We start from the raw sequence: 72,089 nt of genomic DNA, 5'->3' as shown, positions 1-72,089 counted from the left end.
ATAAATAACATGACTAAGAATCACATCCATTTATAGAAATACACAAACATCAATTTTTCACAACGATTTCATTGCAAGGATATATATATATATATATATATATATATATATATATATATATATATATATATATATATATATATATATATAAGACAAATAAAAAAAAATTATTTTATTCATAAAAAAGCAGAAAACATGTCCTTACAATGCAAAATCAACTAAAAAACTATGTAATCAAATATTCCTAACAAATCTATCATAACTTTCTAAGCTCAAAATCTGATCTTCGAATCCATGCGATTGTGATCCATTTCTTCGTGATCAGACTCATCTTGCTCTTCCATCAAGCTTCCTCTCTTTTCTCTGATCCTGCAAAACATTCAAATGTAATCTTATCACATTATGTATTAAGAATCAATGAATAGGAACTTAATGGATTTAGATAGTGGATTTTACCTGAAGTAGAGCCATACTTCTTGACTCTCCCATCTCTTAGATTCTTCAGGTCCTCTGGGAAGCTTTGTATCCAACGCCCCTTCTCTTGGCAACAGAAATAGGTGGCTTCTCTTGGAGCGACCACGGAAGCATGGTTGGTTGAATTACCATACAAATATGCTCCATTACTTTGCCAAATCATTTCTGATTCAGCACCAATAAGCATGTAAGTTAGGTCAATGAGGGTCGCGTCAAGATCCATCATATAATACTCTTTTATGAACTTATCATACGATTTAAGGAGTGACTGAAGAACCCAATCTACAACCAACTTCTTTGGAAAAAATGCACCCAACATTGTCAACCTATCGATGTGTGATTTAATCCCTAGGACGTGAGCACACATGGATTTCCATCTTCATGTTTCATTGCCAACAGGGCTTGAGTGATTTTGAACTTTTCAATTCTTCGATCAAGTGGATTTGGGAGAACAACAAGAGGAGGTGGAGGAAGTGAAACCAAGCTAGTCCACAATGCATGGATCGATCTTTCACCTTCATTGTGTAAAAAACTTTCGCTTTGAGCAGGAAAACCTTTTCCATGGGATTCGGGAAGACCACAGTTAGAATCAGACATCTATAAAATGAGAGAAAAATCAAGTTAGTTGATTGATTGAGTCCTTAATAAATCACCCAAATGAGATATTAAGGCTAGGACCCAACACAATACTCTACAACTTGGGAGAGGGATGTCGTAACCCAAATTGCAGAACATTTGAAGGTAAGTGAATGACGATTCACTAATTTTCCACCATGAAAACCAAAAAAGAGATTAGGTTTCAAATGTATTGAAAAACTCCTAGATCCTTTGAGATTCATTAAACTTTTCAATGACATGTTTAAATCTCGATATGCCCCTCGATTTGTGAGTGGGATGCCAAGGATCACAAAGCAGGGTGTGAATAACCATGCAAACTTACATGGTGCCCCCAATGTTACAGTCACCTATTCGATGTGCCGGTTAACCACACACGCTCCACCGAACTATGACAAACATTGAGTCACCCTTTGCTACCTTTGCTTAGAACCATTTAGTGTGCCGGTTAATCACACACGCTCCACTAACGTCTTCACAAGGCTACAAAGTTTCATGGAATTGCATCAAATTCACTTTTTGCCTATTGTAACTAAGTTTGGGAATTTTGTAAAAAAATTTAATTACTTTATACTTCATTATACTTTCAAAGGAAAGGGTTTGCCCTATCCTACCCGTTCGGCTAACGACCCTCCACCAATCAAGGAAGCGGTGGGTGAGAGTGGACACCCATTAAACGGCCATTTTATAGGCCATAACCTTATACCGCCCCTTATAGATCGGCTTCGTGAATGAGGCCTACTAACGGTAAGACTAACAGTTTAAGTTATACATATATAATATTAGATTTTTAATGTTATATATAGTATAAGGGTGTATTTTACACTTTTAAAATACTAGGTGGTCTAATTTAATAAATTATACTTTTAATTTAATTAAATGTAAACCAAAACTTTATGGATTTATTAACTCTCTTTTAATTATACACTTAATTAATTTGATAAACCATAAGGGTATAATTTGAACTTTTCAAAGTACTAGGGCTTTAGAATTTAATATTTCAAAATCAAACTTTTAATCAAATTTTAAATTCCAAAAGTTGAGGGCAAGTTTTGAACTTTTTCAAAACATTAGGGTTTAGAATTTAAATATTTCAAAATTAAACTTTTAATCAAAATTTAAATTAGAAAACTTGAGGGCAAGTTTTGAAACTTTTCAAAAGTATCTAGATCAAATTACAAATAATTAAATTAATCAAATAATTTGAATTATCTAAATTTGAACTAGTTTAATTTTTCACAAGATAATTCAAATCAAATTACAAATAATCAATCTTTATCTTATAAAACAAGTAATTATCTTAAATTGACAATTATCCATTAATTTAATTAGGATATCAATTACCATAATATAAAAATCTGATTTTAATTTGAAAAAACAATTTAAGGTAATTATTCAAAGCAAATTAAGGCAAAAATCTCAAAATTGTGTTGTCAGACTGAATTCACGACGTGAATCAGGTCATATTCGAAATTCACAATTTTTCAGCTTTGAAAACATAATTTTGCATCAAATACAATATAAGAACACCCTAGGCTCTGATACCATTGATCGGTTTTGAGCAAATCATCAATCCTATGATGCACATGCAAAACCCTAAAACTTTGGATCTAGGTTTATTTAATTGTACATGCAAATTATCCAAAGCTCATAAACCCTAGATCTAGCATACTATAATCGAATTAATATATGTAAATAGGGTTTAGATCTTACCTTGATTTTTATGTAGCAATAATAATCATAAACCTTCTTGATCTTGATTCTTGAAATCTTAGTGCCTCAAATGTTGCACCTTTAATGGCTCATAAACACCAAGAGCAAGAGGATGAAGAATGAAAAGAGGAGAGACACCCAAAAACATCTAGAAACCCTATGGAAACTCTTAGCCATGTTTTTGGTGCCCTAGGGGTCCTTAAATACTCAGACTATTAGGGATATCTAACAAGGAAACCCTAATTTGACTGCTTAGGCCCTATGCAGCCCATGGACTCCCTCCTTAGAGGCCTTGGACGATTTCTATTGGGTTTCCCCATAGAATTCATCCACTCCTCTAATATGGAGTCCATTAGCCCAATATTCAACTATCACACATTTGATAGTTCTAGTCCCCTAAGTTTAATAAATCTCTTTTAGCCACAAAATTAATTCTTAATTAATTATTGACTAATATTAATTACACAATATGATTTCTACTTTAATATATTATTCTCATTATATATTAATAAATCATAATTAATCCTCTCTCTCCATAATTCATCCTGTCAAGATGCTTTGGTGAGGGCAACCCAAAAGGACCATGCACCATCCGGTCAAGTACATACCAAAATAGTTATGAACTTAGACACTAATCCAACAGTTTGCGGTAGGACTGATTTCGGTCCGAGGTGGGGTCTTTAATGAGGTTTTCGGTTGGTGTTCTCGGGCTCGTATGGAATCACCAAATGGTGATTTCGGTCCATACTTTTGGGATGAAATTTTAAATATCAAAATATATATAATGTTTTAAATAAATAATAACATTATTTACCCTAAAATTTGACATCTTTGATTTTTATTTAACATGTTTGAATTTTGTTGATTTGTTTTGACTTTTATTGATTTGAAATAACGGGTTGTTACAATCTTATTGATCTTGAGAGTTTTAGGAGTTAGTCGACAATAAACCTTTTGGTCATCACTAGCACATGACCTGAGGTTGATAACCTATCATGTTCAGTTGACACATTCTTGTTTCTATGCACCTTCCAATTGAGTTGGCAATGCTTATGAGTTCTATGGTTCTCATTTGACTGTAAAAAGCAAAGCACGTTGGTCAGTGAGAGTACATTGATTAATGTGAGTGGGTTTCTTAACAACACGAAAACACTAGTAGGCCCTTGAGCTACCAGAGGGCAAGAAATTTAGAATTGTGAAATTCAATCCATGAAAGGAACGCTAACTTTGAATTTGGTTTGGTCCTAAACCTTATCTTATGATTGTTGGTTGGAAATTATAGATTCACATGAATGGGAGAGTGTACACCATATGATCTAGGTGGAAAAAGTTTTGTCTCTAATTCATGAGAATAATTAAGAGGAAACACTTTCCACTCATAGATTTTAAGTATCTGATAAAGATCAACATGGTTAGTGGTTGTGTTAATTTCATTCTCAAATTCACAATATGATTACGATATCCCTTTTCATATTTCGAATTGTGAAGAATGGCAAGGAATTGTTTGAACTTTCAAACTGATAGTTATAAGTTTTGAAAAGGGTTAAACACACACATATGTTATCCGATGGAGGTGTACAAGCTTAAGAAGTCTAGTTGGAGACTTATCAAAGCATTGCTTAACAAAAATATGTACTTCAGTAAGAAAAGGCAAGAGTTATAATTTCTAGAAGTCATGTTTTATGGGTACATGTCAAAGCTAGTGTGAGCATAATTGTTATGCTAGTATTGCATGTTGACAATGCTGCTTGTAGGGAACAAAGTTTTCAGTTTGCAAATTGCAAAGTTTGAAAATTGTTTCGCTATAATAGATTTAAGGGTGAGGACACTCATACTTCGTTTCAAATCTAAAAGTTTAGATTGTAGGGTTCAATAGAACTTAGTCATAAACATTTATGAATATCATGTTGAAATGGTTAACATAGGAAATTCAATGTGTAGAAGTATTTTAGCAATAGAAACATTATAGACATCAAATCCTTATGTGAGACATAATAATTCGAATCCCATATGCTTCATATATAGGACCGATTACATATGCTAAAATATTCACTTATTCTAATTTTTTTAAAATGCTCAGAGCATTGTGAGAGAAAAAGAACTAGAATTTTGTATTACTGAAGTTGTTAAACAATTATCAAGAACATTTGGAGGTTTACTAAAGATTGGTTACATATGGACAGTTGGAAGTATAGTATTGATTGGAAAGACCATAGTGACATGTTTTAGATTGAGATGATTCTTGGTCAAAATTGATGGTCATATGGAAATATTGAAAGTTTCCATAAAGGGAGTTAATTATTCAGTCTACATGTGAATTGGAAACTTTAATGCAGAAAAATGTTCAAGGAGCGTACCTTGAATTAGAACCTCCATTACCTTGGAATTGTTTTTATTAAAAAAGTTCCAATGGAATATTCTTTAATATCATTGGCTCAGTCTCTGTGACTTTGAAACCTCGACATCACAAAAAATCAATTCATGTAAGGTTGGAATTCTAATACATTTTAGACTGTGACAAGAATTTAGAAATGTGAAATGAGCATCATTGGAACAGTGTCCAATCAATCTGTTCACAATGGAAGGAACATACAGAGACATAATATGCATGTTGATAACACAACATGACCGATGTTTAATTCAAGTGGTTAGTTGATTACTCGAAACATTAAACAATGAATAAATTCTTAATTATTATGGTGATTATATAATAAGAGTTTTATTTATATTAAATAATTTTGAGACCATAGTTAATTAGTTTATTATTGTGTTTCACTTTGCATGTTTTACTTCCTCAATAATTTGATTATTCAAAATTCCACAGTCGCTTAGAATTTTGGAAGTAAGTAATGAAATAAGACTATTATGAATTGAATTGTAGATTGTCTATGGAGATTAGGCATTGCAATAAGATTGCTACAATATTAATGAGTACTTAGAAAATAGGGATTTCGAGTATTGGATAAACCCACGCTCAGAGAATTACTTCATGGATTTTATCATGAGTCATTCTGAGACGATAATATATTATATTCCTAAAACATAGATATATAAGTTGTAATTTACAAGTCAGTTGTACATTGGTATTGTGAAAACGCATCAGCAATTTGATATTATAAAACATAGTGTCATGTGCGAGTTGGTGAGTAAAAGATGAAAGCATATGAGTCAAATTTTATATGTTCCTTTTTTCCTAATGGGAAAAGCGATATCTTTGGGCCCCTCAATGATTTGATTTCGCCATCTGAAGTGCTTGGCCAAGCCTGGACTGAATTGATGTGTTTAATTAATAGCCTAGTTTCAGTCGCCATAAATCGGGAAATCTAGAAACAGAATTTTGGAAAATGAAATCGATTTTAATCCATGTCTCATGTTGACATGTAACTGACTGGGTTAGAGTTTGACAACGGCTTTTGGAAGCTACAATTTGTTGATCGATTCAGAACTTTACTGGCAATTATAGTTATATAGACTTATCCAAGTGAGAGACTGTTGGATTACATGTCTAAGCCCATTACTGTAATTGACATATACTTGAACTGATGGTAGCATAGTCCTTTTGGGTTATCCTTAAACCTGGTAATTGAATAAGATAACTTTTAGAGAGAGAGATAGAGAGAGAGAGATTTATTAATTTATTATATGATTAATAAATCAATTAGAAATCAAAATAAATGATTTGTTAATATATTATGAGAATAATATATTAACTAGAAATATTGTTATTTAATTAGTAATTAATCAGAAATTAACTGGAATTAATTTTGTGATTAATTGGATTAATTAAATGTACAAGGACCTAAGCTATAATTGTTCAATAGTTGAACAAAATGTTCCAGAACCTTCCCCATGAGAGGTGGACGGTTTTTGGAGTGATTCTAGGGTTTCTAGAATATCCCTTGGAGATAATTAGGAAACTAATTATTTACCTGATTTAAGATATTATTATTTTAATCAGGTAAGAGTTATCTAGGGTTTATTGGTCAGCTATAAATAGGGTCTCATTGCTTCTAAATTTTGGCCACTTGACTCCTCGAGAGTACAACCAAATTTTTTCTCTTCTATCCTCTCTCTTCAAGTTTCCTTAGTTGTTAGGGTTTGGGTGTGAACCATTAAAGGCATGACACTTGTGGTGCTAGCTTCTAAACCAATGAAGAAAAGTTTTTTGATTATTTACTACAATAATCAAAAGGTACGTAATTCTTAACTTGTTTTTCAATTTCGAAAGTACCTAAGATTCATAGGCCTCTTGTTGTTCAATAGAATGTTACTTCAATGGTGTTATGACATAGATCTAATAGGTTACATGTACCCTTAAGTGTTAAAGATTTATCCGCGTTAATAGATGTAAAACCCATCAATTTTGAATACGTCTAGGGGTTTCTATGGTGTTTTCTTTGAAGAAATCAAGTTTTCTATGTGTTAAGGCCTTCAAATGCAAGCCAAAAGTATGAGAAAATCGAAGCAAAAAGGAGCCAGACACTACAGTTCATGCGTTCCTGTGCACGCCCCACCTACACGACCAAGTTGCATGACCTGTGTGCACCTACGCTTCCTTCATGCGTGGGTATGTCTGATCAAAAAGTTTTAGCTTTAAGTGAACTTGCTCTCGGTGATTGATAGGTGGCCATGTGCCTACCATGTGAGACCCACGTATGAGGCTGGACCAGCTTTGATGACTCTTGACTTTTCGTGACAAAGTGTTGACCAAGGGATTTAATGAGTTGACCTGTTGACTTCCCTTGACTAACATTGACCGAAATTGACCTTTGTTGACCCATAGATAAAAATGTGCAGCTCCTCCTTCTTCATCCACCTCATTCCTCTTAAAAACACAACCACCCAACAACCACTTCGCCGGAAAAATAGAGATTACCGTCGGTCAAAATTCGATAAAACTTGCGTCATTCTCTTAGTTTTCCGAGATCTACAAACCCCACCCAAAAACTTTTCCGATCTGTTGTCGGAATAGGGGGCGCTGCCACCACCACTTCGTGGCTTTTTGGCCATTTTTCGGCCAACTCTGACCATTTATCGTGATTCTGACACCACTAAAGTGTTTCTTTTTTTGAGCTCTAAGCATCAAACCGAGCAAAATTGAAAAATCTCACCAAAAAAATTGTTGGAATTTTAGCAAGAGTTAAGTCAAAAACTTCATATTATTGAAAGAGTCTTGCATTTTGGCACCGATGAACAACCATTATGCTTGGGGTGCAACTTATGGGATTTTGGGTTCAAGGTTTAAATTTCGAGGGCGAAAATCGAAACGAGTATACTCTTTCCTTGACTTTATTTACATTACATGCGTTAATATGAAAATTACGAACAAATATGCTTTGAAAATTGCTTAGGATTATTAGTTAGTGCCCAGATTGTTTAAAAAGATTGATTCGAAAGTTGATAAATTTGGTTGATATTGCTTGGAAATTTTATTGAAAAGTTGTTTAAACTTTATTTGGAACTCGTTGAAATTGACTAGAATTGTTGCAAAATTTTAGTTGGAATTGTTAAACAGAATCGGTTGGTATTGTTTAAAATTGTTTTGAATTGTCAAAAGTTGCGTGCAATTATTTATTGGAATAGTTTGTGTTCGTTCTAAATATTGTCATAGTATTATTTTTGAGAGTGGTGAGAAAAGGGATTACTATGTGAATTGGGTTTGCTTTTGCAGGTCTTTAAGAATGAGTAAAACTCAGACACAGATCAACCGTTGATCTAAATTCAAAAAAGAATGTCGGTACATCGCATAAAGCCACCGGGAAGTGAAAGAAAGGTGGAGATGAGGGAGACGGTCCTACCCTCACAAATGCGGAAATAAAAAAGGTAACCCTCCAACCTTCTGGGATGTATAATCCGACCCATAAAGTTCTACCATAAGGAATCAATGAGGAATCTTAGGGTACACAATGGTGTGGTGACTTTGTTCTGCAGAATCTGTTGCATGTTTTCTTAATCTCTATGCCAGAACCTATGAAGATCCTACAATGGAATTCCTGTCCACCTTCACTAGAGATGATGAGGCGGAGGTCCTTACCTTCCAGTTGCAAGGTCAAAATCATCGACTCTCATACATATGTTTGAATTCTATCATGGGAGTGGATCGCTCAAACAACATCATCACCCGTTCTCACGAGTAAATCAGTTTCTTGCGTTCCCCAATACACATTTTTGGTCACAAATCACCGGTCTTGACTCGTTCAATCCGAGCCGACAAAGGTTAAAGTAGATAGTTCATCCTAATTGGTGAGTTTCACACCAGATCCCTCCACAGGCATTGTAACACCCCTTCTGGCACGTATCACAATATTGTCCGCTTTGGGCAACTCGGCACGAGGACTTCCCAGGGGGTCACCCATCCTGGTACTACTCCCGCCCGAGCACGCTTAACTGCAGAGTTCTTATGAGATATGCTGCCCTCACAACTTTAAAACGTGTTGTGATAGGGAATGTATCCACACCCCTTATAAGGAATGCTTAGTTCTCCTTCTCAGCCGACATGGGATCAGATCTAACCCACTTTCACCCCCCATTATAGGGTTCGACGTCCTCATTGAACACATCGACCCGTGCCCTGGCCCTGATACCATTTGTAACACCCCCTCTAGCATGTATCACAATATTGTCCGCTTTGGGTCACTCGGCACGAGGACTTCCCAAGGGGTCACCCATCCTGGTACTACTCCTGCCCGAGCACGCTTAATTGCAGAGTTCTTATGGGATCTGCTGCCCTCACGACTTTAAAACGCGTTGTGATAGGGAAGGTATCCACACCCCTTATAAGGAATGCTTAGTTCTCCTTCTCAGCCGACGTGGGATCAGATCTAACCCACTTTTGAAAGTGGGTTAGATCTGATCCCACATCGGCTTGGAAGGAGAACGAAACATCTCCATATAAGGGGTGTGGATACCTTTCCTATCACAACGCGCTTTAAAGTCGTGAGGGCAGCAGATCCCATAAGAACTCTACAGTTAAGCGTGCTCGGGCGGGAGTAGTACCAGGATGGGTGACCCCCTGGGAAGTCCTCGTGCCGAGTGGCCCAAAGCGGACAATATTGTGATACGTGCCAGAGGGGGATGTTACAAATGGTATCAGAGCTAGGGCACGGGCTGATGTGTTCGACGGGGACGTCGAACCCTATAATGGGGTGTCAAAGTGGGTTAGATCTGATCCCACATCGGCTTGGAAGGAGAACGAAACATCTCCATATAAGGGGTGTGGATACATTCCCTATCACAACGCGTTTTAAAGTCGTGAGGGCAGCAGATCCCATAAGAACTCTGCAGTTAAGCGTGCTCGGGCGGGAGTAGTACCAGGATGGGTGACCCCCTGGGAAGTCCTCGTGTCGAGTGGCCCAAAGTGGACAATAGTGTGATACGTTCCACATGGGGATGTTACAGGCATCTTCGGTCGCCTTGAGCCCGGTCAAATAAATAGGTGCGAGCTCTTCTTCCTAGACAGCGTGTCACATAGAAGAGGCCCCAATTTCTCTACATTCTTTCTCGATAAATACGATGTCGTCCGTCAGCGAACCTCGGGAGAAATCTACATTAGGGAGATTATTATTATTATAGGTCGATCCGTCAGCCTAGACTTCCCCGCCCCCAATTACATATCGGTTGATAGTTGCCAACCCAACTTCCTACTTGATTGTGACACTTTAGAGAGAATGGATATGTTGGAAGATCGGGGCAATGACATATACAGTTGGCTCGATGGTGACAAGCATGCGGTTTACATCCTCCCAAGCTAGATTGGTGATACATTCCTTCTGACTGAAACCGAAACTTGGCTTCCTCCAGATCAGTTGATTCCAGTGGGTGTACAATCCGACTATAAGAATAAAGAGTAAGAAGAGGATGATGATGATGATGAGATACCCCATGTGGAGGACCATTTTGACCATCCGCAGATGCAACAACCTATGTATCAGTACCACTTTTAGGTCCCTGAACAGCAGTTTTCTTTGCCATAGTATCAGCCACAACAACAGGGGGACATGATATTCCAACATATTTCCCCCTACATTCTTTATCCAGATTGCTACTATGTTCTCTACTGTCAATCGCATAGATGCCCATACTCAAGAGAACACCCACACTATTCAGGATGTGGCAACCCGAGTCGACAGACTGGAGCAATACATTCCCTCCACTTCCCGTTAAGTCCAGGACATGTGGGACTTCCACTACCGCCATGGATATTTCCCGACATCTGATCCTCCAAGTTAACTTATTTATTCCCTTACCTTAAGCATTGAGGATAATGCTTATTCTTAAGCTTGGGGTGGGGTCTTACCTTTTATTTTTACTTTTTCATTCATTTTTAGTTAGGCTGCATAGCATATTAGTCTTTAAATTGCATTCATTTTTTTTATAAAACTCCAAAAAGAATTTATTTTCTTCTTTTCCACTTTTTTATTTTAGCATAACATTTAACTTAGGTTCATTTGCATGCATTTTTGTTATCTCTTTATTCTCATTCCCGAACATCTTTACTTGAAAGTCTCGACACACCTTAATTACAATTCTTTTGGAAACTCACAAAAAATAGAATCACTCATAGGGACTTTCAGTTGTTACGTCTTCTTTTATATAAACGTGGGGAGAGAGTGCGAAATAGTTATGTTGATGAATCAAATTATGACAAGTATGGCATAAATAGAGGAATAGCTTAGTCTCAAGCCGACTAGTTCCTCACTTTCATGTTCCTTACAAATCAGAATTACACCCCAAAGAAAGGAATAAGAATTAGATTATGTTATTTTAAGATCCTTAGTGTCTATCTGCTACACTTCATATTATATCACATCACCTTATGATATAGTCAAATTTTACTATTTGATCTCAATTTAGGCCTAGTTTAGTTATGTTTAGCTTTTGCATTTATCTTTGCTCGATTTAGTCATTTAGCTTCTTAATTGGGTTGGATTTAGATGTCACTTGTAGTTTGTATATAGTTGTGCTTTGTATTTTTTTTTATTTGATGTAATCTTTGTAAAGCTCATTGGTAAACCAAAAAATCAAGCCTAAAAAAAAAACACAATTACCCTTTTTTAGTATTGTTCCATTTGTAGTTATTTGGTGTCTCATAAATCAAAGACTATTTGTTTAAATCCTCGTTCAGAAAGTCTTGCACCAATTTCAACAATTCTTACTTAAAACCTATTTTTTATGTGTTATGTGAAGTGTCATATATTCTTTTTATGTTAGAAGAGTCAAGTTTTGATCATTTGAAAAGTTGAAGTTTTATTTTTGTTTGTTTTGGTTATTAAAAGTCTTTAAAATTACTTAGAAAAGTCGGATATTATCGCTATCATAAAATGTGAATATAGTTAGAAAGCTTTTGGTATTTCTCTCATGGTATGTTTAAAAGATTTTATGGTAATAGTTCATGTCGTTATATTTGTAATTGTAATTGTATATTGGTTTATTTTTGTAAAAATAAAAAAAAATAAAAAAAATAAAACAAAAAAAAATAAATACAAAATAATAATAATAATAATAATAATAATAATAATAATAATAAAAGGGTCGGGCCAATGATTTGTATCCCTTTTTTGTTTATTAAATGTTTAGATTATTTCAGATTCCATCTTGTATAGTTCGTTTCTATTTTGATGTATTTCTAGTATAGACTCCATATTTAGTTGACAACTATAATTGCGCCCATTACTCATCACGTGCTCGGGTATTCACGTTACATCGATCTCATTTTGGTAGGTGCACTTACACTTTTAGATGAATTTAGTTTTGTCAACCTTTGTATATAGCTTGTTCCTTTTCATTTTTGGCTCGAGTTATTTTTCTTCGTTTTATTCCTTGACGTGGGGAGAAAGTTGTGGGGAGTAAGGAATATTCTAATAGAGGAACACTTTCTTATGGAGTGTGGGCTAGATCGGATCGTGAAATTATGTCACGTGAATCATATTAGTGAAGTATGCATGGTTGCTTTGTATCTCGTTCAATATGTATCCCTTGCTAGAAGTGTAACAAAGGCTCGTTCCTTAAAGCGATTCTTATTTCTAAAAAATGGATTATATGTTTTTATTTTAAGGGTGTTGTCATGAATTCCTACCTAATATGTTCATTCTTTTTCTTTTTTAGGTTAGTTCATCTAGAGTTCATTTTAGTCTTATCTTACTTGAGGACAAGTAAGGTTCAAGATTGGGGTAATTTGATAGTTTCATTTTATTTACTTCTTTTTACATTTTATTATAGCATATTTCATTCATAAATTAGCTAATCTAGTAATCTTCATGCATATTTTCCTTTTTGTTATTTTATGACTACTTCGGGTACTTTCTAGTTTTGTGAGCATAACTGCATATTTCAAGGAGACTAGCGGAGCGGGAATGTTCGGGACCTTTGGGAAACAAATGGACTTAGAGGACGATAAAGAATCTTAGGCTAGAAGACTAATTAAGATGATGCAATTCATGGGATTGTTGATTATGGAAACTTAATGAAGATGGTCTTTTACTTAAATGAAGACGGGAAAATATTTGAGCATGCGAAAATCATTGATCGGATGAGTAAGTGATCTATGAGTGATTTGGAGAAGACAAATTGGGCTTAAATTAAATAAAACTTGAAGACCAATGGATTACAAGCTGATCAGACATGTTCTGGGCTAGTGGGCTGTTGGAGGCCCAAATCACAGAAGAGCCCATTTCACGCACCACCCGTGCAACAACATGCAGGCCGTGCAAGGCCTTGCAAGGGAATTTTTGGAATTCCTTCTTTTGTGCTATATGGGGAAGGTTGGTGTGCCACTTTTCCACACTTCTACACATCTTATTTTTGAGTTTTCCTCTGCATTTTGAAGCCTCAAGAACACCATTACACTTGAATAACATCATCATTTTGCTCTTGATTCTTGCTATATGTTTGGTACTCTTAACTTTTATTTTGTTTTCTTGAGTTTAGCTATGCTAGGCTAAACTAATATTGGTTAACTTTGGTGAAATCACTTGAATGTTGAAAACCTCCATGAACTTGTTCTTGAATCTTTATGAGAATGTTTTATATTTTAACATCTTCTTGCTACTTGTATGTTTTTCTCATGAGTTAAATGTATTTGTAGTTATTAGTTGGATGATTTATTGATTAAGTAATGGATCATCAAATTAGCAAGCAACAAGTGATTTTTATGTTAGTTTTCACTTCACACAATCACAAAAACTTTTTCTCCAACATGGTAGTGGAAGCTTTTGACTCCTCTTGGATTTTGTGACTTTTTGGTTCTTAATGCTAGTTAATTTTCACTAATTATATGCTTAATTGAAATTGTGAGTTTAACTAAGGAAATATGTTATGAGCTTTTCTAGCTTTTCTAATAACTAAGAAAAGTCTAGGTAATCACAAGCTTCTTGGATTACTATAGCCAAATTAGAGATTTTTGACAAGTATTACACTTTGGATTCTAATGATATATTTACCAAGTGTTTAACTGATGAAACCTTAAGTCAACCATCTTTCTCTCATTGATTTTACATCAAGTTTTTGCTTTTGTTTAATTGTGTTCTTTAAATCCAAGTTTAAATCTAGTTTTATTTAAAATATCAAAAAACTAAAACCTCCATTTTTTTATTGTCATCTTATAAGTATTTTACAAAGAGATTTACATTGAGCATCAAATTGAACCAATCTCAGTTGATTTGACCCCTTTACCACTATATATTATTTTAGTGTACAAGCTTTAGGGTTATTTATTTTGTTAGCCTCGACAACCACCAGGTAGGGTCTGTTTTGTATACATAGTATACTATTTGGGAATTTCACTTTAAACACCTCACTAATTCCTGCCTAGCAATCATTCCCATAAGTAGATCACTCAGTATAATGATTTGGAATTACTGATAAATCTTATTTATAAGAACATAGTAATGACTATAAATATAAATCTAATTATAGTAAAATAATATTAAGTGTAATTTAACTTACAAAGATTTCCTAACAAAAGTCTGGAAACTGCACTGGCAGGACTCTAGCATGCTAGCTACTAATGTCGGACTCTTAGGAACTTTAGGGCTTTGCCGAAACCTTAAAAACTAAGGGAAATTAGGCTAGAATCAAAAAGAACTCGAGAGAGAGGTTGGGATTTGATTTTGTGAGGAGCATATTCGGAGGACAACCCATATGTATAAAATTTGAAAAAACACGTCACGCCTGGTGATGTGGCCCATTCTGCTTGCAACACATGGCGAAAATTGGCTGGACCTGCATGATCCCTTCTAGAAGACCCTGCACGCCGTGTGCGCGAACTTTTTCAGATTTTCAAAAATTTGTATCTTCTTTATACGAACACATTTTTGACGTTCTTTATATGCATGCTCTTGGTTTTATAATTACTATGACATTCGTTTAGATTGCTTAGGCTAATAAGAAACTTATCTAACATTCACTTTTTACGACGCACAAAACCGTGTCGATTTAATCGTGAAACTTCGAAGACGCATAACTTTTTCATACGAAGTCGGATTTCAAAAAAAATTTATATGTACGAAATTCTCGTCACATATATTATAACTTTTGTTAAGATTATTTATCCTAAATAATATTCTATCAATAAGTCATTTTTATCATTTATTATATCTTAATCGTCCAACCCAAATCTGCGGGTGTTACAATTTGAGACCATCACATATTTTTATCTCATCAATTTTAATGTGTTTTATGTATTGGATTATAAATAATGGTAATAGTTATATAATTATATCATGATGATCAATAGAAGCACACAAATCATAAACAAAAACACAAAGAATATCGATGGAAACCTCTGTGGGAAAAACCACAAGGCATAAAAACGTGTAAAAAAGTCGACAACTAGAAGAAGGAATTACATTGCATAAAAGTTGATTATAATAGGTGGGTAAAAGATAATGCCTTACACTAAAAAAATATAACTTGAAAGATTTTATTTATAGTAATGTGCAAAGACTTCTAAAGATCATAAAACTTCAAAATATATAGTTTTACTTTTATCATATAAATTGATGATTTTGAATTCATTTAGGTGGGTCACACCTTTACTTAATATTGTTGAAAATAATTGAGATTATATATATATATATATATATATATATATATATATATATATATATATATATATATATATATATATATATATATATAAATAAAAGTTATTACATCTGTACTTAATAACACAATCATTTTAAACATATATTTATCAAAATATAAATTTTTTAAACGTGTTATAAATATATGAATAGAAAATGATAAAAATATAATATAACCATTATGAATTTAATATTTGTCATTGAAGATAAGATGAAAATAATAATTAATATAAGAAAATAATAAATGTTTAGAGACTAAATATAATAACATCTAAAATAGAATAAAATTAATTGTTAAAAATAAATAAAAAACGCTTGGTAACCTTACTTTCACGAACTGTATCTAGAATTTTCTAAAGTACCCGAGAAGCTGGTGGAGTATGCTAGATTGACCCAGAAGATCCTAGAGCGTCCTAGAATTATCTAGGACATGAAAGCTCATCATGATCTTTATGGAATCATGTAAACATGTAAATATTTATATAGATTATTTTAGAATAGCCTTGTATAAAGAAAGAAGAAGTAGCGTCTAGAATATTTCGATAAGGAGGTGTAAAGACCCTAGATATAAGGGTGTAACCATTTGTTCCAAGACCATTGAAAGTTGCCCTGTATTCTCTTGAGTTCGTATAACAGAAGCTCTCTTTCATTTGTCGTAACTCTCAATCATTTGTCTCTTGCTTTCCAAGTCATTAGTAAGCCTTACTTAGTATATGAAACAATATAAGTCCATGATATCTGTCGCTCTCTTTTAAATCTCATTACATTATTTTTTTGTATTTTTCAATTTAAACTTTTCATTAGTCCTATTTACTTTTGTTCTTCGTGAAATCATTTTTTTGGACCTGCTTTGATTTTTTTTAGCAACGATAATAATTTTCTTAGGGATTAGTTTGGATTTGGATGATCAAAGTAAATCTCTCATTTTTTTATCAATTTTTCGTTTGATCGATGTCTCATGGATTTATCGAACGGCGTAACGTGTAAGAGGATTATGTGTAGATAATTTGTCTCTATTCCGGGATCGGAGTTAACACCAATGCATTCGAATGTACTATGATTAAATCATTGGATTAATGGTGAATTATAAAGTTTTGGTATGGATTGAATGATAAATGATTTTGTATCTGATTTTGATTAATGATAGTATGAGTCCTTTAATGCATATATCTTCTCATCTTTAACACTTATTCATTTGCAACATGAGCATACATAAATAAGTTCCAATCTCTACAAGACATATCACATGTTATGGCTTGCAGCAATTATTTGTTCAAGCTTTTGCTGATCGGAGATTCAAGAGTTGGCAAATCATGTCTTCTGCTCAGATTTGTTGTAAGAAAATCATGTCATTTATAATTACTTCACTTATTTATTGTGTTTAATTTTCTAATATTGATCATTTTTCTACAAGATAACTCATATCTTGACAGTTATATCAACACAATTGATGTCGACTTTGTAAGAGTTTTAGTTTATGTCATAATGACAAATCAATTAAAACATGCAACATTGTGTTATGTTTATCTTTGTGTATAATCAAGTTTTAGTTTCTATCATAGAAAATTCGCAATGTGGATCAAGATGGGAAGACCATTAAGCTTCAAATTGTGAGTATTTTTACAAATATATAAATTAAATCTTCTAATTGTTTCAAGAACCAAAATCATATTATCTATTTGGGACATGTAGTGGGACACTGTTGGACAAGAAGAGTTCGCAACCATTACTAGCAGTTACTATTGTGGGCCCATGACATTATTGTATGTTTCTTTAAACAAAAATATATTATCATATCATGCGTATTTCACCACTTTTTAATGTTCATTGTATTTGGATTTATTTCAGATAGTGTATGATGTTACTAACCTAGAAAGTTTCAACAATGTGAAACAATGGTGGAGTGAAATTGATCGTCATGCCAATGAAAATGTAAACAAACTTCTAGTTGGTAACAAATGTGATCTTTCTGAAAGTAGATTTGTTTGCTTTGATCCAAAATTCATACTACAAAGGTACAAATTTATATTTTTTTGTCCCCCTTCTAGATTTGTTTGCTTTGCAGTATCAAAGCAAACAAATCTACTTTCAGAAAGATCACATTTGTCACCAACTAGAAATTTGTTTAAATTTTCACTTGCACGACGATCAATTTCACTCAACCATTGTTTCAAATTGTTTAAACTTTCTAGGTTAGTAAGATAATACACTATCTGCAATAAATCCAAATACAAGGAACATTAAAAAGTGGTGAAATATGCATGATATGATGATATATTTTTATTTAAAGAAACATACGATAATGTCATGGGCCCACAATAGTAGCTGCTAGTAATGGTCATGAACCTTTCTTGTCCAGTAGTGTCCCAAATAGATAATATGATTTTGATTAAGGAAACAATTAGAAGTTTTAATATATATATTTGTAAAAATACTCACAATTTGAAGCTTAATTGTATTTCCATCTTGATCCACAGTACGAATTTTCTATGACAGAAATTAAAACTTGATTATACACAAAGATAAACAAAACACAATGTTGTATGTTTTAATTGATATGACATAAACTAAAACTCTTACAAATTCGACACCGATTGTACTTATATAACTGTCAAGATATGAGTTATCATATAGAAAAGTGATCAATATTAGAAAATTAAATACAATAAAGAAGTGAAGTAATTATAAATGACATGATTTTCTTACAACAAATCTGAGCAGAAGACATGATTTGCCAACTACTGAATCTCCGATCAGCAAAAGCTTGAATAAATAATCGTTGCAAGGCATAACATGTGTTATGTCTAGTATATATGGGAACTTATTTATGTATGCTCATGTTGAAAATGAATAAGTGTTAGAGATGAGAATCTATATGCATTGAAGGACTCATACTGTCATTAATCAAAATCGGATACAAAATCATTTATCATCATTCTCAATCCATATCAAAACTTCATAATTCACCATTAATCCAATGATTTAATCATAGTACATTAGAATGCATTGGCGTTAACTCCGATCCCATAACAGAGACAAATTGTCTACACATAATCCTCTTACACATTACGCCGTTCGATAAATCCATGAGACATCGATCAAATGAAAAAATGATAGGAAAATGAGAGATTTACTTTGATAATCCAAATCCAAACTAATCCCTAATAAAATTGTTACCGTTGATAAAAAAAATCGAAGCAGGTCCAAAAAAATGATTTCACGAAGAAAAAAATTAAAAATGACTAATGAAAAGTTTAAATTGAAAAATACAAAAAACAATGTAATGAGATTTGATAGAGAGCGACAGAGATCATGGACTTACATTGTTTCATATACTAAGTCAGGCTTACTAATGACTTGGAAAGCAAGAGACAAATGATTGAAAGTTACTACAAATGAAAGAGAGCTTCTATTATACGAACTCAAGAGAATACATGACAACTTTCAATGGTCTTGGAACAAATGGCTACACCCCTATTAAAAAAGGACTAATAAAATGTTTCAATTAAAAATGAAAAAAACAATGTAATGAGATTTGAAAGAGAGCAAGAGAGATCATGGACTTACTTAAGTGTGTTCACGGTTCGGTTTTTTCGGTTTTTAGGTCAAACCGAAGCGTTAGTTACGATTTTTGTCAAGCTAAAACTGAAGTCGAACCGTTCAAAAATTAAAACCGAACAAAACTAAACCATTACTAATGGTTTGGAGGCAACTTGCTTGAGCTAGGGGGTCCCTATTTGCAGGGGCGGATTTAGGGGGGTTCCGGGGTGGCACCGACAACCCCTAAATTTTCTGGCCGCAGTGGAAAAATTTTCGAAATTTTTAAATTTTTAAATTTTTTCTACTTTCGTGCAACCCGTAATCTTCCCGTGCAACTCCTACTATGGAATCCTGCGTCCGCTCCTGCCTATTTGGACCACCAGGAAGAAGGTTTTGGCTCTGAGTGTTGCAACTTGGGTTTAGGGGCAACTTGCTGAAGCTAGGAGAAAATTCTTTGGGTGAAGGAATTTAACATGAACTCTTTTGTGAGCTTTGTTTGGGCAAAATGGTTTTAAGTTGACTTTGATATATAATCTTGGTGGGTATAGCCTATGGAGGAAATTCTAAATCCGATAAAGGAAGATGGAATTAAATGCCATCAAATCCAAATTTAGGAGATTAAAAAAAACGATGGATTTGTTTATATTCATGATGAGATAGGAAATCTTTAGTTCTAAGGGTTTTTTTTTTATTTTATAAAATGGTGTTTGATTGTATTATGTTCATGCATTTAGAGTTCAGATGTATTCTTCTTTTATAATCATTGATAAATATAATTAAAAATATATGATTTCAAAGGTAGTATATGTTGTTTAAATATATTTATTTTTGATAAGACGCAATGTTGTATACAAGTATGTATGCAATTAAGATTAGATGTATATATTTATTTATTATGTAATTTATTTTGTAAAATATGTGTTTGTCTATATTTTTTTTTTATAAAAATGAATTTGTATATATTTATGTACTTAATAAATACCTTTTTTTTAAAATATGTATTTCATATACAAATTTTTTTTTTTCAAAATATTTATATAGAAAATATAAGATTTTGTATGTGAAAATATGTTTTTTTTTGTATAAATATGATTTTTTTAAAGAAAAAACATATTAAAAATTTATTTTGAGAAAAAAAGTAGTAAAAAACTAAATTTATGATGAATTCGTAATAAAATTCTGAAATTTTGACCAAACGGGTAAAATTTTTATCAAATTTATAATAAAATTTAAAATTTAGGCAAAAAATATAAATTTTAGACCAAATTAATAATAAAATTTGAAATCTGTGCAAAAAATATAATTTTTGAAAGTTGGATGGCCTGTTGACCGGATAAAATGGTTAAATTAAATACGATTACCGTTTTTTAGGACTTAATTAAATAAAAAAAATTTAATAAGTAAATCAACTATGAACCCGATAAAGACTTTTTTTATAGTTTTCCCTAAAATAATAATTAATTACTTCATTCAAAATTTTGTTTGTATTGTATTCATTTAATTTTATAAGAAAATAGGTAATTGTTACATTGTAATTTTTTTGTTTATTCAATTATGAATAAACCTATAAGCTAGTTATATATTAAATTTATTTTATTCATTTATAACTATAAATTGTATTGATTTTTTATCCATATTTTGGATATACAATAGTTTCGTATATGATTACGAATGTTTTTCTTAATCATATATGATTACAAATATACTAATGAAATGATTTTTATCTCTTTGATATTTGATAGATAAAAAATAAATAATTTTTTTTTTGGGAAAATTCATGTTAAATAAAAATGTTAATAATTTTCGGTGATTAAAAATATAGAATCCATAAAATCCAAATATTTGAAAAACCCACTTAATTTGATTAGCTATCGTGCTTATAGGAATCATTTAATTATCATGATTTATTCATATTTAATTACATTGTAAAATTTCATTTATGTCTCTATGGTTTACCAAATGTAATGAGTTGGATGGATGACCCATTTTACTAATGCTGTCAATTTTCAGCGACTGATGGTGGTGAAAGCAGTGGAAAGTGTCTGATGGTGACTGACGTATCTCACATGAGGGGATACAATACAAATGGTGGAAATGAGGACACCAAGGAGCGAGGGGACTTATGCTTCACAACAAAACCTCTCAGTGTGCAGATCAATGAACTTGATGAATTGATCAAGAAGGTACAATATCTTTTTATTTCGTTCAAAATTCCACAGAAATCATATGAAAAGGAATTAAATAACTTAAATTCAAGAATCTCAAATCTGGATAGTTGTTTAACTCAAACACGGGTCACCAATTCTAACCTAACTGACCAAATAAGCAGGGTGTCATCCAAGAGTGAGGAGCGAAGGATGTGGATTGAGCAGAAGGAGTCAGAGCTGATTAAGTCTAAGGATGAAAACATTTATTTGCAAAGAGACAATTTGAAACTTTTAAAACAAAGAAATGTTTTTTGTTTAATTGCTAAAAGACTTTACGCTAACATTACTCAACTGCATCTGAATTGTGAAATAGGGCAGAAAATACATCGCATGATTTTACCCTTCCTTGAGTTTAAGGAGGATGAAATCGATGCTGAAGCATACAACTGTGAAAGTGTTGTTTCGTCTGATGATATGAATCCTACTTATATGTACGGTCTGGACAAAATAGAATCTTTTATAAAGTCCAAAGACCATAAGGACATGCTGAAAAACCTTTTGGATGAAAACGATAAGTTGAAACTAAGGACCGAAACCATACAAAAATTCGACTCATTGAGTGCCAATTTAAGTTCAGAAAATAAAATTGATGTTGAAAACGCATCTGAACTTAATGAGGACGATGATATGAGTGAAATTTCTGTAGAGGTTGAAGTTGACTGTTCTGAGTTTGTCAAGAGCGAACCCGAAAATCACAAAAATCTAATTTCTAAAAATTCTGTGGAATTTGCTCGTTTGTCCAAGAATAAGTCCCCAGCCCTTAAAGAAAAAACTCTTGTGTTTTAGAAGGTTAGAACTACTCCAAATCAGGTGTATAAAGTCACAGGAGTAACCGAACATCAAACAGCCGAACTCACTGCCATAGTAAACGAAGATAACGCAGATGGCTGTGATGAGTTCTTCTGGTAAGCTCCTATAGATAATGCCGACGAAACAGTTGGTATGTCAGAGCGAACGTCCTGGAAAACAAAATGAAGATATGTACCAGAGCCGCTGAATAAGCCTGACAACTTTGACGTGCCAAGCACAAGTGGCACAAAAGAAATACCTGTAGAAGAAGTCAACTCCACAAGCGAAACCTCATCTACGAAGAGTGAACCGGCTGTCAAGAAGCTAAAGCAAAAGGCTAATATCCATAGACAACCGAAACAGGTGAAAAATCAAAAGCAGCAAAGAAACCTAAGATACAAAAAGAATCTCTCTGAGCGAAAACAATTTTGGTGCTCTCAAAACACTCATTTCTCTTATCATGATAGAAATTCAAAGTCAGAGAAAAAGGCTTTCGGGCCACATGAGGAACAGAACTGAAAGGTTAGGTTCGGTCGTGAGAGCAACAACAACCGAAAGGACAGATTCGGTCCTGAGAGCAACAGCAACCGAAAGGACAAATTCGGTCCCGAGAGCAACAGCAACTGAAAGGACAAATTCGGTCCCGAGAGCAACAACAACCGAAAGGATAGGTTCGGTCACGAAGGCAAAAGCTACCGAAGGTCCAGGTTCGGTCCCTCCAATGACCAAAAACAAAAGGGTCATTTAGAACCTCAAGTCAGAAAAAACTCCCATTCTAAATTCACTCGTTCTGATTCCTCTCATTCTCAATTCTCATCTAAACCCAATTCTATTCCTACACAAAATTCAAATTCATCAACGAACTTGAAAGGAAAATCGAAGATTTCCTTAGTCAAGGAAAACCGAAAGCAGACTAATGCCCAAACACCAAAATCTGAAACCAAAACGTCTGTAACTAACCCTAACAAAATCAAAGTTTTCACTATTAAGAAGAAAGATTAAACAACATTAATAAAAAGAACATATCTTGTTGATGTTACTCTTACTATTCCTGTTCCTATGAAACGCTCACATGGACCCAAGAAACTTTGGGTTCCTAAATCTGCTTAATTTTTGCAGGTCATAAGTGACGAGCAGTTCGACGAAGAATGGTACATTGACAGTGGATGCTCACGTCACATGACAGGAAGGAAGGAAGAGCTAAGGGAGTTTCGATCTCTTCAAAATGGTGGGAATGTCAAGTTCGGCAACAACTCTTATGGAACGATAAAGGGTTATGGGATGATAACCAATGGAGACTTTACAATAAGAAAGGTGGCGTACGTTGAAGGGTTGCAGCACAATCTCATCAGTGTATCTCAACTGGTGGGCGGTACCGGTCTCAAGGTTTCATTCGACGATGAAGGTTCAGAAATAATAGAGAATAAATCAAACAAGGTCATTCTCAAATCAGACCGAAAAGGCAAAATGTTTCCTCTTAATCTCAAACCAATCAAAGGAAATCTAGCTATATGTCTTTTGTCCAAAGCTCATTCTGACGAAAGTTGGTTGTGGCACCGAAGGCTCTCACATCTCAACTTCAAAGACATCAACAAGCTTGTCACAGGAGGTCATGTTAGGGGTCTCCCATTTCTCAAGTTTGATCGAGAACATTTGTGCGCTGCGTGTGAAATGGGGAAACAAAGTCATCAAAGTCACCCTTCTATTATAAACACAAAAGTTGTTGAACCCCTTGAGTTGCTTCACATTGACTTGTGTGGTCCATCATCAATCGAAAGCATTGGCGGTAGCAAGTATATTCTTGTTATCGTTGATGATTTCTCACGTTTTACATGGGTGTTCTTTCTGAAGCACAAATATGAGGCAACTCTTAAGCTAAAGATGTTCATCAAGCAGGTTGAAGCGCAACTGAGAAAAGTCGTTCGCAACATCAGGAGCGACAATGGACTGGAGTTCAAGAACAAAGAATTTGAAGACTTTTTGGCAGAAAAAGGAACCAGTCACAACTTCTCAGCCCTACACGCCTCAATAGAACGGAATTGTCAAAAGACGAAACCGATCCTTGTGTGAGGCGACCCGAACGATGCTAAGTTTCGCTTCTCTTCCTTTATATTTCTGGGCTGATGCTATTGTTGCAGCATGTTTTACACAGAACAGGTCTTATCTCAACAAGTGCTTCTCTCTTACTCCTTATGAGATCATCAATAACAGGAAGCCGAACGTAAAATTCTTCCATGTATTCGGTTCACGATGCTTCATCTTCAACTCCAAAGAACATCGTAACAAGTTTGATGTTAAAGCTGATGAAGGAATTTTTCTGGGATACTCTCTTACTTCAAAGGCATACCGGGTTTTAAATAAGCGTTCCAGAAAAATTGAAGAAACATATTATGTGACTTTCGATGACAACTACGTCAAGAAGATAAAGTTTACTGAAGAAGCAATTGGAGAGATTTTCTCTCAAACAGGTCAAGTCACGGCCTCGATTGCTAATCTGTTCGATCAGTTTGTGGAATTATTCGATGAACCTGAGAAAGCTACTCTCTCGAAAGCCAAGGCAGCAGACAACAAAGTCGACCATCTGAAGCAAATTGTCGAAGATGCCGCCAAACGAATGGATGAAGACGAACAAGTTCCAAACGAACCTCCTCAGCTAGGCGCTTCAGTTGAGGGGGAGAATCCACTTTCTTCAAAACAACCGAGCTCACAATTTGAGGGGGAGAATTCTATTCCTGTAGCATCCGAAAGCTCAACAACACCCGAAAGCTCAACTACACCCGAAAGTCCTGTAGCACCAGAAAGTCCAGCTACACCTGAAAGCTCATCAGTCGAGGGGGAGAACTCCAATATGTTCTACGATGACGATAGTCAGTCTGAATTGGAAGAAATGGTCAATGCTGAATTGGATCCATCCTATGATCCAAATTACCCTCCTCTTGTTAAATGGACCAGAGATCATCTTGTATCTCAGATAGTGGGTAATGTCTCTGAAAAGGTCCTCACCCGATCTCAACTAAAGACAAAGCAAACATCTCTATTCTCCAAAGTAGAGTTCTACATGTATAATTCTTTCGTATCAAAAGTTGAACCGAAGACAGTAAATACTGCTCTTGATCATTCTGACTGGGTTCAAGCTATGCAAGATGAACTCAACGAGTTCGAAAGAAACAAGGTATGGCGCCTCATTCCAACTCCTAAAGATGCCTCAGTTGTTGGTCTCAAATGGGTTTTCAGAAACAAAATGGACAAGGAAGGCAATGTGATTCGAAACAAAGCTCGTCTCGTGGTGAAAGGATACTGCCAGGAAGAAGGAATTGATTACGAAAAAACTTTTGCTCCAGTAGCTAGGCTGGAATCTATTCGAATATTTCTTGCCTACGCTGCACACAAGAACTTCGAGGTCTACCAAATGGACGTAAAATGCGCCTTTCTGAATGGAGAACTTGAAGAAACGGTTTACGTGGAGCAACCTCCTGGTTTTGTCAATGAAAAGTACCCAAATCACTTTTATATTCTGATCAAAGCAATTTATGGTCTGAAACAAGCACCTAGGGCATGGTATGAAACGCTAACTAAGTTCTTAAAGATGTCAAAATTCAAACAAGGTTCGGTTGACCCAACCTTCTTTCGTAAGAAGGAAGGTAACCACCTTATGATAGTTCAAATCTATGTCGATGATATCATCTTTGGCTCAACGAATCCTAGCTTAACAATTGAATTCAGAAAGCTGATGGAGACTAAATTTGAAATGAGCTCAATGGGTCCGATTAACTTTTTCCTTGGTTTAAACATTAGACAGGGACCCGAAGGCATCTTTATCAACCAGGAAGCATACACCAAGACTCTTCTTGCTAAATTTGGCATGATGGGAGACTCAAAGGTCAAAGTTCCAATGGTGTTCGGCACCAAGCTCACACCATCCTTGGAAAAACCGGCAGTCGATATTATGCTATACCGCCAGATGATTGGGTCCTTAATGTACCTTACTGCTAGCAGGTCTGATGTAATGTTTTCTGTGTGTTATTGTGCTAGGTTTCAGGCGAATCCTCGTGAACCACATATGCTTGCAGTGAAAAACATACTCCGGTATCTGAAACGAACCACCTCCCTCGGTCTATGGTATCCATCAAACTCAGGTTTCTTCGTTCAAGCCTACTCAGATGCAGACCTTGGAGGATGTGGTTTAGACAGGAAAAGCACCACTGGAGGCTGCCAATTCCTATACGGGAAGTTATTAGCTGGCAATCAAAGAAACAGACATGTGTTTCTCTGTCAACAGCCGAAGCAGAGTACATCGCAGCTGCCTCCTGTACATCTCAAGTGATTTGGATCCAAAGCCAGCTCCGGGACTATGGACTCAATATGAAAAAGATCCCACTATATTGCGATTCAGAAAGTGCAATTAGGATCTGTCATAACCCAGTGCAACATTCCAAGACCAAGCATATAGCACTGAGGTATCACTTTATTAAGGATCATGTGGAAGACGGGAACGTCGAAATTCACTTTGTTCGAACCACTGATCAACTGGCTGACATCTTCACCAAAGCTCTTCCTGAAGCGAGTTTCAATAAAATTCTACAAGGGCTTGGAATGATGGAATCGGAGTCAGTACCAAAAACTACTTCTCAAAACTAAAAGTTGGAGGCGAAATGAACCGAACATTTGGGTTCGGTTCACGTGTGTGCCGACATGAACCGAACGCTCGGGTTCGGTCCTATTCTCTTCGCCTCTCACTCAAAGGTAGTTTCTTTGGCTATAAACCTTTTGTATCTTTTTCAAATTTCATCTCTCTTATTTTCAAAGTTTTTTTTTCTTTTTTTAATTTCAAAATTCTTTTCTTTCTCAAATTTATTTTTTTTTTGCAACCGAAATAGACCGAACGCTCGGGTTCGGTTCCAAATTTTTTTTTGTCTCATTTTTTTCTCTTTAAATTAAAATTTTCAAAATTATTTTTTATCAAAAACTCTAAAAACATTTTTTTTGTATGAAAGTTTTTTTTCTCTCATATTTTCATATTTTTGTGTGGCTGTTTGTGTGGAAATTCTTTCATTAGTTAAGTGTCCCTAGAAGCATGTTGTTGTATGTGTCCAAAGCCTCACCCGATTCAGAATAATAGCCTTACTGACTTGGTATATACAAACCTTATCTTCCCAATTAGGTTTTTATATTTATTCTAATCATGAGCTACCTTACTCTCTTCTCACATGAGATAAGAGTTTTCTGATTGGTCCTTATTTTAATAGCAGAGGTACCTTGGTCTCTTTACACCATCTACACTATTTTTCTCCATCTCATTCGCTTCATACATGTAACCCTTGAGACTCTTAGAAATTACCACTGAGGTTTATGGTTAAACAATTCCTGTGTTCATGATCTTAGCTTCGTGCCACTACGTACAAAGTGAAACCCACAATTCAATACCTACTATGCATTGACGGTGAACAATCAACTTTGCTCTAGCTTTCACTAACGAATTGATGGACTTATCCATAGGGATGGAAAGTGAAATCTCTAATTTCCTTTTGTGTGATTCCTATGAAATTGTTAAATCCCATAACATTTCTTCCCTTGGAATCCAGTTTTTTTTTTTTTTTTTGAGATTTTACATAAACTATTTTACATTGCCACTTAAATTATTTCAAACTTACTTGTTCAACAGACTACATTGGTCTCACAAGTACTTCGTTCGATTTCTGTCTTATATCAAGATCAAGAATTCTGAACTGAAGCGAAAGCCACCTAAATTAGCTTGGTTACAAGAAGCCTTTCAACATTTCTCAATAAGTGTCTGATCGTTATTCAACGGGAAACCAAACAAACACTTTAAAGTCTCTCTTGACTTTGAAGGAAGAGATTCGTGCACGGGATCCATTGTTTCGTGTCTTTACTGACATCACAAATTCCCTCATATGTGTTGCTTTATTTCCTTTTCTTTTACACACTAAGCACGAAAATCTTTTTGATTTTCCACAATTTTGGTTTCATTTGTTACACGCAAATTTTTTTAATGGGATTTGAAGTTATAAAAGAGTTGTGGCTCATATTGATCCACGTGGTAATTTTGCTTTAAGATGACGTTCACTCTAAAGGGATAAGATGCTGACTCAGGCGGGACTCCAATCGATTTGATTTTCAAATGGCGCTTGAATGACAGGCGTGCGAAGTGGAACCGTTTTTCTTAAACGACGCTTGATGGGAAGGCGCATGAATCGGGACAGTTCTTCTCTCTCCTGCGTAATCATCGGTGCTACCAACTGTCACACATCAATCACCTCCGAAAAACCCTTCATATTTCCTTCGAAGATTTGGGAACAGATTCTTCTCTCTCCTTTAGCCACAGTATAAAAGGTAACTTCAACCATTATTTACCTCTTTACTGCACCCAAACTTCAGAGAGCAAGAAAAGCTTTAAGTATTCTACTGTTCATCATCTCTCCCAACTTCTTCACTTCAATGGCGGATTCATCATCTGTTCATGCCACTTCCCACATCCTGCCGATTCGTCCTCAACAGAGTCTGATCATCGATCTTACTCCACACGTTTACGACGCCTTCATGTTCCCGATCATCGAATGCCTCAAATACTCGCCGCTTGCTCCTGCTCTCACCAAAGCTGAAGTTGTTCCAATGGAATTTTTATCCCAAATTTTCGCCATTGCTCATTACGATAAGTCTGTCGATAGGATCTTCTTTGACATTCTTGATCACAAGGGGTCAATCTCCAAGCAGCGATTCTGCTCACTCCTAGGGTTTGAACCCGATTCATCTAAGGTTAACCCTGAATCCATTCAAGTGGGTCACTTGTTTTCTATGTTCTATAATATGGGATATACTGAGGTGCCGACAACGGTCACTAAGTTCAAGAAATCGCGCCTGCCTCCTCAGTGGAACGGGTTATTTATTGTGCTGTTCAAAGGGTTATCTGAACGCAGTGCCGGTTCAGACGGAGCGAGTCGTCTGTTCATCACGATTCTTTATGGGGTATACAACGGTATCAACCTGAATTATGGGTCGGTGTTATGGCAGCAACTGATCCAGAGCCTTGCATCCACATCTCGACATTCAGAGATCTCCTATGCTCGATTCTGGACGTTGGTCACCAAATGGGTGATGGACAAGTATCACGTCCCCATTGTTGCTGATTCTCCACTCTCTTCGATTGGTACTTTCCATACCACGAAGATCATAGTCTCCGATGCATCAAAATTTCAGTTTAGTGGCTCCATTCCTGAGTCAATGTTTGGAGACGTTCCTGCTGAAAGCCGTATCATCCGAACCTACAAGGAGTTTCGTCGCTTTCGTCCTAGAGAGCTCACTCCTGAGATGATCAAATCCATCCACGAAGCTGATAAGCCCGCTCCAAGGGGAAAGAAGAATGAAAAGGGAAAAGACAAACAGGTTGGCAAGGGAGCGAAAGGCCCTTCTCCCAAGAAACGAAAACCGACCAAGGCTGCTCACTCTCCTCCACTAAAGAAGAGAAAAACCCAACCCAGGCGAAAGCTGATATTAGCTTCCTCCTCAAGCGAATCTGAGGAAGAAAATTCAGACTCTGACGAGTCACCTCGTGGTAACACTCCTCCATGATCGCCTACCCCAGAAGTACATTTTTCCAGTTCACCTATCTCTTCCCCACCTGTCACCATTCCTATTTCCATTCCCCCCATAACATCCACCACTCACATACCACCAACTTCCATCCCAGTACCCCCTCCCATTTTCACTGAAGCTACCACAACAACAGTTGAAGTAAGAACCAACGTATCTGATATGGGGGTTCCTACTAAAGCACCCGAACCCACTCCCACTACCGAGCCTACTTCACAACCCGAACCTACTTCCACTACCGAGCCTCCACCCTCACCTCCACCCTCCTCTCCTGCTCAGTCCGCAGAAGATGAAGAACCATTTGTTGGTGGGGAGGACATGACATTTGATTCGGACTATTACAGTCCGTATCAGGTGCAGAGTGACGACGATGATGATGCTCCCGTCACCAAGAAGCATCTCAAGGAGCTTCACGAGAAGATTGATTCGCTAATTGCCTCCTCTTCTTCATCACAGTCTACCATTTCTGAAGCTGCTATTCAGAAGATTGTTGATGCTGTTTCCAAAGCTAATGAAGCTTCTCTTAGCTCAACTACTGTCGCAATTGATGCATCCACCAAAGCCTGTGCGGCTGCGACCGAAAAAGTCGAAAAACTATTTACTGATGCCTCCTCTCTTTTGCAGTCTTTACAGGAAACTATCGAAGCCACTAAAACGAAACTTGACCCCATCGTCAACAAGCTGGCTACCTCAGTTTCCTCTGAACTGACATCCTTCACCACTCTTCGTCAAACTCTCACCGACGACAACTCCGCGTTTAAGGCGACCATTGAGGAGTGCCTCACCAAGCTTCAAGAAGATCTAGCTGCTGAAAACTCTCTCATGGACGCTCTTGCTAGAAAGACCACTGCTCTTAAGGTCAATAGTCTTCAACTCTCCAATTCTCAAAAGGAGATTGAATCTCTTCGATCTGAACGAGAGATTGTGTCTTCATGTGTTTCGGATGTCCACGCAGCCATTTCAAACATCCTGGAAGGACATGATCCGATACTAAACTATTCAGTGAGGCGTACTCTCGCAGAAAAGCTTGCTCCTGCTCTTTCTCTCCTGAGCAAAATTGAAGGGCTCCTTGAGTTCGTGTCCATCCCGAAACAAGGGGGAGAGAATGTATCTCAACCGCCTCCCACTTCTACAGCAACAAAAACAACCGAGCCTCCTCCAACAGGCCAAGCCTCAGGTTCGGGTGTAAAAGACAAAGGGAAACAAATTGTTGAAGATAGTGACGACGACAAAGAGACGATCGTTGATCTCTTGAAAAAGCAAGGTCGAGATAAGGACACTGATATGAGCGCTCGGGTTGCTAGAGAGGCTGAAGAAGCTGAAAGAAAACAGAAAGAAGCTCACGACCTTCTTGAGAGTTTGAAGTCCGAAGGCTTTCGGTTCCGAAGGGAAAAGTTTTGATTTTAAAGTTCATTTTATTCCTATCAATAAATACCTATCTAAACATCATTTATATAATTTAAATCATATTCTAACCCTTATGAACTTAACGAAATAAATAAAACTCGAAATTTTATTTAAAAGAGTTTGGCTTTTATTGACTCGAAAACAACGGGTTGTTACATAAGTTGTTAAGCTTATTAAGCCATTAAGTGCTTAATCCATGCAACTACTTTGTCAAATTCTAGATCTTAGTCATTTAAGGGGTTGTAGGGCATAAAGTTGGCAACTTTATGCCTTTGCATGCCTGATAGGAGCCCAACATCCGATTTTGTCCATTAAGACTTACTTTAAAAAGTTATACTCATGCATGGTGCCATAATAACCTCCAAGATAGCATATTTATGCTTCTAACGTGCCAAAGGGATTAAGATCTAACATTACAAGCTTCTGAAGTTGCCCAAACTCACAAAAGATACTCCATGGACCAAAAATGAGCTTATGAACAAACCCTAACTCAATCTAGCAAAAGGATCAACAATGTATCGACTTGTTACCTCCAAAAGCTTCCCAAGATGATTTAGATTCAGGATCTTGAAGCTCAACCACGTCCAAGGCTTGCTCACCAACTTCTCCTTCTTGCAAACACACCAAAAAGGGATACTAATGTCACTTCAAGCTCAAGGATCACCTCTAATGGAAATTAGGGCTTTTAGGGACGTTTAAAGGCGTGGAGGCTGATAATGGATAAGGTCCAAAGGTATAAATGAGCTTAAATAGGGCTCATGTCTGAAAATTAGGGTTTTAGCCTTTTGGCCACATACACCTCGCGTATGAGGCTCGGCTGGACGATCAATGCGCCTATGTATGCTAAGCGTACATACACGCATGCCCAACATACGGAGGGTCTTCTTTGCAAAATAATTTATATCAAGGGCTTAAAAAGGAAATACATGGATTCGGATATTAGAAATCTTCCCCCATTGAATTAGACTTTGTCCTCAAAGTCTCCTGATGCAAATAAACTTGGGTAGTGCTCTCTTATCTCGTCCTCCGGTTCCCACGTCCACTCGGAGCCTCCCCGGTGATGCCATTGTATATTCACCACTTTATTACGCAAATTTTTAGTCTTCTTACCAAGAATATCAATGGGTTTTTCCACATATTTTCGACACCCATTCACTTGAATATTATCTAGCCTGATAACCACAGAATCATCAGCTACACATTTCTGCAATTGAGATACATGGGAAGTGTAATAGATTTGATTGAGCTCATCAGGAAGATCCAACTATTATGCAACCCTGCCAATCCGGGAAAAAATATTGAATGGACCAATAAATCGGGGACCCATCTTTCCACTCTTCTGAAACGGATGACACCTTTCCAAGGTGACACCTTCAGTAACACATAGGCCTCGTTTGTTTTTCTACAAAAGTACTTTTTGAGCACTTTTCCCTTCTGGCGGGTAGACATTTTGCAAGTGCACGGCTTCTTCCGCAAACTTGGAAAAAGACAAAAGACATTTAACCACTTCCAAAACAAACAACACCATAGTCTCCCATCTGAAACTCAAGATTCGAACGGCGTCGGTCAACATAGCTCTTCTGACGACTCTGTGTGATCCACAACCTGTCGCGCACCTGTTGAATCAACTCAGTGGTCTTAAGCAACACCTCGGTGCTCCCCATGACCCGATGACCAACCTCCCCCTAACAAAAACCGGGGTCCTACACCTCCTTCCATATAACATCTCGAATGGTGTCCGGTCGATACTAGCATGATAACTGTTATTGTAGAACTCTGCCAGTGGAAGGTAAGTATCCAAATGACCTCCAAAATCCAACACACAAGCCCTAAGCATATCCTTGAGTGTATGGACCATCCACTCACTCTGACTGTCGGTCTGGGGTGACATGCTATACTGAAATGCAATTGAGTGGCTAACTCCTCTTAGAACTTCCTCCAAAATATGGAGGTAAAACGAACATCACGGTCTGATACCATAGATACCAGCACCCCGTTACCACCTCCTGAACATAGATATCCGTTAACTTCTCGGTGAATATACTCTCGGTAATCAGAAAAAAATGAGCACTCTTGGTCAACCTGTCCAGAATGACCTAAATAGAATCAACACCCAACGTCATCCTGGGTATTTTTGTGATAAAATCCATGGTGATCTCCTCCTACTTCCACATGGGGATGGGTAATGGTTGGACCTTGCTGTGAGGTCACTGATGTTCGGCTTTGGCCTTCCTACATGTCAAACACCACTCAACAAACCAAGCAACTTCTATCTTCATGCAGGGCTACTAATAGCTCAATCTCAAGTCCCGGTACATCTTCGTAGCCCCTAGATGCATAGAAAACTTGGATTTATGCGCCTCCTCCAAAATCATCTGCCTCACCCCACTTGATGTCAGAACCCAAAGCCTACCACACTGAGTCAATAACCCCCGACTATCTCTAACAAACTACGGAATCTGCCCTCAAATCTGCTCATTCTTCCAATTTTCCTTCTTCAATCCCTTTACCTGAGCCTCGTTGATCAAATCCATCAAGGGTGAAGACACAGTCATCCTCAAACAAATATCTCAGATCGATGAGCACAACGCCTTATGGATCAAATCAAGAGCCACCATGTTGGCCTTCCCGGGGTGATACAAAATCTTGCAGTCATAGTTTTTTACCACATCTAACCACCTCCGATGCCACATATTCAAGTTCGCTGATCCAACAAGTACTTTGAACTCTTATGGTCGGCGTAGATAGTACATCAGACCCCGTTGTAGCACCTGGTTCTTGGTACGTGTTCTTTCTATTAAAATTTTTAAATATTTTGCATTTGGTCTTGGACTCGGCGAGTTGAAGGACCAACTCGCCGAGTAGAAGCGGGATGAGGTGCGGAGTTTAAGTTGTGGACTCGGCAAGTCGAGTCCCGGACTCGGCAAGTAGACCCTGTTGGGAAAAAAAACCCTAATTTGAGGGTTTTCACCCTATTTAAACACATTAACTCGGCCTTCTTAGCCCCATTTGCTCCCAGAAGACCCCCCATAGCAAACCCTAGCCATTTTTGAAGCAATCTAAGGCATTTGGAGTGATTTTGGTGCTTTTGTGATCCAAGGAAGGAAGGAAAAGCTTGAAGGATCAAGAGGAGGCTTGAAGGATTCGGTTTTGAGCATCATTTGCAGACTTCAGAAGGTATAAAGTCTATACCTTGCTTGCTCTTTTGATAGATACCATTTTGGGGAGTTTTAGGGCTTTTTCTAAGCCATTTTGGTCACCAACCATGATTGCAAGCATGGTTTGAGGGTGATGTTTCGGATCTAGGTCCTTTGAGGGGTTACAAGGAAGAAAGGAGTGGCTTTTGATCTCAAGGAAGGCCCCATGCATTGTGAGAGCTTGTTTTAGGACCTTTTAAGCTTAAAGTCCCATGCAAACACGTAAAGGTTGTAACTTTACGTCCTAGATCGATTGTGGAAGAATAGATCTACATTTTGATCAAGTGTTGTACATCAGAAAGCGAAGATTCGGTGAGTGGTTGTGACCAACTCGGCGAGTCCGTTCTTGGACTCGGCGAGTCCTAGGTTCTGTCCCATATCAGTTGAGGGTCATAAGGACCCAGTTGAGTGTGCAAAGGTTTTAAGGGGGTCCTAAGGGGTGACCCAACATTCTGGACTAAGCGGTTGTTCTGGAAATTCATGGGACTCGGCGAGTGCATGAGCAGACTCGGCGAGTCCAAGGCAATCTTCATAGAACTCGACGAGTTGTTCATCAACTCGGCGAGTCGAGGACATAACGTGTTCATAGGATGAAGATGAACTCAACGAGTTGTTTGTACAACTCGGCGAGCCAAGGACAGGACCTGTGTATCAGTTGATGATGAACTCGCCGAGTTGTTCATACAAGTCAGCAAGTTGGATGAGGATTTAGTCGATGTTCATTTAGAAGGAAAACTCGACGAGTAGAGACAGGTATGAGGTCAAATGGAAGGATAGGGACTCGGCGAGTTGGCGAGCCAACTCGGCGAGTCAGGTCAACTAGAAGTTGACTTTTGACTTTGACTTGGTCAGGGGTAAAATGGTCATTTTAGCCTAAGAGTAGATGTCAGCTTCTAACTAAGTTTTTTGTGGGAATTATAGCCTGAGGATTTCCGGAGCAGCACCGGTGGTAGTCAGAGGATTCCCGCACAATTCAGCAACTACTACGAGGTGAGTTACCTTCTAGTAGCGGTGGGTTAACGGCCACAATGCCGGGCCACCAGTAGGGATCGTATGCTAGATGTTTGTATTTATGATATTCATCTGTGTGGTTACTACCTGATATGTTATATGCTAGCGTGATATGGTATGTGATAGTGATATATAGTTCGGTTGTTAGGACCGATGGGTAGGTTAGGCGCCCCAGATATGCCTAACAGTATGTTATGACATGTTTAGCTGCTAGCATGATATGTTACATGAGATAGAGGTAGCAGGAGGGGGAAGAGCCCCCAGATTCGGTTGTTAGGACTGAAGGGTAGGTCAGACACCCCAGATATGTCTGACAATAGGTTATGCTATGATATATGTGATAGTAGTGGTAGGGGGTGAAATAGTCCCCGAGGTTCGGTTGTTAGGACCGAAGGGTAGTCAGCACCCTAGAATGGCTCGACATGGGTACTTCAGCGCCCTAGAATGGCTTGACACGGGTACGATGGCACCCTAGAATGGCCGCATGGGTAGGTCGGCACCCCAGATTGGCCGTACGGGTAGGTCGGCACCCTAGAATGGTCGCACTGGGTAGGTCGGGCACCCATGAAATGCCTGGCAGTATGTATGTTATGTGATTGTATGGTATGTGGTACGATGGGGGAACTCACTAAGCTTCGTGCTTATAGTTTTCAGTTTTCGTATTAGGTACCTCTTCAGCAAAGGGGAAGGAGTTGGCGCGGTAGTGGCACATCATACACACACTCTTTGGTTTTCCGCATTTATGAGATGTTCTGGGATTGTGTAACACCGTGAAATTTACAATAAATTTAAACTTTTCAAAATCAACCCATATTCATAAAATCATTAAAAAAATGTTTTCATTTCATTTATTATCAGAGTATCCCAGAACACCAACATTAAATTTGAGGAGCGGTACGATCATGCCTTTGCCTTGCCACGATCTCCTGAATTACCTTAAACATTACACTGAAACTATAAGCTCGAAAGCTTAGTGAATTACTCCCAAAATACCACATGCAGCACATACGCCTTTCCAGGCCATAACTCTATGGGATCTTCCGATCCGAATGTCTCAGGGGACTTTCGTCCTAAACCTGGTAGGCCTTCCGGTCTTACCCATAATGACCTTCCGGTCCATACTCTATTGATCTTCCGGTCCATGCTCTATTGACCTTCCGGTCCATATCATACAGTTCATACATGACATATACAGATCACATATCATAAGACAACCTATATCGCATACTCTTCGTAACTCATAAGAACTCCCTGTCATACATATATCTCATACTCATATCGTAATCCTACTCATACGAATCACATAACATCTATCAACTTAGCTCATACTTCTCATGGTAACTAAGACCTTCCGGTTGCACATATAACTCATACTCATATCGCATCCCTACTCATACGGATCACATATCATATAATTACTTATCCATAGCACTTAAGACCTTCCGGTCACACGTATATCTCATGCTCATAACGTAACATAACTCTACAATAAAGTAATCAACAAGTATCCGGCTTTCCATCCGGTAAAGGAGGGCGACCTTGGTGCCTTAGACCCCATCGATATAGTAAGGATAACTCACCTGCAACTGCCGACTTGAAGGATTAAGACCACGCTGCTCCGACCACCAGCACGAACTCCACCACTGATTATTACCAAATAACCAAACCAATAAATACCAATAATTACCAAAATACCCCTGGAAGTCAAACTGGTCAACCCTTGGTCAAAGTCAAAGTCCTTAGTCAAATTCAACCTTCCTGACTGACTCTACTCGTCGAGTCAACCCGTTGACTCGTCGAGTCCCTATACTCTGAGAAACCCCATATCACGACTCAACTCGCTGAGTCAACCCGATGACTCGTCGAGTTCCTATGCTCTGAAAACTCCCATGCCTCGACTCGACTCGCCGAGTCACCCCGAGACTCGCCGAGTCCAAGAATCCTCGACTCCTATCCTATTCAACACACCGAGTCATCCCTCGACTCACCGATTCACGACTTAACCAGAAAAGTTAGGGTCCCACGACCAGACTCGCCGAGTCCAAGAACAGACTCGTCGAGTTGTTCTTCAAACTCGTCGAGTCCATGCTCATGTTCATACAACTCGCCGAGTACCTCTAGTTCTTAACCCATAAAGTGGACTTTCAAGTCATGCAAGGGCTCCAATCCATAGATCTACTCTTCTACAAGCCATCCATCACGTAAAGTGGCAAACTTTACGCGAATCCATAGAGATCTAATCCATAAACACTCAAGGCTAGGGTTTGGGACAAGAAGGCTTCACCAACAACTCAAGGACATGGACTTTATGCACATCTAAATCATCTCAATCCCAGATCTGAGGCAGCAACCTCAGATCCATCCTCCAAACCCATCATAACACTAGATATGCTCCCAAAACTTCCAAAAATGATAGATCCAGATGCACAAAAGCTCAAGCAACAAATCATTACCTCAAAAGAAAGCTCCAACTGAATAATAATCCCAATCTCTGTAAAGCCCCTTGCTCCAAACCTCTAAATCATCAAAATCTCTTCACCAATCACTTCTCAAAGCTCCAATTTGATCTCCAATGCTCTCACCAACGGATCTAGGGTTTTCTGGACTTCAAAGAGGGCCAATGGGACTGAAGGGAGGACATTAAGTCCTTTAAATAGGGTGCAATCCCGAAGATTAGGGTTTTTCTCTCTTCAACACTAACTCGCCGAGTCCAGCCGCCGACTCGCCGAGTTGGCCACTTAACACGCAACCAGAATCGCGACTCAACTCGCCGAGTCTACCCATGGACTCGCCGAGTTGACCATCCTTATTTACACTTTGAACCCTGAACTTGCACTTTTGAACTTGGGATGTTACAATTCTCCCCCACTTAGATTAGGCTTCGTCCTCAAAGCCTGCGACAACACAATTCCAAAAACTACTCCCGCAAAGCATCTCCTGGCATTAACTGATCCAGGTTCCTCAAAACATCACCATAGAAACCCAAAACCTAACTCTTCCCTCTGCGGTTTCCTGACAACCGCCTCAAGCCGACCACCGGCTCCTTCCTCTAACAACCACACTTATCAACCAAATACCACCCAATGACACTTCAATCATTCCGAACCACAACGATCACTTGCCTCTTTCCATCTAGATATCACCACGAACCACCAGGTCTCGACCCAGTACCCCACTGCTATCCCTTTCTTGTCTGACATTACTTTTACCGAATCCACTGCTGAGACTTATCCCGCTCCCTTTCTGAATCCAACACTTTTTCTTTCCGTGCTGACAGGATGACATTTCCTTCAGCTCCTGAGCAACTCCCATGAGTTCTCTTCCGCAATCACATACACATGCTGAACTTGCTCCAGCATCCTCGGGTTGGGAAAACCCGACACACTGAAGACACCCTCAGACATCCCCCAGGATGAATTACCACTACATACATAAGCTCCTGATCACAACCACCCTGAGAATCCAAGATTCTATCCTTACGTCCCTTCCGAACTCCTCTGGTTCTACATTACCTGAAATCCTTCCAGTAATTGTGTCTCAGCGGTACCCTCCGGTCCCCTAACTCTGGTAAACCTTCCGGCCTTACCATGACTTGCCTTCCGGCCTTAGTAGACATCCAACTCAAATGTACTTCCATACCACTGGCACAATCACAATGCCCAAACACCATATTGACATACTTTTAATCCTTCATTCTCGCTACTGTTTTCACTTCCGTGATCCAACACTCCCCCCCCCTTGGAGCTACATACCTTTCCTTTTCCTTATCTAAGGTAGTCCACCAGTCAACTTCGCGAGTTCAACCAAGTTCCACAACACTCCTATCCCACTCTACACCATCATTCGCAAATTAACAACTACCCCATTCGTCACATATGCTCTGAATCTGATTGCAAGGACTCTCGGGCCCATGCACTGCCTTCCACTAACACAATCAATACCTGGGCCAGACCTACTGATTTCTATAGCATCGCAACATACACAGTCCATCTCCTCATATAGATCTAACAACATATTCAGAATTTTCAGCATGACTGAACTGCCTTTCCAGGCCGACAGCCACCCTGAAACATTCTCAGAACTTTCGGTATGGCTGAACTACCCTCCAGGGCCTTCAGCCTGACTGATACACCTTCCGGCCTTCGGTCTAACTGATATGCCTTCCGGCCTTCAGTCTATTCGGACCGCTAAAAATAGCATTCATCATCATGAACTATCCTCTCTGGGAATCTCTCCCGCATATACTGTTCTAGCCCTCTTGGGGTTCTGAACTCTAACTCCATTCCATATTCTCAGATTCCGGCCTAACCTTATACCTCACAACATCCGATCGTCTTCCTCCAAAAACCTTGGTTTGCACCCCTCCCCACCTATCTGAAACTTTCATATACCAACCCACACTCTTGGCTGACTGAAACCCTGTTGAATCCCAAACAACTAATCAACCTCTAACGCTTGCCGATTCTTCTGAGAATTTTCCAATTCTCTCCATTTAGAGCACTGGCTTCCACTTACTGGCAAGCCAACCGACATCATTTAATCAACCCTACTCAAGATATTTCCTTTTTATCCATGCACTAATTCCTTCAAAACGATCAGCCTTCACGAGTTCACATCCCGACATTGCACATCTCGAACTCTAAAAGAGTTTGACCCTCAACTGAACATTCCTCATCTTGCCAATGCTATTCCTGGCATCCAGATAGAGAAACCTAGTTTCCCCACCATCAATCCTTCTGAATGTTAACCAACTATGACTCTAAATACCAAAACCCTCGATCATTCGATAAACCTGGCGAAAAGGACTAACAAATACAATACTATAACTCGCGCGAACAAGACTTAGCAGATATACATACTCCAACAGATGACAAGATGACAAGATAAAAACATACCCGCAGCTGTATTTGGTTCTGACCTGACCTCCTCTACGACAAGCTGAAAAGCTCAACCCCGTGCCCTTGGAGGCTCCACTCTATGCTGACCCCTGCCAATAATCCTCAAGGTGGCCGGTGTTGGAACCTGCACTGGTCTGGCAACAAGATGAGGACAGCTAGCCCTCAAGTGACAAACCTGATGGAAATGATAACAAATCCTCATATCCCGAACCGGGGCTGACTGCCGACAATCCCTCGCGTAATGCCCCTCTTTTCTGCACTTGCGGCACGCACCACCGGACCTACAACCTCCGGTATGACCCTTCCCACACTTCTCACAAGTGCGGCTACTCTGACCTCCCATCCTGGAATCAACTGTCATGGACTGTTTCAACGCCGGCTGCGACTGCACCGGGGCCTGCCTTTACTCTCGCAACTGCAAATCAACCTCCAACTCACTCCGCCGAGCGACCTCCTGCAACTCTAGCAAGGTCTCACACCTCTGCGTAGCCACAAACTGTCTGATATCCCCCTTGAGCATACTCACATATCAAAGCATCTAAGCCCGTTCCGATGCAAATTCAGGGCAAAACATCGCCCTTTCAGTGAACATTCTAGTGATCTTCGTCACCGACTCCGAATTCTGCTCCAGTTCCAAGAACTCCCGTGCCAACCTGTCCCTCTCCACTCGTGGAACATAACGGGCACATAACATCTCCCAAAACTGCTCCCAAGAAATCGCAGCCCACTACGCCTCCGAATAAGCTCCCGTGGTCAACCCCCACCAATCCTTCGCCCCGAGCCTTAATAGGTTCAGAGCACACCGCGCCCTCTGATCCGCAGGGCATGAACATGTGAAGAAACAATCCTCCACATCCGACAACCATCTCATAGCACTGATTGGATCCAGAACTCCATCAAAAGTAGGGGGCTTTGCGTTATCAATGTCCCGATACTGGAAGCCCCGACTGGCTCCTCCCCTTGCCACTGATACAACCGTTGTCTCTGCTAAAGCCGCATAACGCTCATCAAAATACTCGACCATGGCGGTCTTGATCGACCCAAACAGTTCCGGCAACTCGGCCCGGAACATAGCAACAACCTCATCATGTAGGATCTCGTGAATCCTAGCATCCAACTCATCCGTACTCATCTGACCGATGACCTTGGGTGGCACCGACCCACCCTAACCGCCCTTTCCTACTCCCGATCCTGACCCGGATCTACTCCCGGCATGCCTCGTAACCGCCATACTGAAAACACCGCAAAACCTCAGGTACTTCCCACTAACCCGGGAACCAACTCCCAACCAAACCCTAGGGGTTGTGACTTCCTTGACACGCGTATGGGTCCTGTGCTTTCAGTAGTACGGGCCCATACTACCTTCCACACCTACCCATAGTTATATCAAGTATCACCGCAACACCCTAGTGCTGAACATACATAACAAGCAATCAACCCTCACCCTAGAGGAACACTGAAAATCTCTTACAGAAGGAATCCTAGGCTAGCAGGCATCATAAATCAGGCAACTCTATCATGCAATTCATGAAGATCCCTAGCCTAGTACTAGCATGCTGTTTTAACATATCATATAATCAAATAACTTGCATGGTATTTTGGGGTCTACTTACTGGCTCTGGATGATCGTACCTCCGCATCCTCCTTTACTTACTTTGAAAACCATTTTAAATTTCTTTTTGAAAACTTTCCTTGATTTGAGACTGGATTCACACGAATGTTCCTCTAATTTACTCAAACCAAGGGTCTGATACCAACTTGTAACACCGTGAAATTTACAATAAATTTAAACTTTTCAAAATCGACCCATATTCATAAAATCATTACAAAAAGGTTTTCATTTCATTTATTATCAGAGTATCCCAGAACACCAACATAAAATTTGAGGAGCGGTATGATCACACCTTTGCCTTGCCACGATCTCCTGAATTACCTGAAACATTACACTGAAACTGTAAGCTCGAAAGCTTAGTGAATTACCCCCAAAATACCACATGCAACACATACGCCTTTCCAGGCCATAACTCTATGGGATCTTCCGATCCGAATGTCTCAGGGGACTTCCATCCCAAACTTGGTAGGCCTTCCGGTCTTACCCATAATGACCTTTCGGTCCATACTCTATTGACCTTCCGGTCCATGCTCCATTTACCTTCCGGTCCATAACATACAGTTCATACATACATACAGTTCATACATGACATATACATATCACATACCATAAGACAACCTATATCGCATACTCTTCATAACTCATAAGAACTCCCTGTCATACATATATCTCATACTCATATCGTAATCCTACTCATACGAATCACATAACATCTATCAACTTAGCTCATACTTCTCATGGTAACTAAGACGTTCCGGTCGCACATATAACTCATACTCATATCGCATCCCTACTCATACGGATCATATATCATATAATTACTTATCCATAGCACTTAAGACCTTCCGGTCACACGTATATCTCATGCTCATAACGTAACATAACTCTACAATAAAGGAATCAACAACTATCCGACTTTCCATCCGGTAAAGGGGGCCGACCTTGGTGGCTTAGACCCCATCGATATAGTGAGGATAACTCACCTGCAACTGCCGACTTGAAGGATTAAGACCATGCTGCTCCGACCACCAGCACAAACTCCACCACTGATCATTACCAAATAGCCAAACCAATAAATACCAATAACTACCAAAATACCCCTGGAAATCAAACTGGTCAACCCTTTGTCAGAGTCAAATTCCTTAGTCAAAGTCAACCTTCCTGACTGACTCTACTCGCCGAGTCAACCCGCTGACTCGTCGAGTCCCTATACTCTAAGAAACCCCATATCACGACTCAACTCGCCGAGTCAACCCGATGACTCGTCGAGTTCCTATGCTCTAAAAACTCCCATGCCTCGACTCTACTCGCCGAGTCACCCCGAGACTCGCCGAGTCCAAGAATCCTCGAGTCCTATACTGTTCAACACACTGAGTCGTCCCTCGACTCACCGATTCATGACTTAACCAGAAAAGTTAGGGTCCCACGACCAGACTCGCCGAGTCCAAGGAAATCTTCAACAGACTCGTCGAGTTGTTCTTCAAACTCGTCGAGTCCATGCTCATGTTCATACAACTCGCCGAGTACACCCATGTGACTCGCCGAGTACCTCTAGTTCTTAACCCATAAGTGGCCTTTCAGGTCATGCAAGGGCTCCAATCCATAGATCTACTCTTCTACAAGCCATCCATCACGTAAAGTGGCAAACTTTACGTGAATCCATAGAGATCTAATCCATAAACACTCAAGGCTAGGGTTTGGGACAAGAAGGCTTCACCAAAAACTCAAGGACAGGGACTTTATGCACTTCTGAATCATCTCAATCCCAGATCTGAGGTAGCAACCTCAGATCCATCCTCCAAACCCATCATAACACTATATATGCTCCCAAAACATCCATAAATGATAGAGCTAGATGCACAAAAGCTCAAGCAACGAATTATTACCTCAAAAGAAAGCTCCAACTAAAGAATAATCCCACTCTCTGCAAAGCCCCTTGCTCCAAACCTCTAAATCATCAAAATCTCTTCACCAATCACTTCTCAAAGCTCCAATTTGCTCTCCAATGCTCTCACCAACGGATCTAGGGTTTTCAGTACTTCAAAGGGGGCTAAGGGGACTGAAGGGAGGACATTAAGTCCTTTAAATAGGGTGCAATCCCGAAGATTAGGGTTTTTCTCTCTTCAACACTAACTCGCCGAGTCCAGCCGCCGAGTTGGCCACTTAACACACGACCAGAATCGCGACTCAACTCGCCGAGTTGACCATCCTTATTTACACTTTGAACCCTGAACTTGCACTTCTGAACTTGGGATGTTACAGATTGTACTCTGACATTATTATTATTTTCATGTTTTGGGTTTTCAGACACGATATATGTTTTATGAAATGATATGATTGGATGATGTTTTACTACAAATGTTTTACAAACCAATTAATTTAAATGAAATTTTTTAGGCGTGAAAATTGGGTCGTTACACCCGTACAAGTAATGCCTCCAGATTTTGAGGGCAAACACCACCGCCTCCAATTCCAAATCATACGTGGGGTAATTTGCCTCTTGAGGGTTCAGCTACCTCGAGGCGTAAGCAATCACATGCCCTTTCTGCATAAGGATTGATCCCAAAACCAAAATAGAAGCGTTGCAATATACCAAAAAAATCATCTAATCCATTAGATAATGCAAGAATCGGGGTCTCGCACAATCTCTACCTTAGAGTCTCGAAAGCCAATTGCTAATCCGGACCCCACCGAAAGGTCACATTCTTCTTGGACAGGCAGGTCAAAGGCACTGCAATCTTGGAGAAGTCCTAAATAAATCTCCGATAATACCCCAGAAATTTTGAATCTGATATGCGTTCTTCGGAAGTACCCAACGCATCACAACCTCGATCTTGGCTGGGTCCACCAAGATACTACCCTGGTTGATGATGTGCCCCAAAAACGGCACCTCACGCAACCAAAACTTGCATTTGGAGAATTTGGCATAAATCCTCTCCCTCCTCAAGGTCTCTAACACCTCTCACAAATGTTGCTCATGCTGCTCCTTGGTCTTAGAGTAGACCAAGATATCATCAATGAAAACAATCACAACTCGCTCCAGCATCGGCATGCAAACCTAGTTGATGAGGTCCATGAACGCTACAGGTGCATTGGTGAGCCCGAAAGGAATCACCACGAACTCATAACGACCATAACGAGTTCAGAAGGTAGTCTTCTGTACATCCTCATTCATGATCCTCATCTTAATGTGTCTCGACCAAAGATCAATTTTGGAGAACCAAGATGCACCCTGAATCTGATCAAATAAGGCGTTGATCCTCAGAAGTGGGTAACGGTTCTTCACCATTAACTTTTTTAATTCCCGATAATTGATACATATCTAGTGTGACTCGTCCTTCTTTTTCACGAACAGGAACGGTGCTCCCCACGGGGAACTGCTCGGAATAAAACCCACGTCGTATCGACCATCGGTGGCCTTTGGCCGCTGTTCTTGTCGTTTCCGGTGACGTCAGACGCCTAGGAGGTGGCCGAGCATTTATGTGTTCGAGTGCATATGTTGTTTACTGTGTTCTTGAGGTTGTATGTGCATTTTTTGGAACGGAAAACCCACTACCACCATCGTAAGGTGGTGGCTGCCGCCGTTCTGCCACCACTAGCCACCATATCTGGTGGTTGTGAGCTTGTGTATGTGTTTGGACTGATGAATGGGAAGCATGTGATATTTTTATGGGCCAAATATCATAACCACCACCACCGTGAGGTGGTGGCTGCCGCTGCGAGCCACCATTGACCACCACCGCTCAAGGTGGTAGTAGGTGGTGCTCGACTTATTAGACGCTAATTAATCTAGAAACTTAACCATTGGACTAATTGGCATGTGCTTGGGTTGGAAACCCTAATTAGAATTTAGAAAACCCTAATTTTGGGAATTTTAGTTTGGGATTTGTCGGGACCCGCGTTTGGACCGTTGGATTGGAACTTTGAATTATGTCCGATCACACCGTATGATTGACCTGGTAGAATGATGAATTAGTGGATTAAGTCCTTAGTGGGTTAAGTGTTCTTACTTAACCCTAATCGTCATTTTATGTGTAAACCCTGATCGTGGTTGGGCTTCGAGTTGGACCTTTCTTTTGGACTTTGATGATTAGGTTATTGATGGGCCATTTGAGAGCAAGTGTATGGACTAGGTTATTTGCATGGGCTTTAAGGTAAGGCCCATGTAATGGGTTTGGTCCCAATTTGAACAATTGGGACATATTTGGTCCTTGGTTGATTATTTCACTTTTGGGCCTTCAGAGTGTGAGTTTGGGTCTCGGTCTTAGACCAAGCTAGGTTAGGGGTAAAATAGTCTTTTACCCCAAGTATGGATTTATGGTTATACATTGGAACCCAATTGTTAATCATCAGTAAAAGTCACATAATAACGATTAGCATCCCTTGTAGCAACTCTGAAGGACCCACATACATCCGTGTGTACAAGGTCCAACAAACCTTCACCCCTATCACAAGTACCTGTGAAGGGTGACGTTGTTATTTTTCCAAGTAAACAAGACTCGCAACTATCATCTGACTTGAGGTCAAATGATTCCAAGACTCCATCCTTTTGGAGTTGGCCTATGCGCTTCTTGTTAACATGTCCAAGACGACAATGCCACAAGGATGCTTTGTCCAAGCTATCAGAAGAATCAATATACAACACATTATTTCCTAAATTGTCTACAACATTCACAGCTTCATATACACCATCACAAGGTATTGCTTTAAAGTAAAATACATCATTGTAATAAACATTAATAGCACCATTTTTATTATCAAATGAAAATGTAAAACCTTGTTTGTACAAGCCATGAAAAGAAATAATATTTCTCGCCATTTCGAGCGAGTAACAACGCTTATTCAAATCTAACATTAACCCATTATTAAGCAATAAAGAATAAACTCCTATCTTGGTAACAGGTGATGCTTTCCTGTTGTCCATGACTAAGTTTATCTTCCCGTGCTCCACTTGCTCACTTCTTCTTAGTGCCTGCAAATCAGTACAAATGTGAATACCACACCCTGTATCAAGCACCCAAGAATTAGCATTAGATGAGTTTTTAGACAATATTGTGTAAATACCTGCATGGGTGGGTTTAACCTTCCCATCCTTTACATCTTGCAGATATTTGGCGCAGCTTCGCTTGAAGTGTCCCTTATCTTGGCAATAGAAGCACTGTGCTTCCTTTGGGTTCGAAGAAGGAGTAATGGGACCTTTCTTTGTCCCACTTGAAGAGGAACCATCAAGAGTCTTACCCTTGGTACCCTTTAAAGGGCTTTTCCTCTTCTTACCCTTCCCTTTCCCAATTGCAAGAACAGGGGTTGTTAAAGGAGTAGAAGTAGCAACCGCTTTTCCCTTAAGGCCATTTTCAGCTGTCCTTAAGAGTCCTTGAAGTTTGCTAAGTGTGACTTCCTCCTTGTTCATATGATAAGTCATACGAAACTGATCATAACTTTGAGGTAAGGAATGGAGAATGATGTCAATCGCCAATTCCTTAGGGAAGTCAACATTAAGCTTTAGCAACCGGTCAACGAACCTCTGCATCTTCTGCAAGTGACCAGTGATGGGTTCACCATCCTTCATCCTTGCGGTTATCATGGAGGAAATGATTTCATACCTCTCTTGACGTGCGCCCTGATGGTACCTTTCCATCAGATCTAGGTGCATCTCATACGGGTAGAAATCTTCATAAGATTTTTGGAGTTCCGGAGTCATTGTGGCCATCATGATGCAGGACACCTTGGTGGCATCCTTTTCATGTGCAATGAACTCCGCAATCTCTTCTGGAGTAGCAGTGGCTTCATTAACAACCTTAAGCTCCCTGCCAAGGACATATTCTTTGTCCTCATAGCGGGTAATCATCCTGATGTTTCTGATCCACTCATTAAAGTTGGATCCATCAAAGATGACCTTACCACACAAGTTCATTAGGGAAAAGGACCCTGTCGGGTTTGAGCCAACAACATTATTGGAAGACATCTGGAATAAAAGGAAGATAAGTTTCATTAGATTAAGAGTCCTTAATAAGTCACCCAAATGAAATATTAAGGCTAGGATCCAACAAACTATTTATAGGTGGAAGAGGGATGTCGTAATCCACACTATAAAATATTTGAAGGTAGGTAAATGACGATTTACCAATTTCCACCATAAGACGAAATATTTTATTATTAGGTTTTATTGATTTTGAAACTCCTAGATCTTTTGAGATACATTGAACTTTTCAATGGCATGTTTGAATCTCGAATGTGCCCTCTCAAGTTTGTGACTGGGATGCCGAGGATCACAAACAAGGTGTGAATAACCATACAAATTGACTTGGTACCCTTAACAATATTACCTAATCGATGTGCCGGTTAACCACACATGCTCCACCGATCTATAATAAAGTCAAGTTACCCTTTGCCACTCTTACTAGTCCATGTTAGTGTGCCGGTTAACCACACACGCTCCACTAACGACTTGGTAAGGTACAAAGTGTAATTTTATGGGCTAGCACCAAATTCACATTTTCCTAAAGTAACTAAAATTGGGAATTTATAATGTATAATTACTTTATAATTCATTATACTTTTAATGAGAATTTAAAGTCATATCCTACCTGTTCGGCTAACGACCCTCCACCGATCAAGGAAGCGGTGGGTGAGAGTGGACACCCATTAAGTCACCATTTTATAGGCAATAGCCTTATACCCCCCTTATAGACCGGCTTCGTGAATGAGGCCTACTAACGGTAAGAACGACATATTCTTATACATATCTATATAATAAAATTATAATAATAGTATAAGTGTTGATTTTTAAACTTTTTAAAAATCTAAGGTTTAATTTGGAATTAAAGTATTAGAGTGTAAGACTTTTCAAATTCCAAAACTTGAGGGCAAGAATTGAAACTATTCCAAGTCTCTTCAATTTGTAACTTATGAGTTTTAATGGTTCATAAAAATGAAGACTCTTCATTTTATGAAACCTCTTTAGTTCTTTAATCATAATTTAAAGAAGTGACTTTTGGTTATCCATAACTTGAGGACAAGTTATGAACACCATCATTACAATTAAGATCATGAATTAAACACACATGGAGGTTACACATAATTCCTATGATCTTCTAAAAACTCATAAGAACACAAATTCATGCCAATCAATTTCATGAATCATATTAACATATACAATTCTTGAAAATTGATAAAAGTCATGTGAAAATGGGTTAACATAATCATTATCATTTTGAAACATAGTTTTTCAAGTCCAAAACAGATTGGGATAATGATTTTAATCCATTTCCAGCAACAAAACACAAAAAGACTGCCCAGCACGCACCTACTCATCGAGTGCATGATCCTACTCGACGAGTAGGATGAATTTGTACATGGACTCGGCGAGTCCTCCCCATGAACTCGGCGAGTCCAGTCGACAGTGAGCAGAATTTTCGATTTTCAAGCAGTTTTGCATCAAGTATATAGAAAACAATCCTAGGCTCTGATACCATTGATGGGTTTTGAGCATTCTAACACTTCCTAAGTGTACATGCAACCCTAATAACCTTGAATCTATGTTTTCTCTATATACATGCAAATTTCTTTTTCAAGGTTATTTCCTAACTAGCATGGCATGGGGAATATATGAAACATAAAAACTAGTAGAAATACATACCTTGTTGTTGCTTGGATTCCTTCAAGACTTTGTGAGCCTAGCACCCCAAATGTTGTGCCTCCAATGCTTCACACAACACCACAAAACTTGAAATAACTTTAGAGAATACTTCTAGCACTCAAAATCGGTTATGCCCTCTCTAGTAACACTAGGTCACGATTTTGCTAGCCAAAGGGTTCCTTTTATAGTGGTGTCACAATCAGGGTTTCATTAAGAAGACCCATAATTGTCATGACTCTTCATTTCTCATGACCCATGGGTTTGTAACTCCCATGGACTATCCATGGAGCTCCAAATGGTTACATCCATAACCCATAAACCATGGATCATTAGTCCACCAAAAAAGAATTGATGATTGTCATAATCAACCCTATCTATTTAATTAGTCTCACTTTGATCACCAAATTAATACTAGATTAATACTTGATCAATACTAATTAAATAACACTATTATTAATATATTAGAACTTATAATATATTAATAATCATAAGTGCCATATTCTCTCATTTAGTCTATCCAAGTATTGCAATGCCATGCAACCCAAATGGACCATGCCGGGTCGGATCAAGTACATACCAAATAAAGTTATGGACTTAGACACTATATCCAACACATTGATTCCAAGAAAAATATAGCATCAAATTTCCTAGGCTATAAGGTATCACACAAATCAGGCAATTTTATCACATAGCCCATAAATGTATCCTTAGCCCTACTTTAGCATGCACTTCACATATCAACATACTAGTTGCAATACATAAGCATGGTTTATTTTTTTTTTGGGGAAACACTTACTTGCACTCGGCCGATCGCACGCATTGCACTCTCCCTTTTACTTAAGAAAACCTTTTTCCAGAAAAATTCGATTTCTTTTTTCTTTTGAAAAGATTATCATTTCTTCAGTTTGAGTTCTGACACACCAGAGGGTGTGCCCAAATCCCTCAAACCAAGGCTCTGATACCAACTTGTAACAACCCAAATTCCAAATAAAATTTTTCATTTTCAAAAAGGAAATTACATCCATAACTTGTTTCCAAATTCCATTACACTTAAACATGTTTAATTAGGGGTGCAAACGAGACAAGCTACTCGTGAGCTATTCGATATCGAATCGTTAAAAGCTCGACTCGAGATCGATTTTAAACGAGCCCAAGCCAAGCTCGAGCTTAATATTAGGGTTGTTTATTAAACGAGCTCGAGCTCGAGCCTCTGTTACTTGGCTCAATTAGGCTCGTGAAATTAGAGTATATCGTATACGAGCCGATCCTAAACCGAGCCCGAGCCCATACAATTCTTAACGAGCCGATCTCGAGCTTTGTACCACAAGGCTCGAAATGAGTCGAGCTCGAGCTCAAGCCTATAAATATTTAAACGAGCCGAGCCCGAGCCTGGTCAGGCTCGAGCTCGGCTCGGCTCGTTTGCAGCCCTATGTTCAATTATCAAAGTAACAGTATCAGTAAGTGCAGAAAATAGTGGAGAGTGAATGTTGTGCCATCAAGTCGGACCATTCCCCTTAGTATCGGAAGTACCTTAAATCACAATACAAACTGTAAGCAAAAGCTTAGTGAGTTCCCAAATACCACATAACAAACAATCGCAAAATGCCACACAACATACATATGATTGCCATGGGCTACTCTCATGGTCTTTTCCCTCAAATGTCATTGGCTACCCTCATGGTCTGATATCTAAGTGCCATGGGCTACCTGATGGTTTGACATCTAAGTGCCTTGGGCTACCCCCATGGTCTTCCATGCCATGGGCTACTCCCATGGTCTTCCATACAAGTGCCACAAGATACCCCTAAGGTCTTTCATTCATACAAACACATAGACAACTATCATTCTGTATGTCAAGTAATGGGCCGGCATTGGTGCCTTCGACCCATTGATATAGTGAGAAGACTCACCTTAGTCTGCTGGTATATACTGACTACTCGGCTACCAATCTGACAATCTCACATTGAATATACACAAATTACCCTAATTAGAATTAGGTCCCAGACTCAATACATTAGCCAAAACCCTAAGTCCAACACCTATATTATGACCCGTTACGCCCATCCCTTAACGGTCCTAACTATATTCGACCTATCTACAATAACGGACCCTATGGCCCAAAAGGCCTAAACCATGACACGCAAGTCCCACAATAGGAAACTGGGCCCACCTTACGTAAGTAGGCAAGGCCCATAACTAGTTAAGGCCCAAAAGTCCAAAAGTCTAAAAGTTGACCATTATCCCATTGGGCGTACGCGCATCATACATTATCGGTACGCTTAGCGTACTTGATCTTCAGGCAGAACGTGCATCGTACAACTTAGTATGCCTAGAATACTAAGTTGTTAAGCTTATTAATCCATTAAGTGCTTAATCCATGCAACCACTTCGTCAAATTCCAGATCTTAGTCATTTAAGGGGTCCTAGTGCATAAAGTTGGCAACTTTATGCCTTTGCATGCCTTGTGGGAGCCCAACATCCTTTTTTTCCATTAAGACTTACTTTAAAATTTTACACTTATGCATGGTACCATAAAAATCTCCAAAATAACATTTTTATGCTTCTAACATGCCAAAGGGACTAAGATTTAACATTACAAGCTTTTGGAGTTTCCCAAACTCAAAATAGATACTCCATGGACCAAAAACGAGCTTATGAACAAACCCTAACTCTATCTAGCAAAAGGATCAACAAGATATGAGCTTTTTACCTCCAAAAGCTTCTCGAGATGATGTAGATTCAAGATATTGAAGCTCAACCACATCTAAGGCTTGCTCACCAACTTCTCTTTCTTGCAAACACACCAAAAAGGCCACTAATAACACTTCAAGCTCAAATATCACATCTAATGGAAACTAGGGTTTTTAGGGACGTTTAAAGGTGTGGAGGCTAATAATGGATAAGGTCCAAAGGTCATAAATGAGCTTAAATAGGGATCAAGTCTGAAAATTAGGATTTTAGTCTTTTGGCGACGTACTCCCTACGGACATGCTCTTACGCCCCGCATACGAGGCTCAGTTTCTTGATCAATGCGCCTATATACGCTAAGCGTACATACACGTACACCCAACGTATAGAGGGTCTTGTTTGCCAAATAATTTATATCAAGGGCTTAAAAAGGAAATACCTAGATTCCGATGTTACAATTATCCACAAAATACCATTTAGTCACTTATGTTTTTCTTTTGTACATATTTAATTACTCATGGATTTTAGTGTTCCATCTTTTTCCGAAAATAGAAAAGTTCGTGTTGCTTGTTGGAGGAAATTTACCTCATCTATCTCCAATCCATCGATCTTTGTCTCAACATGGTAAGATTTTATGGATCTGTTTTGGTTAACATATAATTTGGAATCTATATTGCCTATAGGAGGTTACTCCTACAAAAATAAGTGGCAGAATCATTAACTATCAATCAAACAAATGACAGTTATTAGTCATATAAATGAATATCTACATATTCTAAGCCAAATGGGTTTACTTTGAGCATATGAATGTTAACAAGATCGGGACCAACCTTCAACACATCTTCAAATGAATCAAATTCATTAGGAGTGCTATCATGTAGAGACTCTAGCTTAGAGACAAGGAATTGAGCAGTTAACTTTAATCTAAAATCAAAAAAGTCAAGACAACTTCATGTGCCTCTTTCATATCTTGGAACATATATATATATATATATATATATATATATATATATATATATATATATATATATATATATATAATTAAGTTATTAATATGTACAAGCATGCTCTCAGATATAGAATCTTTCAAAAATGATAACTCTATTAACAACTCATAGACAACATTTGAACAATAAAAACAAATCGTAACTATAAAAGTTTATCATGTCTTAAGCATAGTTCTCTATATGAACTTAGTAACTTGCGTTTTTTTAGATGAACACATGAACTCTAGGTTTTATTATTAGCTGAACACATGAACTCGATTCTTGAACTTCTGGAAAAAAATCAAACACATGATAAATATACACATTATGAGTGACTAAATTTGTATAAAAGCAAAACATACAATATCTACATACTCTAAGCCAAATATGTTTACTTTGAGCATACAAATGCTAACAAGATCGGGACCAACATTCAACACATCTTCAAAATAATCAAATTCATTAGGAGTGCAATCAAGTAGAGCCTCTAGCTTAGAGACAAGGAATTCACCAATTAACTTTAATCTAATATAAAAAAAAGTCAAGCAACTTCATGTGCCACTTTCATCTCTTGGAACATATATAATTAAGCTATTAATGTGTACAAGCATGCTCTCTTTCATCTCTTGGAACATATATAATTAAGCTATTAATATGTGCAAGCATGCTCTCAGATATAGGATCTTTCAAAATGATAACTCTATTAACAACTCCTAGTCAACATTTGAATAATAAAAATAACTAATTACAAAAAATTAATCATATCTTAAAGCTGATTCTCTATATGGACTTAGTAACTTAAGTTTAATTAGATGAGCACATAAACTCTGAGTTTTATATTAGTTGAGCACATGAACTTGATTTATGAACTTTTGGAAAAAATCAAACACATGATAAGTGACTAAGTTTATACAAAAGCAAAACATACATGACTAGATGTATACAAAACAAAACATGGGTGACTAAGTGTATATAAAAACAAAACATTTTTAACTGGAAAACATAAATCAACCGATCTAATATGTTTTGTGAAAAATCCAAACAAATTCGATGGTCTTATGTTTACAAAAAAAAAGCATAAATACCTAAATGTGCACAAAAACAAAACTATATTACCCTTAGGCCGGATGGAGTGAGTGCGGGAAAGGGGTGAGGGAAGCTTCTCTCACTCCTGCACACCACTCCGTGGGTGAGGGAAAGGTGATGAAAAACATGTGTGGGAAAGAGATGTGGGGAGGGGGTGCCGCACTCTCTCCCTTCATGCTATTGGTCAGGTTTTGTTTTGTTTTTTTTTTGTTTGTTTTTTTTAATATTTATAAAATTATGTACCTACTAAAAAAATATAAAAAATATATTAAAATTCATGGTTTTTAATTCCTTACAAAATAAGTATAATATATGTATGAAATATATTTTTAAAAAAAAAGTGAGGGAAGGGTTTCACACCCATTCCTTAGCTTTTAGGTGAGGGAAAGAAAAGTTAGGAAAAAGAGGGTATGGCTCATAAAAAGTGAGGGAAGCTTCCCCCACCCTCTGGTTTTTAAGTTATTATCCCGATTGTTATAAAAATTGGCACCAAGTACGTTAATCAGAAAAACACCAAGGAGCGGATATTACACTAGTTACTAGGATGAAATGTGTTAAATAAGATCTTTGGAAAAGTAGAAAAGAACATTAAAAAAAAAAAAAGATAAATCCAAAATGAAGGCCACTTAAGGTCGCTCAAGGCCCAAGTTTGAAGGTTAGAAATTGTTAAGAATGGACCGGGCATATCGGGCCCTAAGCTCTAAAGACCATATTTTCTAAGAGTTGGTCTTGATTCTTGAGTATAGAAGACATTCAATTTAGGTTTAACGCTTTTTAGTTTTTACTACTGATTAATTACAAAATATATGAAATGGATATAATGCAAGAAAGAATCATCAATCCACAAATATTATTAAACTTTGTTATGCAAAAATAAGATACAAAAAAATCTTTAGGAACAATAGTAAAAAAAAAAAAAGTGAAGATTATTACATGTAAAAAAACACACAATTATGATCATATTATTAATTACCATCAACTAATTAAAAATAAACGGTTTAACTGTACCCACCACCTTCCTCACGGTTTTTCCCATCTTCTGGACGCGGCCCAACACCGTCGTGTACGACACCGTTCCATCATTTCCAGCAAGAACTCTGTACTTGTCTTTCCTTGTAAAGTTTGTGCACTCAAACCCTAGCGTCGCCGCCAAGATTCTTTGAACGTAATTTGCGACGTCGTGTGGGCTTTTTCCCGACGAGCAAGTAGCCTCCGCCGGCAACTGGTTCAAGAATGTAACCTCATAAACCGGCCTAGGGTTCATGAAAAAGAATATCGGGTCTAACCCTTTCCAACCCTTTGCCGTCGTTGCATGGAAAAACCCCACCCGGTAGTTCATGGCCACCGGAACTATCCGGTCTGTTAGTTCGGCGAAAAGTGCACTGAACCGGAGCAAAAAGGGCTCTCTGCAAGTTGTACCTTCTGGGCAAACTACCAGATCACCTCTGGATAGTTCCTTTTTTATTCTATCGGCATCGACGTGGCGGACCCGGGTCAAACGGACGGTGGGGATGGGCGATAGGATCTCGGATAATCTTGATATGGAGTAGGTGACGGCGGGGATACTCCGTTGGAGGACGGTGGATAAAACCACAGGATCCATTAAACTCCGATGGGTGCAAACAAAGAGAACACCGCCGTTGGAAGCAGACGGTGGTGGTGGAGGGACTCCTTTCACTATGACTTTGGAACCGAAGATGCATGCCACATAAGGAATAGCCCACATTGGCAACACAACGCCGACCATGATACGAATGATTGCGAGGATGACACCTAGTGGAATCCAGAGGAGGATGAGCAGGGCGGTGGAAGGCGTCGGCCTTTTAACCAGGCGGCCATCGTGAAAGATCACCGGCACCGGGCGGAGTTCTTGGTGGGTTCTGTGCTTCTGGTAGTCTTTGATTATATATGGTGCACTTACTTGTTCCTACAAAAAACCATAATCTCATCATTTGCATGTTATTTGTAATATTCATCAATAAACAATTCATGTTTCTTAAACTATACGTAAAATTTGCATTATATTCCATACCTTGGATAGGTTCAAGAATGAAGAACCAGAATGACATTTTCCGATCCCTAAGCTTGGTTGCTGACCTTCAAACATGGCTGAAACACGATCATAAACAGATGAACCGAACCCACAATCCTGAACTAAACCGGTGGCGAACCCAAACCGGCTCACCACAAGCTCAGTCCCGATAACCTCATCAGCACGTAAATGCTCCTTCACGAACCGCTCAACCATCACCCTAGGCATTTTGGTCACTACCACCCTTCGATCACACATGTTAAGAATCCTCCAAGCATCCAAATCAAGATCATCGAAGTAAAACTTGGGTAGAACTGCCCTCGCCACCGATTCAATTTCAGACATGGGAACTCCGGCGGTGGCAAGAAAGATGGCCAACTTCAGGCCAAAGTCAGGCTTCCCGCATGCATCTAGTAACTTGATGATCGGCCAAAATAGTAACAAGGATGCAAACCGGATTAAGCCAGAGGCTTCGAAAGCTACTAGCATGAAGTAAGAGAAAGGATCATGGTTCTTCAAAAGGGTTCCTTCTAGCTCTGAGATCACAGACTCCATGGACGTTTTCTTTGTGTTGTGTTTGTTTCTTTTGAGTTAATTTTGGATCAATCTTAATGTTTGAGTGAAGATGAAGATGAAGATGGATAGAACAGTTTGTGTGTTGGCTTTATGGATGGAGGTTGAAGGTAGATTGACTATTGTGTAATGTAAGAATGAGGCCGTTTATCAGTTTACACCTACCTTCATTGGGGCAAATGGGATCCAATTTATATTTGAATTTTCCTCTTAATCTTTGATTAATATTATTTTATACTAATGTGTGAAATATCGTTGATCTATTTTTATAAATAAAAGAAACTAAGGAATACTATGTGAATATATGGGTTACTTAACCCAACAACTTCAGTTGAGTCGATCAAATATTTCATCCTCCTTTCTAATCATAATATTTAAAAATAAATTAATTTCCAAACATTTCATTGCATTATAATTATTTATTTCATATCATTATAACTATTGGAAAATCAGCTACATACTCATAAGTTTTATCAAGAGTAAAATACACGAATCGTGTGGTTTGGGGTAATTTGCATATTTGGTCGATAACTTCTTTTTAAACTTGGAAAGTCTCTAAAATTGTATTTTGTTATGTATTTGGTCCCAGACAAACGTTAAAAGACTATATTACCATTCTTTATTTATTTTTAATTTGTTTATGGTCAATTGTTATTTATTCACTTGAAACATATTTATTAAATAACATGGGTCCCACGTCACACTTACCTTCACCATACCCATCTCTGGTCTCAAAATATATCGACGACTTCATCTGTCATTGCCACCACACACTCCTTCTTCCTCCTCCCTTCCCTACCTTCTATTCGTCGGAAACCTACATCACCCCTTCCATCTATTCACTAGAAACCTCCATCATCCTCCCTTTTCTTGCAGTAAAACCCCCCACATTACAACCATAATTGTTGGAAAAGGTGTTTAATTTGGTTCCCTTTTTTCGAAAAGCTCTCTACCGACCCCTTCTGTCCCGAATATCTTTTCCGTCATCGTCGCCCGACCCACAACCACTCTCCCCCCCCCTCCCCGGCGCCCCATTATCCCTTTCCCAACCATATCCCGCATGCTTACTTTGGAATCGCTAGTAAAGGTTGCAGATCTCTTACCTATCATTATACTCCCTTCATTATCTATTACAAACGAAAATTAATTAACATCCAAAAAAATAAAGAAAATCTAGAAAAAGCCTATTCAAATCGACTCAAAAACCCAAGGGAATAGGTGGAATGGATTGAATGTGGATGCAAGGGAATGGGTGGAGCTTTTCTTACACTCCTTTTTTCTAGTACGTAGATTTGTTACATAATGGAGGTGAAGAGGAACGAAGATAGGTTTTGGCAAAAGAAGTTGTTTCCAACGATATGTCAATCATCGATCAACTTAACTAGGTCGTTGTCGTGGGTTGCACTCTCGAAACGATATTTAGGGCACAAAGGGGTAATTCTGTGGTCAGGGGTTCCATTACTGATGAAGTCGGGTGCATTGGAAATGAAGAGGAAGAGATGGATATCGATGGTGAAAATAGAGGGGAATGATGAGGACGATGAACATAGAGGAAAAGTCAAATTAAAAGGCACGAGAGAGAAGTAAAGGAATGGGTTTGGGTGGTGGGGACCACATAATTTTTTTTTATTAAATTAGTCTTTTCTAAACACAAGTAAATAATAAATAAACCTGAAAATAAAATTATAAGGGTAAAATTGTCTTTTTATATGTAGTAGGGATCAAATACGCAACAAAATACATTTTTAGGGACCTTCCGAGTTAAAAAGTGGAGTTAGGGACCAAACATGAAAATTAATTTGAACACCCGAAAACCAGAAGGCCAAATGAGGAAGGAAAATCTCCAACAAGAAGGCAACTCGTCAAGTTCAAGGGTGAGAACTCGACGAGTAGGAATGTTGTCACGCGTGTTTTTGGAAGACCAACTCGAGAAGTTGGACTGGGTTTGGGAAACCCTAAATCCGGGATTTTACACCCTATTTATACATCCTAAACTCTAGGATTTCCAGCCTCCATTGTCCAAACCCTGAGTACAGAAACCCTAATGCCAGTTTGAGTGTTGTGAGCCATCCTAAAGAGAAACTTGGTGTGTTTTGAAGCTTGAGAAGGAAGGAGAATCTTGTGGATTCAAGAAGAAGCAAGTATATCCAGAGACTCCATTTCATTCTCATCATTTTCTAGTAAGCAGGTCTCAAACTTGCTTAGTAGCTTCTTAGATCTCTTTATTATCATTTTATTGGGTTTTTGGTCCAAGAAGCTTGATCTTTGGGATATGGATGTCCCAAGTTAGTACACCATCAGATCTGGAACCATGGAGGGCTTTCATGCCATAAAGGTGCAAACTTTATGGCCATTGAAGCCCCATGCAAGCTATAGGATGTTATTTTAGCCTTTTTAGCTCCAAAAGGCCATGCATGGAGAGAAAGGTGGATGCTTTACGTGTTCATGGGGTGTCTAGCGTCCAGATCTCAGTTGTATGCTTTAGCTTGGAGTATTGATGGATTGAGGACCAAGATTTAGGTCCTAAGGAGTTAGGGTTTGAGCTAAACCCATTAAGAAAAGGTATTAATGGGTAAAGTTGGAAACTTTACCCTTAAAAGGACATTTTCAAGGTATATGAGAAGTATGAAGCTTAGATCTGAAGAGTAAGGGATTAATCCTTTAAGGTGGCCTAAACAAACTGAGGAACTCGACGAATCCGGAGAGGGACTCGACGGGTTGTGTCGAATTGTCCTGATTCTATACAAGGTAGAACTCGATGAGTCTATGAAGGGACTCGACGAGTTGAATCGTTCTATCACAACCATGTGTAGCAAAGGAACTCGACGAGTCATGGGGATAACTCGACGAGTTGATTCAACGTGGATTGTTTCCTTTGACTTTGACTGAGCTTTGACTTTGACTTGGACCTTGACTTTGACCAAGGTTGACCTGTGAAGGGGTCTTGATGTAAGGAATGGTATCTAAGGGGTTGTTTTGTATAGGGAGTGAGTAGAGTCAGTTTCAGGAGCAGAGACGTTCAACTACTTCACTCGACATTTGAGGTGAGTTTTCTCTTGTAGGAATGGGTCGAAGGCACCAATGAAGGCCTGTTTACGTATGTTAGTATGTTCTGGACTAAGGTCTGATGCCGGGAAACCCGAGGAATGTTTGTATGCCTGATGTCTTTGTGATTCTTGCACATGTCTATTTATATGTTTTCGGACTTCGGTCCGATGTCGGGGCAAGCCTGAGGAATGTTTATATGATTCCGGATTTCGGTCCGATGCCCGGCGGGACCCGGGGAATGTTTATATGTATGCTCCCAAACTACGATTCGATGTCGGGTGATACCCGATGAAGGAATGCATGTTTAGTTATACTTGTTGTCTTTGTGATACTTGTATGTGCCTGGTAGGAAGGTGAGTGTGGACGGGGTCTCGAATCTCATCACTAGCTGAGTGTGGACGGGGTTCCATATCTCATTATTAGCAGAGTATGGGCGGGCCCCATGATAGGCGAGGCCTTAAGACGAGAATACATATTACTGTATATATGATTCTTTATGTGTTAATATGATTATATGCTATGTCGGTATGTGTATAGTGGGCTGGGCCCAGAGACAGGCGGGGCCTGGTAGAAACTGATTTGTATACCGAGTGGGGCTCGATGCCCGACGGGGCCTGATGCCGGACACTGTCTGATGCCGGGAGGGGCCCCAGGAAGGGGCGGGGGCCCAATCTATGTGATTAGTTGCATGGTATATGGTAGCTTGGGGAGACTCATTAGCATTCGTGCTTACAATTTTCAGTTTTGGTTTCAGGTACTTCCAATAGCAAGGGGAAAAGCTCGGGATGAATGCAATACACACACAATTGTTTAGCTTTGGATTTTTTTACTCTGATATGTTTTGACAGATGTTTATGATATTTTGAGATACATGACTTATGATTTTTATATGATGAATTGTTAACTATGGTTTTATTAATGATTTAAAATGAAATTTTGGACCGTATTTTTGGGATGTTTCAAGTCGGTATTAGAGCCTTGGTTTGAGGGATTGGAGCACACTCTCGGGTGTGTCTGACCTCAAACTAAGGACTTGGTATGAAAATTTTCAAAAGAAAGTCATTTTTATAAAAAAAGAGCTTTGAAAAGAGAAAAGATTTTCGAAAAAAGAAAAGAATTTTGAAAAGAGAAAAGGGTGTGGTGCATGCAATCAGCTGAGCTCAAGTAAGTACTCCCAAATTACACATACAAGTTTATGTTATGATATGCTTATGAGAACTGCATGCTAGATTAGGACTAAGGATCTAGGAAGGATGTCGTATGTGCCTGTTATATGTGTATCTGCTTTATGAACTGCATGCTAGTACAGATTAGTCAGTGATATGATGGCTTGATTAGGATATGCTTGATTATGTGTACTCAATGCTCGAATGCTGCTTGCTTTGTGCTTTTAGGAGTTCTAGTTATCTCTAACTAACTAGTAAAAAATATGTTAAGTTACATATTGCAAGGACTAAATAATTTTAGAAGGTTAGGTTTAGCTCTATTTCGCAGCTCTTGTTTGAGTCTAACCGTTGATGGGTAGGACCTCTCATTCGAAGAATTATCTGGTCTCAGTGATATGTAATGGTATTCGCGAGCTAGTTAGAGGGAGATAGCAGGGACTTCTTCTGCAGCTAATAGCAGAGAGTGGGATGGTTATTACCCTAGCGCAAGCCTATGATGAGATTAGCATGAGAACAACAGTAGCAGTAGAAGGGACTTGGTGGAGTCAAGGCAGTTCTTGAGGAAAGTACGGATAAATGTGGAAGATAGTATGGGCCAGTACTACTGAAAGCTGAGGATCCGTACTCGAATCAAGGAAGGCTGAGATGAACCCATGAAACTTGTAGTATGTGAGTTCCCTCGAGTTATGATGTGTATAATGATGTTCGTTATGGTGTGTTTTTAGTATGGTGATGCTACGCACTAGACCAGTTGGCAGTTCAAGTGCTGGTGACGGATCATGCTTAGGATCTGGAGCCGAGCAACTCGATGAGAAGATGAGAGAGTTTATTTCAGCTGAGGTTATGCACAGTATTTTAGACCAGACTCCTATGATCTTTGGTACGGTCAAGGAGGGAATTTTGTAGATTTTTAGACGAGAGGTTGGGTGCGTTCCGCACCGAGATGGTGGCCATGATGGGGCCGCGCATGTTGACATTCAGGGAGTTCAAAGCATATGGAGCTCTAGACTATCATGGGGCTAAGGACCACATTGCTAGCAGCCGGTGGTTGGAAAATGTCGCCATCGTTTTTCATACTAGCCAATGTCCCGAGGGGGACAAGGTCCGACTCACCTCTTGTCTTCTAAAGGACAGAGCGCGAGATTGGTGTGAGGAGGTTGGACATGCTAGTGGAGATGATGTCGCTATTGACGCAATGACATGGAGTGACTTCTCGGTCGGGTTCAGGGCTGATTTTGCACTAGTGATTGAGGTGCAGCAGCTAGCACGAGAGTTCCAGGACCTCCAGCAGACGACTGAGATGGTGGCGGAGATCACCGCCAAGTTCAGGGAAAGGGCCCTCTTTATTCCGCAGTATGTGGCGGACGAGGAGATGAAGAAGGCTTTATACCACAAGATGCTAAGGAGCAACATTAGACAGTTTGTGAGCAGGTCCAGTTGCAAGACGCTGGAGGATCTGATCGCTCGAGCTAGGAAGAGGGAGATCGACTTAGAGACATAGAGGAAGAGGAAGCCATACGAGTTTCAGACATCCATGGGATCGGGAAAGAAGCCCAAGGTATCGGATTCCAGACTGAGGGGTCATTAGGACCGTAGTCGCTGTGGCAAATGCGGTAGGACACACGAGGGAGCGTGTAGGAGTGACAGTGGTGGTGATTCTGGCTGCTTCAAGTGTGGCCGGATCGGTCATTATAGTAGGGATTGTATAGCTACCACCACCCAGGGATCAGACCTAATCTGATTTCATTGCAGTCGAAGGGGCCACAAGAAGGACCAATGTCCGAGTTTCGCTGCAGCGGGACAGGTGATGGCACCTGCCCCTACGACATTAAGGATCATCGACAAACGTCAGGGCCGGGCAGAGGCGCTTGCAGCAAGGAGCAAGGATTTCTAGTTGACTATAGAGGAGACTGATATGGGCTTATTTAGTCATAGAAATCATTCATTATCTTATTAATTATTGTTGATTTTATATCATTTTATGGACAAAAGGTACTTAATTAGCTTAATATTTCAATTTCAGCAATAAAAGACATGCTCGGGTGAAAAAGGAAGAGGATTGAGTGATTGGAAGCTTGGAGATTGAAGACTGAAGAAAGAAGGATGTTGTTGGACAGCTTGACCCCTCGTCAGTGTTTTTGCCATATCTCATGAACCATAACTCTGATTGACGAGATTCAAAATGTTCTGAAAACTAGACACAATTTCAGACGACTTTCGTATTTTGAGAAAATGTTGATCCCGGAAAAACTCGACTAGTTGGGCCTAAACTCGACGAGTTTTGTCAGAATGTTCCAGATTCGAAGATGCCTTGCCATACATGCTGTATACGCGGATTATCGAAAAAACTCGACGAGTTATTCTTAAAAACTCGTCGAGTTGATGCTGTTTTCAGAATTTATATATAGAAACTTTTCTCATTAGAACCCTAACTTTTGCTGGAGGCTAGGTACGATTATTGAAGACCAAAAGGGTTCTTGAAGCTTCAGTTTTCGAGATTGCAACCTAAGAAACAATTTAGAAGAGAATCAAAGGCAAATAATCATTCTTCTTTTCTTAATCTTTTTACTTCTGTTTGGATGAGATAATCTTATGAACATGGTTTGATTGAGTGGTTGAATTGATATTAATTTGGTTATTCATCTTGTTAAGCTTATTAAAGATCCTTATGTATTGATAATAAATGTTTTCAGTTAACAAATAAGTGATTGAGTTGCATCAATATCTTCTTGATTACTTGATTCATATAGTTTTATGAATATAAGATTGTATGCCTAGGAATAGTGAATATGAAACTAGGGTTAGCTATAAAATATGTAAATCAATGTGTGAGCATGTGTGATGAACATCTATACATGAGTTGATTGAATTGAACAAATTTGATTAACTATTATTATAAGTCTTGCTTGATACGAACTAAACACTAGGAAACTTGTTAGTTTAATCAACTGGCCATTGTTTGAATTAACTTGTCTACTAAAGGATTGGTAATATTGAACATGAACCCAATCACATTAGGAATCGGTAACCATTGACATATTAATCCATTGCACTTGCCACGAAATCAACCATAGGAATAAGTGAATCGAATCTGAACAGAAGTCTCTTTTATCATTGAATCTAGTTGTCCTTTCTTGTTCTTCTTAGTTGTTAATTGTCTTTGTTTGAAAGTTAATTGATTGATTAAGTTTCTAGTCTTGCAAAACTAGAGAAACCCCCTCTTTTATTAATTGTTTTTAATTAGGTAATACTAGTATTTAATTTGATTGTTACCGTTCCCTGTGTTCGATACCCTACTTGCTTAAACTATACTATTAATCGATAGGTTCACTGCCTTTCATGTGTTTAATTTGTGTTTGAAGTAATAGGATTAAAATTAGTGCGTTTTACACACATCAAGTTTTTGGTGCCGTTGCCGAGGAATGGTTCTAATAGTTAATTTTATTTGCTAGTGTTATCGATCCTTTGTGTGATAGTAATCTCATATAAAGTTACACATTTTCTGTTTTAATTTTTTATTATTGTATTATGTATTTTCCAAATGTCGATGCTTTTGATGTTTTTCTTGAGGAAGTAGTACAGGAAATTGAGCAAGAAGATGAGGAATATGACTCAGATGATGATTTGAAGGAATTTGGAAGATGGTTAGATAACATTTTGCCTAATGAAAAAGAGCAATCTGAGTTACAAGAGCTAGAGTTAAAAGATGAAGAATTTAATCCAGAAAGAGATTTGGAGGAGCTGGAAAGATTGCTAGCAGAAGGGTCAGATGAAGAACAAGAACAAGCTGAGTTGCAGGAACCAAGCCGTGGTTTGACCATTATCACGACATGGCCACCTATTTTCCCAGATTGTGTTTTGAAGCATGGGGTGACGACTCTAACTTTGGAGAAAGTTCTGAAACGCGATCCATTTCTGATTAGTATCCAACCGGTCCCAACCCTTATCAAGATTCTTGGGTTTTATATATTCAAGCTCGTTTGGCCAATTATAGAAGCAAAGAGCCAAATTTTACAAATTGGTCCACCAAAGAAGATATTCAATGCAACAGATGGATTGGCATTGAGTTTATTGGAAGTTTATTAAGTTGAGAGTCCAGCTAAAGACTCGCACAAAAAGAAGTGCTTGCGGGAGGCAACCCGTCATTAGAGTTTTCTTTTCTTTTTCTTTTTGAACTTCTAGTTTATTAGGGTAGTGTAGGATTTTAATTTAATGATTGTTTTCCTTGTTACTATTTGGTTTTTGATTTTGATCTTTGCAGAAGTTAGGGCAAGAATCAATCAAATTGTTAAAGCGTGAGGAATAAACGTGAAATCGAGTCTAAAACGAGAAGAGTGGGAGAATTGAGTCTAATTACGAGTCCAGTGAATAAATGGCTGAAAGGATGAGCTTTTACTGAAGAAAAATGAAGGGGAATATTGCTATCCAGAAATGAAACTGAAGTTGGAGTATATTTTGTTCACTCAGTGCATAAAACTCGTCGAGTTCCCTATATAAACTCAACGAGTTCTTTTGGAAAAACCCGACCGTGCCAGTTTCAGCGACCCAACTCGACGAGTTGCTCTTTCTCTTACCTTTGAGTAGGTGATTTGATTACATTCTACGAAGGCAATTGGATGTGCTATCACTGTTTATTTTCCGAGCATTTCCAAGATCTTTTTCCACTATATTTTGGAGCATAACCACACGAGATTTGACACCCAAGGCATGGATGAGCTGTTCCCATGTCCAAAGTCAGCTGAAGAAGGAGCTCAAAAGAAGAATATCAACCTCATAACTTCTATCCCAGGGGAGTCTGTTCCAATTCTCTCTTTACTTTTATGTTCTATATCATGCATAACATGCAATGGGGACATTGCATAAATTAAGTGTGGGGTAGGGGGTTGATTACATTAGTTATATTAGAATCCTAGGTTTAATTTTTAAAAATTTGCATAAAAATTGCAAGGGCCTAATTTAGAAAATTTTGGGAAAGCAATTAGGATTCCATGCTAGTATTGTGTTTGATGATTCTATGAAGACCCAAATGTTTAGTTGAGCCAATATACGTTATAGTGCATTTGTGGCCCCCTTTATTCTAGTGAAATCATGAGACAAAAACACAACCTCGCTTAGTTTGAAGATCGCAACATGTTTAGCATCGTGTACCAGAAATGTATCCAGGAAAGCTTAAGTAGTCATTGCACACTAGACTAATGCCTTTAACCAATAAATGATGAAGTTAAATTCCCTTTCTTAAGCATATGTTTTTCTAGGTTTTTAGTTTTGAATGGAAAAAGTGTGTGAAAAAAAAGAAAAAAAAGAAAAAAAAAAGAAAAAAAAGTTGAAAAAAAAGAGTGATGAAATGTTTGAATAAAGAATCTATAAAGCTGTGAAGACAAAGAAGAATATCATGAAGAAAAGCTACAAAGTATAAAAGATTCAATCAAAAGTTGTATTTGTCTTTTAGTTGTAATTTTCTTTTATAGGTTATTTTTTCATATGTATGCTTGGGGATTTAACTAAATGGCGTGTACGTTGCGCGTACCTGTATGTATGCCCAACGTACTTCACTGTTAAGTCACTTTTCCCATTAAGTGCTTAATACTCTTATCCAAAGCCTAAAAACATAGATCCAAGTCCTCTTCATTGTCTCGATCCATAAAGTCGATCACTTGGTGGCTTGTAACCCACCAAATGAACCCAACTTGGAAAAATAGCAATAAACTTCCATGGAAATGGCTAGATATCATGCATGGTTACATAAAGGCCTTAAAGGTTGAAACTTTACTGCTAAAGGGATGCTTTGAGCTCCAAGGGTGGCACCCTAAGCTCAAAAACGAAGTTGCATGAAAAAGATCCATCCTTTGGACCTAAAAAGGTCCAAAGCTCCAGAATCCTATATCTAAGCTTCTAAGAGGAAAGATGGAAGCTTTATACCTCCTTTGAGTCCCAAAATATGAAATGGTTCCAGATCCTTGAGCTCAAGATACTCAAGTTCTTCTTCTTCAACTCCTCTTATCTTCTTCCAAGCTTTTTTTCACCAAAATGAGCTCAAAAGGTCAAACACACACAACAATGGAGTATGAGGGCATATTAGGGTTTTCTGAGGGTGAGGGACTGGTAAGGAGGATAGGGTTTGAGCCATAATGGGGTATTTATATGGCATAAACCCTATAAATTAGGGTATGGGACTCGACGAGTTGGATTGGGTTTGGGAAACCCTAAATCCGAGATTTTACACCCTATTTATACATCCTAAACTCTAGGGTTTCCAGCCTCCATTATCCACACCCTGAGTCCAGAAACCCTAATGCTAGTTTGAGTGTTATGAGCCATCCTTGAGAGAAACTTGGTGTGTTTTGAAACTTGAGAAGGAAAGAGAAGCTTGGGGATTCAAGAAGAAGATAATAGATCCAGAGACTCTATTTCATTCTTATCATTTTCTGGTAAGCAAGACTCAAACTTGCTTAGTAGCTTCTTAGATCTCTTTATTATCAATTTATTGGGTTTTTGGTCCAAGAAGCTTGATCTTTGGGATACGGATGTCCCAAGTGTTGGATTAATGTCTAAGTCCATAACTATAATTGGTAAGACTTGACCCGACCCGGCATGGTCCATTTGGTTTGCATGGCATCATGCACTAGGATAGACTAAAATGAGAGAAATGACACTTAAAGTTTATTAATATATATTATAAGTTCTAATATATTAATAAGATTATTTAATTAGCATTGATCAAGAATTAATTTAGAATTAATTAAGTGATTAAAAGAAGACTAATTAAATATATGGGTTGATTGTGTAAATCATCCATACTTATATAGTGGGCTAATGCTCCATGGATTATCAAGTTGGGCTAAAACCCATAAGATGCTCCATGGTGTCTTTGAACCCATGGATCCAAGGAAATGGAAAGCCATGACAATTAGGGTTTACCCTAATTATGATACACTATATAAACACCTTACTCTTGTCAAAATCGGCGACTAGAGTGTGTGAGAAGGGCAAGTCGATTTTAGAAGTAATCCAATTTCTCTCTAAGTTATTCCAAGTGCTTATGGTGTTGTGTGAACCATTTGAGGTGTTACACTTGGGGCACTAGGCTCTCAAGCTACATGGAATCAAGCACCAACAAAGAGGTATGTAATTCTACTAGATTTTATATTATTTGTACTTTATATTATGCTAGTTAGAACAATACCTTGGAAATTCATATTTGCATGTATAATAGAGAAAACATAGATCCAAGGTATTTAGGGTTGCATGTACACTTAGGAGTGTTAGAATGCTCAAAACCCAACACCAAGTTAGTACACCATCAGATGTGGAACCATGGAGGGCTTTCATGCCATAAAGGTGCAAACTTTATGGCCATTGAAGCCCTATGCAAGTTATAGGATGTTATTTTGGCCTTTTAAGCTCCAAAAGGCCATGCATGGAGCGAAAGGTGAAAGCTTTATGTGTTTATGGGGTGTATAGGGTCCAGATCTTAGTTGTATGCTTTAGCTTGGAGTATTGATGGATTGAGGACCAAGATTTAGGTCCTAAGAAGTTAGGGTTTGAGCTAAACCCATTAAGAAAAGGTATTAATGGGTAAAGTTGGAAACTTTACCCTTAAAAGGACATTTTCAGGGTATATGAGAACTATGAAGCTTAGATCTGAAGAGTAGGGGATTAATCCTTTAAGGTGGCCCAAACAAACTGAGGAACTCGACAAATCCGAAGAGGGACTCGACGGGTTGTGTCGATTTGTCCCGATTCTGTACAAGGTAGAACTCGATGAGTCTATGAAGGGACTCGACGAGTTGAATCGTTCTATCACGACTATGTGTAGCAAGGGAACTCGATGAGTCATGGGGATGACTCGACGAGTTGAGTCAACTCGGATTGTTTACTTTGACTTTGACTGATCCTTGACTTCGACCAAGGTTGACCTGTGAAAGGGGTCTTGATGTATGGAATGGTATCTAAGGGGTTATTTTCTATAGGGTGTGAGTAGAGTCGGTTTCAGGAGCAGAGATGTTCAGCTACTTCACTCGACATTTAAGGTGAGTTTTCTCCTGTAGGAATGGGTTGAAGGCACCAATGTCGGCCTGTTTACGTATGTTAATATGTTCCGGACTAAGGTCCGATGCCGGGGAAACCCGAGGAATGTTTGTATGCCTGATGTCTTTGTGATTCTTGCACATGTCTGTTTATATGTTTTCAGACTTCGGTCCGATGCCGAGGCAAACCCGAGGAATGTTTGTATGATTTCGGATTTCGGTTCGATGTCGGGCGGGACCCAAGGAATGTTTATATGTATGCTCCCAAACTAAGGTTCGATGTCGGGTGGTACCCGATGAAGGAATGCATGTTTAGTTATACTTGTTGTCTTTGTGATACTTGTATGTGCCTGGTAGGAAGGTGAGTGTGGGCGGGGTCTCGTATCTCATCACTAGCTGAGTGTGGACGGGGTTCCATATCTCATTAGTAGCAGAGTAGGGGCGAGGCCCACGATAGGCGAGGCCTTAGGACGATAATATATAGTACTGTGTATGATTCTTTATGTGTTAGTATGATTATATGTTATTGTCGGTATGTGTATAGTGGGCTGGGCCCAAAGACAGGCGGGTCCTAGTAGAAACAGATCTATATACCGAGCAGGGCTCGATGCCAGGCGGGGCCTGATGCCGGACACTGTCTGATGCCAGGCGGGGCCCAAGGAAGGGGCGAGGGCCCAATCTATGTGATTAGGTGCATGATATGTGGTAGCTTGGGGGGGGGGATCACTAAGCTACGTGCTTACAGTTTTAGTTTTGGTTTTAGGTACTTCCAGTAGCAAGGGGAAGAGCTCGGGATGACTGCAGTGCACACACCATTGTTTAACCTGGGATGTTTTTACTCTGATATGTTTTGACAGATGTTTATGATATTTGGAGATACATGACTTATGATTTTATGTGATGAATTGTTAACTATGGTTTTATTAATGATTTAAAATAAAAAATTTTAACCGTATTTTTGGGATGTTTCATTAGCCCATACCATAAGGACCATTCTTGTAATTTACTCTTTTTCAATGTAAATTTGTCCAAATTTATGTCAAATATTATTTACAATTAAAAAGATGGGTAAATGCCTCAAATGTCAGAAAGTTTACACAGAAATTCGATTTTGACACTATATTAGTTTTTTTTCTCAAATTGGACATTTTATTTTCCAGTTTGTTACAATTCTGACCACTTCACCGATCAACCTGGTTGACTACTAACGTATCATGATCACGTGTCAGTTTTGAAGACGCGACATATTGACATGACATGATTGACGTGTTTAAATTGAAAAAAAATCACAAAAGACATTAAGTTTTCAATTTTTTAAATTTTGAAACTAAGATTTAATTTTTTTTCAATATTAACACTTCATATTTTTTAATTTCAAATCGCACATCATTTTTTCCCCAGTTTTACTCAATGTTGACCATTTTCTATATGAAACTATACATATATATATATATATATATATATATATATATATATATATATATATATATATGCTTAGGTTATTATATTCTAACTAATTATTGTGTTATTGTATGAATGATTATGAGCCAATCATTTTACTTATTTTAAGAAAGTGATTATTACATATTATTGAATTAAATATAATTGAAAAATACCATCTAGTTTAACTAGAATGATATTTTAGTCAGTTAATATAGATTTATTAAAGGAAATTTGCATATTTTAAGGAAAATTACATATTTTAAGGGAAAACAGATTCTATTAATTTTAAAAATCTGATTGTATGGATGATAATTATCCTAATTCGGAAATTCTGACGGAATATGTTTATCAATATATAGAAAAATAACAAAAATTATTGAACCATACAAGAATACACATTCTGACATAATATATATTTTGATTTAATGAACTTCTTGAAGAATAGCAAAATTTTGGATACAAGTTAAAAAAAATTTCATTACATTCTTAAAAAAGAAAAAAAAAATTATATACTATTCTATGAGAATGTTACACTTATTAATAACAAGGAAATACAAATATATAAATCATTCTACCAGAATATACTATTACATATATTTCTTTTTATTATATTGTATATTATTCTACTAGAATAATCCATTCTTTTTGGAAGATTGGTGGTCATTGTTCATCTTAATCCCATACAATGTTCATCTTCAAGATTCTATTCTGACATAATTGGAATTCAAGATTCCATTCCAGTAGAATGTTGTAAGTCTCATATGTATCCTTCCCAGCCAAGAAAACAAGAACATTCTTGTTCTTGATTTCATGTATACCTGCAAACGAGAAATACAACCACTCATTGTTATTGCTTAATCTTCTTTCCATGGCAATTTCAAGCAATAAACACCACATCGAGTTCTGTCAAGCAAAACAAACAATTTACTGTAAAACATTAACCCCAAAAATCCATTCCATTTATCCATTTCTAGCAAGAACAATCAAACCCAAAACCCATCAACACTGCACTAAATTTTTGTCAAAACAAAGGAAAGAAAAACAAAATCAAAGGAATATCCATGGCCACATTTGGTCTACTGCTACTCAGGTAACAAATCCCTCTAAATGTTTAGTCTTTCCATCAGAAATATTACTTCTTTGCCTCTGGATAATCAAAAATTAATACAACTTATAATCAGCAAATCAAAAAATAATTTGTAGAAATCATCGCTCAATTAAAACAGAAAAAAAAAAATCAACTCAGTTAGA

The 72,089-nt window shown here is 38.4% G+C and overlaps 2 protein-coding genes across 2 annotated transcripts; one reads left to right on the top strand and one right to left on the bottom strand.

The window, feature by feature from the left end:
• Window positions 1-55,379: 55,379 nt before the first annotated feature.
• Window positions 55,380-57,302, bottom strand: LOC145070666 (glycerol-3-phosphate acyltransferase 5-like). The gene is made up of 2 exons (XM_079017616.1): window positions 56,582-57,302; window positions 55,380-56,476 (listed from the first exon to the last, which is right to left on the bottom strand). Exons 1-2 carry the CDS (start codon window positions 57,134-57,136, stop codon window positions 55,529-55,531), a joined length of 1,503 nt encoding a protein of 500 aa, XP_078873742.1. The 5' UTR covers window positions 57,137-57,302; the 3' UTR covers window positions 55,380-55,528.
• Window positions 57,303-62,311: 5,009 nt separating this feature from the next.
• On the top strand, window positions 62,312-62,869 carry LOC145066691 (uncharacterized). Its single transcript, XM_079013971.1, has one exon. It carries the CDS (start codon window positions 62,312-62,314, stop codon window positions 62,867-62,869), a length of 558 nt encoding a protein of 185 aa, XP_078870097.1.
• Window positions 62,870-72,089: the final 9,220 nt, after the last annotated feature.

The sequence above is a fragment of the Lactuca serriola genome, chromosome 8 (assembly GCF_051521515.1).
Source record: "Lactuca serriola cultivar US96UC23 chromosome 8, Lser_US96UC23_V15, whole genome shotgun sequence".
NCBI lineage: Eukaryota > Viridiplantae > Streptophyta > Magnoliopsida > Asterales > Asteraceae > Lactuca > Lactuca serriola.
The sequence above is the reverse complement of the archived record's forward strand: the minus strand, read 5'-3'. Positions and strand labels throughout refer to the sequence as shown.

What these genes read in the sequence shown, in the direction of transcription:
- LOC145070666 (XM_079017616.1), bottom strand. Translation starts at nt 57,136, where the DNA reads ATGGAGTCTGTGATCTCAGAGCTAGAAGGAACCCTTTTGAAGAACCAT. An exon ending in CATTCTTGAACCTATCCAAG is followed by an intron (nt 56,477 to 56,581) that starts GTATGGAATATA and finishes GGTTTTTTGTAG; the next exon opens with GAACAAGTAAGTGCACCATA.
- LOC145066691 (XM_079013971.1), top strand. Translation starts at nt 62,312, where the DNA reads ATGGTGGCCATGATGGGGCCGCGCATGTTGACATTCAGGGAGTTCAAA.